General features: G+C 37.0%; 5 protein-coding genes and 1 pseudogene across 9 annotated transcripts in view; 4 read left to right on the forward strand and 2 right to left on the reverse strand.

Annotated features, from left to right (window-relative positions):
* Positions 1–3,437: 3,437 nt before the first annotated feature.
* On the reverse strand, positions 3,438–5,489 carry LOC109001619 (annotated as a pseudogene).
* Positions 5,490–15,692: 10,203 nt separating this feature from the next.
* Positions 15,693–18,338, forward strand: LOC118344550 (G-type lectin S-receptor-like serine/threonine-protein kinase LECRK4). Its single transcript, XM_035685540.1, has one exon. It carries the CDS (start codon positions 15,767–15,769, stop codon positions 18,221–18,223), a length of 2,457 nt encoding a protein of 818 aa, XP_035541433.1. The 5' UTR covers positions 15,693–15,766; the 3' UTR covers positions 18,224–18,338.
* A 274-nt stretch (positions 18,339–18,612) lies between these two features.
* Positions 18,613–19,119, reverse strand: LOC109001620. Its single transcript, XM_018978970.1, has one exon. The coding sequence runs from the start codon at positions 19,117–19,119 to the stop codon at positions 18,613–18,615; it is 507 nt and encodes a 168-aa protein (XP_018834515.1).
* An 11,006-nt stretch (positions 19,120–30,125) lies between these two features.
* LOC109001716 (G-type lectin S-receptor-like serine/threonine-protein kinase RLK1) lies at positions 30,126–32,932 on the forward strand. The gene has a single exon (XM_018979123.2). It carries the CDS (start codon positions 30,217–30,219, stop codon positions 32,671–32,673), a length of 2,457 nt encoding a protein of 818 aa, XP_018834668.2. The 5' UTR covers positions 30,126–30,216; the 3' UTR covers positions 32,674–32,932.
* A 20,963-nt stretch (positions 32,933–53,895) lies between these two features.
* LOC109001717 (pentatricopeptide repeat-containing protein At5g59600-like) lies at positions 53,896–57,156 on the forward strand. 5 transcript variants are annotated; one of them, XR_004798363.1, is made up of 3 exons: positions 53,896–55,811; positions 56,187–56,292; positions 56,517–57,154. XR_004798363.1 is itself a non-coding variant. In XM_018979126.2 (2 exons), the coding sequence occupies exon 1, from the start codon at positions 54,129–54,131 to the stop codon at positions 55,797–55,799; it is 1,671 nt and encodes a 556-aa protein (XP_018834671.1). In that variant the 5' UTR covers positions 53,896–54,128; the 3' UTR covers positions 55,800–55,811; positions 56,192–57,156. The 5 variants fall into 5 exon arrangements, 2 of the variants coding, with proteins under 2 accessions (XP_018834671.1, XP_018834669.1); XR_001997911.2 differs by having other exon boundaries at positions 56,187–56,263; XR_001997912.2 differs by having other exon boundaries at positions 56,187–56,263; positions 56,521–57,154.
* A 629-nt stretch (positions 57,157–57,785) lies between these two features.
* The window catches only part of LOC109001719, a 4,602-nt gene continuing 543 nt past the window's right edge, over positions 57,786–61,844 (forward strand). The window contains exons 1-2 of the mRNA XM_018979127.2: positions 57,786–58,257; positions 61,706–61,844. The exon at positions 61,706–61,844 is cut by the window's right edge and continues 543 nt beyond it. Of these exons, the coding sequence (XP_018834672.1) occupies positions 61,754–61,844 (91 nt within the window). The 5' untranslated portion in view covers positions 57,786–58,257; positions 61,706–61,753. The remainder of the gene's footprint in view (positions 58,258–61,705) is intronic.

Here is a 61,844-nt window from a genome sequence, read left to right on the forward strand (position 1 = left end):
ATTTAAGGGAGGTAGATTGTGATACCACATATGATATGGATAAGAGTAGATGGTGTATGAGATCCCACATTGCTTGAGAATGAGAAATTCTTGCTCTTTATAAGGTTCTAATGGGGCTCTAATTGTATCATTGACTAGTCCTTTTTGAGTATAGGCCATATGGTTTGGGCCTTCCATTGGAGCGTTACAAATGCAACCGTAACACCCCGGTACCGCACGAGTCGGAGAGTTACTTCCTAACACTTAAACTCACATTTCAATAATATAAAAAAATAGACTTCAAATTTCCAATATCATATAGAAAAATCGATTCAATCTAATTTCCTCAATATAACCAATTTTCCAAAATGCCAAGTCATCAAAACATAATAAAATTTCTTAATAAAAATCGACAATACTCATAAAAACTTCCTATGCTTAAACCACTATACTTAAATCATCTCACCCAATGCCTCATAATCTTGATCCTCAGCTGAACCATAATAATATCTGAAAAATATTGTGGAGATAAGGGGTGAGTTATCAACAACTCAGTAAGCAGAGAGCAAATACTAGCATGTAAACATGAGCATTTATAAAGTTCGGTATGCAGAACAAGACATTAACTTTCAGAATGCAGAAACAACATATTTTCTTTCAGAATATATAAACAAAATTTGTTACAAAACATCATAGCGAAATTTTCAGAAAAACAAACTTGTTCTCAAAAAGAAAATCCTTTGGTATTTCCAAACTGAAACATTATATTCATATCATCTCATAGCATCACATCGGGACAAATACCATGTTTAACCCCCGTGATAGGGTTATAAACCACCATTATACCCGTGGCTGGGCCGTATACTATGTTTCACCCTCGTGGTAGGGTTATAAACCACCATTATACCCGTGGCTGGGCCGCATACCATGTTTCACTCCCATGGTAGGGTTATAAACCACCATCATACCCGTGCTGGGCCATATACCATGTTTCACCCCCGTGGTAGGATTATAAATCACCATTATACCCGTGGCTGGGCCGTATTCCATGTTTCACCCCCGTTGTAGGGTTATAAACCACCATTATACCCGTGGCTAGGCCTTAATAGAAATAGAGCGAAACATCATCGGAACCAGATCACATTCAAATACAGAATCAGAACTTCATGCCAAGGTTTCCAGATGATACATCATATCAAAACAAAATATGGAATAGTTTCAGATCATTTCACATTTTCGAAATAAACAGAATCCAAAACATCTTCATTTATTCATCGTAAAAACTTTTAGATTTTCATATTCGCTCCTTTTGTATAGTTCAGAAACAGAATGCATAAAATTAGCTCATGTCTACACCAGTCATGACAGAAAATAATTTCTCTTATATAGAATTTATGCATATGCAGAACAAACATTTGAGGTCGTTTCATATTTCTTTTCAAACAAACATGCATATTTTCAAAGTCAACCTCATTTCATCTCTTTTATGCAAAACTAGTATATGAACCCCGCTTACCTGGACTTCTTAGCTTTACAGAAAATTCTCCGCAACAGTACTGATCAATTGTCAATCGTCACCTATAAAAATTCATGTGACTTAAAGAAATCTCCAATGAACAAATAATCTCATATTACACCTGAAGTACCTATTTTAATTCCTCAAAAACCTAAAATTTCTCTTAATTCTAAAATACCATCACTTCCTAAATTCCTCAATATCCACATACCTATTAAACTCAAAATATTTTTGAAATTGCATAATAATATTAATAATAAATACAACTATGCCATAAAATACATTTTTGGTTTAAAGACTCATTAAAACAAAATTGATTAAAGTAGGAGAGAAAATATTTCATTTAATAAAAAATAGACTAATTAGTATCTCTTTAAAGAATTCAAAATAGAAGTCTTGCACTACTATGTTCTTCTAAAAAAATATATATTTAGCACTAATACTGTATTTCAAATATTTATTTAATCTGTATTTAAAATAAAACTCATACAAAGTGAGTTTAATATATAAAAACTAAAACATGATCAACTTATAATTACTATGTTAAAAGCATAAGTAAACTGACTTAGTAGTAAAAGGCCATACGTCTACGTCCAAATAAAAATATAACATGCACCTATGATTTCAAACCCAATATACATAATCAACTCATTGGAATATAAATCTACTAACCTAAACATCCGAAATAATATATCTGAAAACATCTTAGGGGCAAAAATGGTAATAGCTCAATCTATTAGGTTAATCTAGACATCAAAAATATTTCATCCTTAAGTAAAGTAACAACCACAGAGGACCAAGACGTGAGGCTGCCGCACTTACCCAAGGAAACTAAGAGGCAGCGGCACCGAGGGGGAAAGAGGTCGCGACGGAGTTGGGTTACAGAGGAAGGTGGCTGTCCCGACAACCGTGCACTGAGAGAAAGAGAGTGAGAGAGAGAGAGAGAACTGTGAGAGAGAGAGAACGGTGAGAGTGAGAGTGAGAGAGAGAGACACACTAGAGAGATGAAAAACGGTGAGAGGGATACCGTGCGAGATGCTCACCGAGGCAGCAAGAGACAACAACAAGATGGTTGGGGCGGCAGCAGATCACGGAGTCGTCGGGCGTCAACGCCGCTGGACATCCCCTGCCGTGTTTGAGATGCGCTCTGTTTTGAGATGCAAAAACAGGGGCTTTTTGGTGATGCGTGCGATAGAGCTTCTATGTTGGGCGGTTAAGTGTGGGGTACAGTGGTGCAGGGCAGAGCAGTGGAGGTTTAAAGTGTGGCTCGGTGGCTTTCAACGTGCGTGGGAGAGTACCCTGGCATGCTGGTCAGTGTCGCTAGATGTTGTGCATGGAGCTGGGCAGTTTCACACGATGGTTAAATAGGGGTGTTGCATTGGTCATGCGTGGAGGAGTCGGGGCTTACGAGGTGGTTGGATGGTGGCGTCCGTTGGAGGTTGCTGGGTAACTCGGGTTCACATAGGTAGTAATTGGTTTGTGGTGGATTTCCAAGTGCCTTCTGACTTGGTGCGGAGAAGATAGAAAAAATAAAGGTAAAGAGCATCGATCTACAAGGTGAAGTTCATTGAGAAACCGAAATGCCTGGCATTGAAGGAGCGCACGAGAAAATGGTGGTTACGTGCAAGGGGGCAGCGGTTACCTACAGTTGCCGTGCTTGATGCAGGGAACATCTTGTACGTGGGCATGAGGAACGGATGAGTGAAAAGAGAACGGTTGGGAGAAAAAGAAAATAATAATAAATAAAATAAAATTGAATGCGAGCTCCTAGCTAGACCCGGATGTTACAATATATGTTAGGGGGTGGAGTCCCCAACAAATACCCCAATACATCAAATTACTTACCAGAAGACGGATTACAAAACAGATGAGCAGCAAATACTAGTTGGTACGTACGAAGTGACTGTAATCTTCGCGTGTAGAGAGAAAAATAATGCGGGTTTCAAGTCCTCGTAGTAGTTGTAAAGGAAGATGGACATGGTGGAATAGGTACATCAACAACTCCTTCGAGCATCTGTGTAACCTTCCTCATAGTGGGTCTAAGAGACTGATCCTCTTGAATGCACCAAATGGCCACCTTCGCAAACCTCTCTACGTTCCCCATATCATCTATGGCCTTCACATCAAATTCCACCAGAGCATCTATTTCTCCATCTCTAAAGCAGTCATAAGCCCAATCAATTAAAATTGCATCATGTTCTCCGCCAGATTCCATTGCTAATAAGCTTTTCCGACAACAAATTATCTCTAGCAACACGACACCAAAGCTGTACACATCAACTTTAGAGGTGATTGGCGTGTTCTTGAACCATTCAGGTGCAACGTACCCTTTTGTTCCTCTAATGGCGGTATTAGTGTGGCTTTGATCCATCCTCAACAGCTTTGCTAATCCAAAGTCAGAAATTCGAGAATTGTAATATTCATCAAAAGTATGTTCTGTGGCTTTATATCGCAATGGATAATCTGACAGCAGCACGGAGCAATAAGTGAAGAAACAACCACATAACATAGAGACAATAAGTGAAAAGTTAACAAACACGGAGCAATAACCAAGAAGCACAGATCCTACGAGTATCAAAATCTTCTCCTTTTTCTTATTTTGGATCGGTTCCTTGCCTGATATCGGGTTACAAGGACCGCATAGAGTTGAATTATCTTTCCTTACCTTGATAAAAGCTTTCCCAGTAAAATTACTGTCGAATCTCCCGTTGGAGACTGGCAACTTCTTCTTCCAACAGCTATCACCAAATGCAAATACAGCAACAGTACACATACAATCTTGCAAGCAAGAATTCTTGCAATTCTCCTCGGTAAAAGGCCTCAAGCCAATGTAATCTGTCCCTGGCCAATCAGTATTTGGTATTTCCTCTATAGCATAAAGCTCCTTTTCAGAACTATGCTCATCTTCTGTACATTCCTGTGTAAAGTCTGGCTTGCAGCTTCCATAAGGATCATTTGGATCGAGAAAAGAGTATCCTCTTAGGCATTCACACTTGGGCCTTTTATATGCTTTAAGGCTACAGATAGTGATGTAACACCCGGGCTCATTAAACCCAAGGCCGGTATTGGATTTTTTTTTTTTTTTTTCCCCTCTCCTTCCCCAACCCCGATAGACTTGCCCAATCTTTTTCTCTCTTGTTTTCACGCAGTTGAGTAACCTACTAACCTCCCCTACCCCACGATGTCGTTTGCGGTGAGACGTTTCATGTTGCCACTTGCTTTTTTTTTTTTTTTTTTTATCTTCTCGACGGTTCTTCAATTTCAGCTTCTGCACTTCTGAAGATTCCTCCACCCAATCTCCATTATCTTCACGTCTAGGTAGTTTGAAGTTTGAACTTCCTTTCCGTTTTTGAGTTCTCTCCTTTATTGTCGTTTCCGTCCATCACTCGAGTCTCTCCCTCCTATTTTTTTATTGTCTTCTACTTGTAGTGCATTTCCATTTTTTTTTCTTCCATCCTCTCAAACTCTCTCTATTTGTCTATCTTTTCCGCACCACGTCGCTAGACACCTGGAAAATCCACCATCCAACCACCACCACATGTCAGCCCCCACTGCCTAGCACCTCTGTGTCCTCAACGGAAACCTGTCCCACACACTCGTCAGCCTCCGCTGAACCAGTCAAGATCACGCCAAAAAGGAATCAGAGCTGCCGCGCGTCTATCCCTTTTTCGCGAACCAGACAACAACTTTCCTTCTCTACTCAACCACCTTGCAAGGCGTTGCCTCACATCAGAAATACCATGAAAATAGCCCATCAATTGCGTCCCAACTACCCAACAACTTCCTCTGTTTTGCTATGCCAAAAATAGAGCAACCCACCACCAGTTCCACCTAAAACCGCAACTCCTTGTGTCAAGTGAAACCATCGCAAGCTACCCAGCCACCACAAGCGTTGCACGGTGCAGCCCGTGCCACACTCGAGTAACCACCCAGTCACCGTGAGCCTTATCTCAAACCACCAGCCTTTGCTCCAAGAGTCCACACGCTTGGCCATTCGCAGTTGATAGATGAGGGCTTGAGATACAATTCGATCTTCTGACCACTACTGACGCCATGCTCAGATCCTCCGTCCATGGTTGCACCCCCGTGCACGACCTCCACCCTTCACGGTAAGCTTCTATCGCTTTCACCGTGTCTTCCTCTCATGAGTCTCACTCTCGGACTCTCTCTCTTTTGCTCTCTCTCTCTCTCTCTCTCTCTCTCTCGCTCGTCCAATGCCATGCCGCCATGCTCACCATCGTCGTTCCCAGCCAAGCACACTATCCCGTCGCGCCTCTTATCCTCCCTCGGTGAGTATGCCTCTATGTTGCTCAGTTTTGATCTAGGCGTTCCTTTTATTTTGCCCCACATTTTTTCTTGTTTCTAGCCGTACCCAATGAGCATGCATGTTGATGTTGTTAGTTTTTGAAAACGCTCCTTTAGTTTAGATGGTTTCATATTGGACCGATTTTATATTAAAATGTTGTTAGGCGGGCCTTGTTTGAAGTATAAGAATTTACTTTTATGAATTCAAGTTAAATTATTAAATATTTTTACAATTTGGTTTTGGTAGTAAACTATAAGTATTTCAATCTTTTATTTTTTTTAAGCACTTTAAGTCTATTATATGAAATAAACCTTATATGGTTGTAAATTAAATATGATTAGTAGTTTGCAATGATTTTTTTAATATAAATATTATTAAGTATATTTTTTGAACTACTATTGTTTAAAAAAATTTACGATTTCCTACTACGTTATATGTTAGTGGTATTAAATTATGATTTCAATAATAGTTTGTAAATATATGAGTTTTAAATATGATTAAATTAATTTTTCAACATGAATCTAAGTTGTTTTACCATATTTGATAAAATTCTATTATGATAAGTTAAGAATATATTTAATAATAATAGTATATATTAGATTTCTGATATCTTAATAATTATCAAAGCTATTTTTCGTAGTATGAATTTAAGTAGATGGAGAGTTTTAGTAATTGTTTTAGAAGTTTAGTAACGCTTAGTATTCTGTATAGGTGATGAGTGACATTCATTCAGTACGATTGTGGAAAGATTCAGAATATTTAAAAAGTCCAAGTAAGCGGGGTTCATATACTAGTTTTGCACAAAAGAAATGAAATGATGTTGACTTTGAAATAAGCATGTTTGTTTTAGAAAATAAATCTGAAAAACGACCTCAGATATTTATTCTGCATATGCATAAATTCTATATAAGAGAATGTATTTTCTATCATGACTAGTTTAGACATGAGCTAATTTTGTACATTTTGTTTCTAAACTATGCAAAAGAGCGAATATGAAATTCTAAAAGTTTTGTTATGAATAACTGAAAATATTTTGATTCTGTCTATTTCGAACATGTGAAATGATCTGAAACTATTCAGTATTTTGTATTGATATGATATGTCATCTGAAAACCTTGGCATGAAGTTCTGATTCTATATCTGAATGTGATCTAGTTCCGATGATGTTCCGTTTTGTTTCGGTTAAGGCCCAACCACGAGTATAATGGTGGTTTATAACCCTACCACAGGGATGAAACATAGTATACGGCCCAGCCACGAGTATAATGGTGGTTTATAACCCTACCATAGGGTGAAACATGGTATTTGTCCCGATGTGATACTATGAGATAATATGAATATAATGTTTAAGTTTGGATATGCCAAATGATTTTCTTTTTGGGAACAAGTTTGTTTTTCTGAAAATTTCGCTCTGATGTTTTGTACCAAGTTTGTTTTTGCATTCCAAAAGTAAATATGTTGTTTCTACATTCTGAAAGTAAAAGTTTTGTTCTGTATGCCGAACTTTATAAATGCTCATGTTTACATGCTAGTATATGCTCTCTGCTTGCTGAGTTGTTGATAACTCACCTCTTATCTCCACAATATTTTTCAGATGATTTTGGATATTTCAACTGGGGATCAACATTTTGAAGTTTTGGGTGAGATGATTTAAGAGTAGTGGATTAAGTATAAAAAGTTTTCGATGAGTATTGGCGATTTTTCTTAAGAAATTTTATTGTGTTATGATGACTTGGCATTTTGAAAAATTGGTTATATTGAGGAAATTAGTTTGAATCGAATTTTTTTTATGATATTGAGAATTTGTAGTCTATAATTATATTATTAAAATGTGAGAGTAAGTGATAGGAAGTAACTCTCTGACCTGTGCGGGAACGGGACGTTACAGTGTTGTACCCACAAGCACCAGTACCTGCACGAGCCTGAAAATCCTTGCATATGTTATCTGGCACAGACCAAACAGAAGTCCAGATTTCATTGCCCAAGGAAGTAGTCTTTGGGTGAGAATACAAAGTGAAAATCCCATCAAAATTGAGAGTTGGTCGAACATAAGAATTTTCTGTTGAGACCTCTCATTGTGAGAGATTGATACGCTCCTCATTCTCTGTTAGTATATAAATGTAGCCTGATTCATCGAATACCAATTGCTTACCAGGACTTGATGCATTAGAATCACTCACAGTGCTCTCCTTTTCATAATAAGCTTCATTTGGTTGATTAGTGGGCAAGTTTATGCTATTGAGCACAAGTTTACTCCCTCCTTCAATGAAACGTAGCTGGAATCTTCCTTTGGAGAAGTTGTTCTCTGTTTGTCGAAAAGATAGGACCCCTCCCCTTTGTTGGGGAAATCAACACAGCGGAAGGATAAAAAGGGAAATAAAAGAGTACACTCATGCACTCAGTGATACCAAGAATTTAATGTGATTCAGCAACTACCTACATCCACAGAAAAGAGCTTCACTAATAAATAGTGGAACATAAGAAAATATTACAGAGGAGGAGGATCATACTCCACTCAACTCAACTCTCTTCTTTTCTCTTAGAGCTCTTCGGACTCTCTCTCTTTTCTTTTCTTCTTGGGTGTATCTGAAGCTCTCGCATGAAGCTTCAATTTATAGGCGCCTCAACGTATGAATGCATTTATTCGCATTCAATGGACAGTTGAGCGCTGGGCGCTGGAGGTTGAGCAGCAAGCAGTCAACAATGACTGCTTGCTTGGGCAGGGACTTCAACAATTCTCCTCCTCCATGCCCATTTACCTAGATGCTATCCATCCCAACTATGTTTCTGCATAGCTCAAACTTCTCACTTGTAACCACCTTCGTCAGCATGTCCGCTGGATTCTCTTTCGTATGGATCTTCACAAGCTTCAACAGTTGTTGTTCCATCGCTTCGCGTATCCAATGATAGCGGATATTAATATGCTTGGTGTGGGAATGGTACATTGAATTCTTGCTCAAGTCTAGAGCACTTTGACTATCACAATGTACCTTGTAGTCTTCTTGACTAACCCCTAATTCTTGGAGAAAGCGCTTCATCCACAACATCTCTTTCCCAGCTTCTGCTGCGGCAATGTACTCTACCTCTGTTGTGGATAAAGCAACACACTTCTGCAACTTGGACTGCCAAGAGACAGCTCCTCCTGCAAATGTGAAGAGAAATCCCGAAGTAGATTTCCTGCTATCCTGATTTCCTGCCATATTTGAATCTGTGTAGCCTTCCAAAACTGGTTTAGCTCCCCCAAAACACAAGCACATCTTTGATGTACCTTTTAGGTACCTGATAATCCACTTGACTGCTTCCCAATTATCCTTTCCTCGATTTGAAATGAATCTGCTCACCATGCCTACAATATGAGCAATATCTGGTCTGGTACAAACCATTGCATACATCAGGCTTCCTACTGCTGAAGACTAGGGGACTGCTTCCATTTCTTCAATCTCTTTCTTTGAAGAAGGACACGAGCCCTTGTTTAACTTGAAGTGGTTCGCAAGTGGAGTATTGACTGGCTTTACATCTCCCATGTTGAAACATCTGATGACCCGTTCAACATATTTTTGTTGTGATAGCCACACCCTTTTGGCTTTCCTATCACGAACAATCTCCATGCCCAAAATTTGCTGTGCTGGGCCTAAGTCCTTCATGTCAAAGGACTTGGATAGTTCCTTCTTTAGTTTGTTAATCATGGATCTATCCTCACCAACGATTAACATATCATCAACGTAAAGAAGGAGTATGACAAACTTGTCATCCTGGAACCTTCGAACATAGACGCACTGATATGCAACAAGTCTCTTGTAACCATGACTCATCATGAATGAGTTGAACTTCTTGTACCATTGCCTCGGTGCTTGCTTGAGGCCATAGAGACTCTTCTTTAGCTTGCAGACTAAGTAATCTTTCCCTGGAGCTTCAAACCCTTCTAGTTGCTCCATATAGATTTCCTCCTCCAAATCTTCATGGAGAAAGGCTGTCTTCACATCCATCTGTTCTAGTTTTAAATTCAAGCTGGCTACCAATCCGAGTATGACTCGGATTGACATCATTTTCACCACCGGAGAAAATATCTAGTCAAAGTCGATTCCCTTCTTATGTTGGAATTCTTTGACAACCAATATGGCCTTGTGCTTCATCAGCTTTCCTTGGCCATCTTTTTTCAGCTTGAACACCCATTTGTTCTTTAGGGCTTTCTTTCCTTCAGGAAGTTTCACCAATTCATAGGTCTAATTTTCCTGCAAAGAACTCATCTCTTCTTATATTACCTGCACCCATAGGCTTCTATCAGCATGAGTTTGAACTTCCAGGAAGCTCTCAGGCTCCCCCTAATCAGTAAGCAGAATATAGTCTGATTCTGGATATCTCCTTGACGGAATCTGTAGGCGGCCTCTTGCCGATCTTCTTGGTTGAGCTTCATCAACCAAAAGAGGTTCATCACCATCTAATCCTTGTGGTGGTACACCAGCTGCTGGTGGAGAGGGTTCTTGCTCCCCCTGCTTGACACCCTGAGCTTCTTCTTCTGCTTCTAGATCTCGATCTTGCATATCCTCATTATCTGTGGTAAACTGTAATGGTACAGGATTTGAAATATAGGAACTAAGCTCTACCGACATCAAGGAAGCTTCAGTTCCTATGTTCTGGTTTTCATAGAACACAACATCCCTACTTCTGACAATTCTCTTTGTCACTGGATCCCATAACTTGTATCCGAATTCTTCATCTCCATATCCAACAAAGATACATGGAGTTGACTTGACATCGAGCTTCTGTCTCAGCTCCTTGGATATGTGTGAAAAGGCTTTGCACCCAAACACTCTCAAGTGAGAGTAAGAGACATCTTTTCCAGACCAAACCTTCTCAGAAACTTCAAATTCCAGTAGTGCAGAAGGTGATTTGTTGATTAGGTAACAGGCAGCAGAAACAGCTTCACCCCAGAATGGCTTTGGTAACTTGGCCATACTGAGCATGCATCTTGTTCTTTCAATGATGGTCCGGTTCATTCTTTCGGCTACACCATTGTGCTGAGGGATATATAGGACCGTCTTCTCATGTCGAATACCGCGATCAGTGCAGTATGCAGCGAACCTTTTGGAAATATATTCTCCTCCGTTGTCCGTTCGCAGACACTTCAACTTCTTTCCTGTCTCTCTTTCCACTAGGGTGTGGAAATTCTTGAAGTGCTCGAAGACTTGATCCTTTGATTTCAAAACATATACCCAGACCTTTTGTGAAGCATCATCAATGAATGTCACGAAATATCTGTTACCTCCCAATGACTCTTCTTCCATGGGACCACATACATCAGAGTGTACTAGACTCAACAACTCTGATCTTCTCTTCGTAGAGGATTTAAACGAGATTCTGCATTGTTTTCCAAACAAACAGTACTCACAAGGGTTTAACGCTGTTCCTTTGGCAACTTTGATGAGTGTCTTCTTCACAAGCATATCCAACTATTTCTCACCCATGTGTTCGAGTCTCTTGTGCCACGGATTCGGTGATACCTCGTCTTCTGCTGCATTGAGGCTATCAAAACCAATCTTCACATGGGTTTTGTATAACGTACTGCAAATATGTCCTCGGGCGACAACCATGGCACCTTGTGATAGCTTCAAAGTGCCATTGCTGAAGTAGCTGTCATAGCCCTGTTGATCAAGGGCTGTCCCAGAAATCAGGTTGAGCTGAAGGTCAGGAATGTGTCGAACATCCTTCAACACCATGGTGCAACTAACGTTGGTTTTTATCTGCACTTCCCCAACTCCCATGATCTTCGAGGAACTGGCATTCCCCATCCTTATCGTACCAAAGTCTCCTGCTTTGTACGTATTGAAAAATTCACTATAGGAAGTCGCGTGGTATGATGCTGCTGTGTCTACCACCCACTCAACTTCGTGGCTTGCAACGTGCAGACACATCTCGTCACTGGTGGAAAGTATTGCCACATCTCCCGAAAGAGTGACAAGGGTTTCACCATCTTCTTTCTTTAGCTTACTGCTTTGACCTTGCTCCCTTAAAAACTTGCGGCAGTATTTCCTCATGTGGCCTTCTTTGCCACAATAGTAACACTTCATGTTACTCGTCTGCTGGTTCCGACTACTTCTGCCTCCACTTCTCCCTCTATCATTACCTTGAGGCCTTTCTCTACTCTTGATGACAAGGACATGAGTTTGATTCATGCTCGTCTCTTTTTGTCTGGCCTCCTCATTGAACAGGGCATCCTTAACCATCGTCATGGTAAGTTTGCCATCTGGAGTAGAGTTACTTAGGGAGACCACTAGCGTCTCCCAACTGTCTGGTAACGAACTGAGAAGTAGTAGGGCTTGTTCTTCATCGCCAAGATTCAATTTGACGGACCCGAGCTAGTTAACTAAGTTTTGAAACTTGCTAGTGTGCTCAGCAACAGAGGTGTCGCTTTTCAACTTCAAGTTAACAAGTCGTCTTATCAACAAGGCCTTGTTTTGAGCAGTCTTAGCTTGATACATATCCTCCAACTTCTTCTAGAGGTTATATGCATTTGTCTCCTGGGCCACGTGGTGAAAGACACTATGATCAATCCATTGCCTGATCTGACCAATAGTCTTCTTGTGCATCTTTTTCCACACTTGATCCGTAACTTCATCTGGCTTATTCCCTTCATCTTCCAAACGGCCAGATAGATCTTTATAGTTCAAGAGATCCTCCATCCGAGGTCTCCAAAGACTGTAGTTTGAGGCAATCAGTTTTATCATGGTGCCTGATGCTGAATCTTTCATTGATTTAGACTGATTCTAAATACAAAATGGAAAGTACAGAATCTTTGAGGTGAAATATCACAAAACAGACAGCACCGTTGGGTCTTGAACATCTGATTTTGTTGGAAACGAGTATTGTTTCGTCAAAATCGGACTCAGATTGCACAAGGAATGAGCAAAAGAACCAGAACAGGAACTCTATCGCGCGTGCAACGCGTCACGCGACAAACAACGCGTAGGCACGTGTTCTTCTCGCGCAAAGCCTCACTGGTGCGCGTGGAATGCGTAGGCGCGTGTAACTCAAGCGCGTTCTGGAGTCAGGGGCACGTTAGGCGGGTGAAATTTGACGCACAAGGGCTTCTTTGTAGCGCGTGCAGCGTGTGGTGCGCGTGGGGGTCACGTGCTCGATCATCTCCTGGGCGTCACTCTCCGACCTTCAGATGGCGCATGGGGGCACGTGCGGTGTCAGTTCGGCCTCTGGTTTTCACCGCTTTTCTTGTCTCGATGAGACGAACACAGTGGTATGCTCAAATTTACAAACTGAGCAATACACTAAAAACGAGTTTTCTATAAAAAAAAAAAATCCTCCCAACAATCGCTTTGATGCCACTTGTTGGGGAAATCAATACAACGGAATGAATAACACAGGAAATAAAAGAGTACACTCATGCACTCAGTGACACCAAGAATTTAACGTGGTTCGGCAACTGCCTACATCCACAGAAAATAGCTTCACTAATAAATAGTGGAACACAAGAAAATATTATAGGGGAAGAGGATCATACTCCATTCCACTCAACTCAACTCTCTTCTTTTCTCTTAGAGCTCTCCGGGCTCTCTCTCTTTTCTCTTCTTCTTGGGTGTATCTGAAGCTCTCGCATGAAGCTTCAATTTATAGGCGCCTCAACGTATGAATGCATTTATTTGCATTCAATGGATAGTTGAGCGCTGGGCGTTGGAGGTTGAGCAGCAAGCAGTCAACAATGACTGCTTGCTTGGGTTGGGACTTCAACACCCTTTCCATTTTATGTGTTGGCAAGATCGTCTCGATAGGATTAAGAAAGCTTTCCCATACCTTATTTATAAAGTTGTTGTCTTCGAGCACAAAGTTGCATGTGTCGTACATTGAACCAAAGGAAGCAACACCAGTTAGGTTTGGGGATACCCACAACACTACACCTTGAGGGCTAGTAAGTAATAGCCCACGATTAGCAGTTATCTCCATTTTGGATTCCCTTGGGGCATGATTATCTCCATTTGCAGACCAGATTATGGTTTTGCCTGCAATCTTGTCATACCAAATAGAAAGAACAAAGAAATCTGTGTTGGTGAGATGGCGAAACCCAAAGGCAAAATCACCAGAAGGAGAGAGCCATGAAGAGTTCTCATTATTTGCATAGAGTGAACTCCCCACAGTCATGTTGCCACTAGTTTGAGCAATGGCCGAAATTGGTAGGGGTGCTACCCACCCCTTACGGGGTGGGGGCACCCCTTTCCCGCACCCCGCCCCGGTGGGTGGGGTGCGGCCCTGCCTCTTTTCACTTTAAAAAAAATACTATATTTATTTTATTTAAAACTTATTTATTAGTGTAAAAGTAATTAAAAATACATTTTTAGATCCAAATTATAAATTTAAATTTTATAAATATGATTATAATTTAAAAACTATGTAATTTTTAAATTTGCTAGTGCATATTTTGTATAAATTATAATGTATTAATTTTTAAACTATGTAGTTTTTAAATTTGACAATGCATATTTTATGAACAAGTCTAACAAATTATAATATATATATTTATATATATACAATTTGTAAAATATAAATATGTATTGATATTTATATATATGTATATAATATATATATATATATATAAATGGGGGGGGGTTGGGGTTGGGCCCTCCCCATCACCCGCCCTCGCTAGGAGTCCTAGATGTGGGGCGGGGAGGACCCCGCCCCAGCATGGGCGGAGTGGGGTTGCCCGCCCTGCCATGCGGGGGCAAAGTGGAAGCAGGGCGGGCAGCAAGGGCCCCGCTCCCGCTGCTCACCCCTAGAAATTGGTAGCAGAAGTAGCAAATAAAAGAAAATTTCATTAAGAGCGAAAGCCATTTGGACGCAGAAGGAAATTGGGTTCAGACGATTACAAGAAATGGGTTAAGGAAGGTGAGAACTAAAGCCACACGCCGAGAAAAAAAAAAAAACAGAGAACTAAAGCCAGACGTTGTATGAATAGCAATAGTAAGCCAAGCAACACGGTTTCTTGGTCAACGTACCTGGAACCATGTCTTACTTTTTTTTTCTTCTTATGTATCTTCGTGTAGTCAAGCTGTGTCCAATTTGAGATATTTTTAGGTAGTTTTAAAATATCTAACTATTATTTTTTATTAATTTTTACATTTATTATTATTATTATTTACTTCTATTTAATATTTTTTTATTATTTTTTTATTACTATTCATAAAATATCTGAAAATATCTCTTTGTCCAAACTCTACCAAATCTACAAACTGAGAGGACAAAATCCGAATAAAGTCTTACATCAGTTTGGATAATAAGATGAGATAAAATGATTTTGAATAAAAGTTGAGAATTAAATATAATATTTTTAAAACATTATTTTTTAAAATTATTATTATTTTGATATTTAAAAAAATTAAATTATTTATTATATTTTTTATGAAAATTTGAAAAAGTTGTAATGATGAGCTGAAAATTATTAACATATATTGTTTGATATATCATTTTTTAATATAATTTAACCTTAATTACTTATTATTTAATTTTCATTACTTATATATTGTAATAGATCAAATGTAACATTAAATATGAGAAACGTGATTAGAGGACTAGCTGCTTCATCGAAGATAATGACAGCTTGATGGAAACTACATGAAGCTTTAAAAAATGTAAGCCATATAGATCTTTCCACCTAAAGAGAACGATCAGGTCAATGAACCAGAACATAACAATGGCAATGGACCACAAGTGGAAGGCTACAAATTCTAAAATCTGAAAATTGGATTGAACTAACCAATGCAAAAATTAAAAACACAAGCCTCTGCCTGAAATTTCAAAAAGGCATAAGGCACCTGTCCATGGTTCACCGTAGTCAAACCAGTCCATGTTGACCATGAAATTTAAGAGTTTGATTTGCATTACTACATAATATTAAAAGCTACTCATCATCCACCTTAACCCACCTTTTTCCGATTGTCTGAAGCCAAATATTGCTTTTGGTAATGGCTTCTGCTCTTCCTCCAACTTTCTTTTCCCTGCTGCTGCTGCTCTTTCCAATTTCTGCTATTGCTCAAACTAGTCGTAACATCACCGTGGGTAGTTCTTTGTCAGCAACTGATGACAACTCGACATGGCTTTCTCCTTCGGCTGATTTTGCCTTTGGATTTCACAGACTCAACAACAGTGATTTCTTCCTGCTCTCTATTTGGTATGACAAGACACCGGACAGAACCTTAGTTTGGTATGCAAATGGAGATCGCCCTGCTCCAAGAGGATCAAAAGTGGGACTAAGTTCTGATCGTGGATTAGTTCTCACTAGCCCTCAACGCGAAGAGTTATGGACATCTCAGAACCTTACTGGTGTTGTTGCCTCTGGTGCGATGAACGATACTGGCAACTTTGTGCTCCGAGATAGCAGCTTCAATAAGGTATGGGAAAGCTTCCAGTATCCTGCCGATACTATCTTACCTACACAGAAGATGGAAAGGGGAGGGTTCCTTTCATCTCGACAATCAGAGACCAAGTTTTCCAAAGGAAGGTTCCAGCTTCGTTTCGTTCAAGACGGGAATAAGCAAAAGATAGAGGTTGGTACTCTTGTGCTCAATACCATAAACTTGCCCACCAATGAACCTAATACTCCTTATTATGAAAAAGAAAGTACTGTTGAAGGTAATGCATCAAATGCCGGTAAACAATTTGTTTTTGATGAGTCTGGCTATATGTATATCCTTAAAGAGAATGAGGAACGTAGCATTCTATCACCGGAAATTCTCTCTTCAGAAAATTCATATTTTAGAGCTACTCTCAATTTTGATGGTATTTTCATTCTGTATTCTTACCCGAAGACTGCCACCGGCAGTAAAAGCTGGACTGCAATTTGGTCTGAACCGGATAATATATGCATGGGTGACTTTATTGAATCAGGAATGGGTATTTGTGGCTACAATAGTGTCTGTTATCTCCAACCAGATAAGAGGCCAAGGTGTGAGTGCCCAAGAGGATACTCTTTACTTGATCCAAATGATCCTTATGGAAGTTGCAAGCCGGACTTCATACAGGGATGCAAAGAAGATGAACTTAGCTCCCAAAAGGATCAGTATTATTTAGAGAATCTGACAAATACTGATTGGCCAACATCAGATTACATTAAATTGGTGCCTTTTAATGAAGATAATTGCACAAATTCTTGCTTGCAAGATTGTATGTGCGCTGTCGCCGTAGTTACAGATGGCAATACCTGTTGGAAGAAGAAGCTACCACTCTCCAATGGGAGATTCGCCTTAACTTTTCCAGGTAAGGCATTCATCAAAGTTAGGAGAGAGAATTCCACCCTACTAGGTCCCTATTTCCCGGTTCCAGACAACGAGACAATCCGAAAAAAGAACCAAGACGGTTTGGTAATTGGAGGGTCAGTGCTTCTAGGCTTCTCTGTGTTCATTAACTTTATACTGATTGCCACTATGCTTTATAGCTTTTACTTCATTTACCAAAAGAAAATCAAACAAATTAACCAAAATGGTGTTGGCTTGGAAATGAATTTGCGTCGTTTTACCTACAAAGAGCTTGAAGAAGCCACAGATGGCTTCAAGGAAGAACTGGGAAGGGGAGCTTTTGGTGTTGTTTACAAAGGTGAAATAAAGATGGGCTCTAATGTCCAGCTTATGGCAGTCAAGAAGATAAACAGTGTTTTCCAGGAGAATGCGAAGGAATTCAATGCTGAAGTAAATATAATTGGTAAGACACATCACAAGAACCTGGTTAGACTACTTGGCTTCTGTGATGAGGAACGACAACGGTTGCTGGTATATGAGTTCCTGAGCAATGGCACTTTATCTGGTTTCCTTTTTGGAGATTCAAAACCAGATTGGGAAAGGAGAATCAAAATTGCTTTTGGGGTTGTGAAAGGACTCTTGTATTTACACGAAGAGTGCAGCACCCAAATAATCCACTGCGACATAAAGCCTCAGAACATACTCCTTGATGAATATTTCAACGCAAGAATTTCTGACTTCGGATTAGCAAAGCTGTTGATGATGAATCAGAGCAAAACCCATACCGCCATTAGAGGAACAAAAGGGTACGTTGCACCTGAATGGTTCAGGAACATGCCAATCACAGCTAAAGTCGATGTGTATAGCTTTGGGGTGATGCTTCTAGAGATCATTTGCTGTCGAAAAAGCGTGGACATGGAGTCTGAGGGAGAGGACAGAGCAATCTTAACTTATTGGGCTTATGACTGCTTTCAAGAAGGGACACTGGATGCTCTGGTAGATTATGACATGGACGACATGTTGAAGCTTGAGAGATTTGTGAAGGTTGCCATTTGGTGTATTCAAGAAGACCCGACTCTTAGACCCACTATACGGAAGGTTTCCCAGATGCTGGAAGGAGTTCTTGATGTACCGGTTCCACCCTGCCCATTTCCTTATGCCGCTAGTACTATAGTTACTGCAAATTGACGCCAGCATTTCTCAGTTATTGTATAGTTTTGGTATTTACTTCTATTCAAAGAATTATCTCTTTCTATTCAGACCGAGCATTAATACGAGGAAGACAGCTGTTTTGATGTATCCAGCTAGCTGTTGCAGATATGTTTGTGAAGTTTCTCAGAGAATCGTATTACTTCACATAAATGAAATGCCTCTTTCTTCACGATTAGCATCAACTTTTTTTTTATTTTTGAAAAAAAAACCTCTTCGTATTCATTGATAATCAAGTAACAGTTTGACTATACAACTTATCATTTTCCAGTAAAACATTTATAGACTCAGGACCCTCTTCCACCCAGTATTGATCATTGCTGCAATACAGTGCCATCTTTGCCAAGTGATGAGCCACTTCGTTACCTTCACGATGACTGAACCCCAGCTTCAATTATCTGACCATGCCGAGAATCGTTTTCCCCTTCTCTCTTTACTGACTCGATCACCTCTTTTGCATCCCCCTCAAAATATACATCCCATAACCCCAATTCCTTGCACATCTCCATTGCCTCCCATAGTGTCATACTCTCTGCAGCAAAGGAAGAGCTGGAATATCTTCTGTTAGCACATTTTGCAGCAACCAATTCACCGTTATGATGTCTAATAACAATCCCAACTCCTGTTAAGTAAAGTGTTTCATTTAAGGCCGCATCAAAATTAGCCTTCAGGCTTCTGCCCTCTGGCCGTCTCCGTCTCAAAACTCTTCTGTCATCACCCCCAGCCTTTGGCCCTCCTTCCCCCTTCCTTCTAGCTTCCTTATAATCTTCGTGGCCTGCAATAGAAAGCTGTACAACCTGTGCCGGAGATAAGAATTTCTTTTCAAAAACGAACTTATTCCTCCTGTGCCAAATATTCTTCATTATCAGTACCATTTTTTCTATATTATCGGTATTCAACTTTCTATACATCTCTAACCATAACTGTAAAAAATTACCCCCATCTGTAGCCCACTTCTTGAAACTGAAAGTCTTATATATCATGTTGTAATCTGATTAAGAAATATGCATATGCGATTCATCCTGCAAATTGGAACCTGAAGCCGCAAACATGGGATAAGTAAAGCCTCTGATCATACCTTGTTAGTTGGGTCTTTTGGTTTTTGATACCTGGTTTTTTACTCTTTATGTTTATTTGTAATCCTCATTTGTTTAGTTGTAACCATAGTTTTTCTCTACAAAAAAGAAGATCATCAATAAAATTGAAAATACCTCACTACCCAAACGCTACCAAATCTACCAACTGAGAGGACAAAATTCGAATAAAGTCTTACACCTGTTTGGATAGTGAGATGAGATGAGATGATTTTAAATGAAAGTTTAAAATTAAATAAAATATTTTTAAAATATTATTCTTTAACATTATTATTATTTTGAGATTTGAAAATTTTGAATTATTTATTATATTTTTTGTGAAAATTTAAGAAAGTTGTACTGATAAGATGAAATGAAATGAAAATTATTAACATATATTGTTTGATATATCATTTTTTAATATAATTTAACCTTAATTACTTATTTAATTTTCATTTCTTATATATTGTAATAGAAATGTACCATTAAATATGATAAATAGTTTGGGTTTGGATTTCTAGTACCCCAATTAATTAGTACCAAACTCATGACTAATCTGGCCAATAATAATATCTGTTGTAGTTTTTTATTTTTTTGTTTAATTTTCAAGTATTAGTTCATATAGGCTTGTGCAAGAAATTGGATGGTGTAGATAAAAATGATCTGAGAGATGAGGCAATGATCTCTCAACCTTCCCTCAGTATATAGCTGAACATGTTATGTTTCCATGCGACAGTGTCAAAAACCTTGCTGGGGAGGGGATTGGGGCAGCCCACATCAAGTCCCCTCCCCCTCTCTTGCATTTTATGATGAGTATAATTTTTCTATACATATAAGTTTAACTCTCAGATTATATTCTTGACGTGATGTCATATAATTTATTAAAAATATATGAAAAAAATACAAACCGAATCTAAAATTTTAGTCGGCTACGTTTGGGTAGCGAAGATATCTCAAAACTTTTCAAATATTTTCGTATTGATAAAAATACTCCACATGCCAAACACAGTGAACCATCTTCGTATCAAGGTCTCTCCAAAGTCTCTCCACTATAATATTTATCATTATTATATATAAATAAAATCATCATTAAAAAAAATCAATCATTGATGAGACCCACACATTTTTCAATTATCTATCTGAAAGTCAACAACTCAACATATTTCATACATCCAAACAACTCAAAATAACGAGACCCACAAACCCACTTCAATTTTTACTTATAACTATTCACAAACATTCTATAATATTTATCACTATTAAATATAAATAAAAAATAAAATCATTATAATATTTATCACAATTATATATAATAAATAAATAAAATCACTATAATATTTATCACTATTATATATAAATAAAATCATCATTAAAAAAAATTAATCGTTGATGGGATCCACACTTTTTTCAATTATCTATCCAAAAGTCATTAACTCAATTTTTAGTAATGGGACCCACACATTTAGTCATAGATGATTGCTATGATCGGGAAGATTGTGGACTACCTAGCTATATTTATAAACTCTTCAAATTCTTAATTTCAAATATTTTTAAATGAATTTTGTGTTATATATGTGGGTTAGGAATTATTCAATCGTGTAGGGGAAAAAGAGAAAAAATCTTCAAATAAATGTTTAAAAATTATTCAAATTTTAATTTCTCTAAACGCATATTTTTGTGTTTCTCAAATCATATAATGGAAATAGAATTATATTTTCTGCTGAGTAAGGATGATACCCACATAATACTAACATTTACCTTTCTTTTCTTTTAGTCATGCTAAGTAACTTAGTTACGTAATCAAAATACATCAGCTTATTTAGTTTTGAAAAATCTTCTATGGAAGTACTATCGAGCAATCGAATTCTGTACGCAAGTGCCATCATTCCTAGCCTCAATTCACTTGGATATTTTCTTCTTGGTAGTGCTACAGCTCCCGCTGGGGCTGCAGCATGTATTTATTATTTACATGTACTGTTTTTAAGTTATTTTTTATATAAATTTTTTTAATATTTTTAAAATATAAAATAAATTTAGAATATCATTAAAAATATTTTTTTAATTAAAAAGTAAAAAACAAAATTATTAAAAAATACTTTATTAATCACGAAGTAAAATAAAAATTATAAAAAATATTTTTTATTTTACTTCGTGATTAAGAAAAAATTGTTTAATAATATTATGAATTTTTTTATAAAGGATGATGCTAGAACCACCGCTGGAGCTCCCGCTGGCTCTAACATAGTGTTTTTTTATATATTTTTTTAAGTTATTTTTTATATAGATGTTTTTAATACTTTTAAATAGTTTTAAAAAAAAATTTAAAACATCATTAAAAAATACTTTCTTAACCGGAAAGTAAAAAAAAAACAATTATTAAAAAACACTTCCTTAATCACGAAGTAAAATAAAAAATATTAAAAAATATTTTAATATTTTACTTCGTGATTAATAAAGTATTTTTTAATAATTTAATAAATTTTTTATTTTTTTAAAATATTTAAAATTATTTAAAAAATCTATATAAAACAAAAAACAAATATATATATATATATAAAAATATAGGAGCCCCCAGCGGGGGCTCCCAGCGGGGGCTCTAGCATTATTCTTTTCTTCTACACTTTTTCGAGAAAATCTGGATTAGAATGGTCAACGTACGGCTGCAACTATGTTAGGGTCTTCCTAGAGTGCTCCAGGGCTAACGTAGGTCTCATGGGTAATATGGATGTAGAGTAGTGTGAGGATAGAGATAGAACATATGCATATTTGTATTGTGGATGAATGTATGAACGAGCTATCATGAACATGAAGAAAGAAATGAACGAATGCAAGGTGTATGTTGAAATTCCTCAAAGGGACGTACTGTATTGCCACATTGGGAGCATTCGAGGTCTCCCTTCCTCCAAGAATTCCACTACAAAAGATTCCGGACCCCCTCTCCACTTCCTCACTGCCTGACTATATTCCCACTCTAACAAACTCTTCCCTTTGATAAAATTACATCCCACAACAGAATTGTAAATGACAGTAATAAAATGCACCGTTTAGGACACTCCCCCAAACAATGCGTTACATATTCAAACTAAAAACGACAATGCTAAATATAACACTCAAAACGACATTAAATTCCTTCCCCATGAAACGGTGAGGTTTGGGCTTCATTTAATCCACTGCTTCCTCCAATGAAGCCGTCTAGAGTAGACCCATCTCAAACACTTGAACTCAACACTTATCACTTCCGAACCCATAACTTCGATTCCATTTCATCAGTTCTTTAGGGTTCTTGACAACTGCCCTCTTCTTCACAGCACCTTGCCCACAAGGTGCGAGTAAAGGTGCTGCAACTCCCACAGCTTCTCCCAAGTATTATTCTCCTCCGTTGTGCCCACTCACTTCACTAAAACTTCCGTAATCGCGCGATCCCCATGGCGCTTCATACGTCGTTCAACAACAGCTTCGGGCTCAGGTTGGACTTCGCCTTGTGTATCAACTGGAGGTAGAGTGGCTAAAGGCTGCGTTTGGGCTCCAATCTTCTTCTTGAGGCATGACACGTGAAAAGTGGGGTGGAGCTTGGACCCTTTCGGCAAGTCCAACCGATAAGCAACCTCTCCCATTTTCTGCAATACCTGGAATGGGCCATAAAATCGAGGAGAAAGTTTCATGTTTCTTTGATTAGCCACTGATTTCTGTTTGTAAGGCTGAAGCTTTAGGTAAACCCAATCTCAAATCTCAAAGTGTCTTTCCGATCTATGTTTATCTGCTTGTATTTTCATACGATTTCTTGCATCATGTAACTTCTCCTTAAGCACTTGTAACACCTTATCTCGGTTCTGTAGTGTTTGGTCGATCTAGTTGTTTGCTGTTGTTCCTGGTATATAAGCTAATAGAGACCAAGGTGCATAACCATACAGGGCCTCGAATGGGGTCATTTTTGTGGAGGTGTGGTATCAGGTATTGTACCACCACTCTCCAATTGCCAACCACTGCACCCACTTCTGGGGTTTCACCCTAGCGTAGCACCTTAAATAATTTTCTAAACATTTGTTTAACGCCTCAGTCTATCCATCAGACTGTGGATGATATGCTGAGCTGTGATTGAGGGTCGATCCTTGTAGTGCAAAGAAGGCTCTCCAAAATGAACTCACAAAGATCGGGTCCCTGTCTGAAACAATAGTTCTTGGTAAACCATGCAACTTAAAGACATGATTTAGGAATAAGTTGGCCACTGTCGCAGCAGTATATGGATGGAACAGTGGGATAAAGTGACCAAACTTGGTGAAACGATCAACCACCACCAAGATGACATCAAATCCCTGAGACTTAGGCAATCCCTCGATAAAATCCATTGAAATGTCCGTCCATGCCTATTTCGGAATAGGTAAGGGTTGCAAGAGACCGGCGGGGGAAAAAGTCTCGTACTTATTGGCTTGACAAACCCCACACTCTCTTGCCGTCCTCTTAATGTCCTTCTTCATACCACTCCAAAAGAAATCTCTCTTAGCCCTTTGGTATGTTTTCAGATACCCGGAGTGTCCTGCCATTGGATTGTCATGTATGTACTGCATTACCTTGTTTTTGAACAATGATTCAGCCACAATCACAATCCTGCCCTTTTTAAGTAAGAGCCATTGCTGCAATTGGTAGCCCTTTGGAGAATCGCTGTCTTACTGTAATTTTTGCATTAACTGTTGCATTTCAACAGAAGTTGTGTAGCTGGCCTTTAATTCTTCTACCCAATCAGCTGTAGGAAATGATAGCATAGCTAGAACAGCCCCACCATCCTCATTCTGATCCTCCACTCGTGATAGGGCATCTGCCACCACGTTCTCCTTTCCCTTCTTATACACGATAGAGAAATCATAACCAATCAATTTATTGATCCACTTTTGTTGGGCTGCAGTACCAACTCGTTATTCCAATAAAAACTTTAAAGCTTGTTGGTCGGTTTTAACTACAAATGATTGGCCCAGCAAATAGGGTCTCCATTTCCTCACTGCTGTGACTAAGGACAACAACTCCTTCTCATAAGTATAGAGCAGTAATGCATTTCCCTTTAAGGCCTTACTCATGTAAGCTAATGGTTGTCCAGCTTGCATTAACACTGCCCCCATTCCGCGCCCACTAGCGTCACGCTCAATAGTGAAAGTTTGTGAGAAATTCGGAAGTCTTAGAACCGGTGGCTGTGTAACTGCTAACTTCAAGTTATTAAAGGCTTTCATTGCCTCGGTTGACCACTAAAAACATTTTTCTTTAGTAAATCAGTAAGGGGAACTGCTATCACCCCATAATTCTTAATGAATTTACGATAATAGCCTGTCAACCCCAAAAATCCCCTCAATGACTTCACATTCTTTGGTTTGGGCCACTGTAGCATGGCTACTACTTTCTTGACATTGGCTGCCACCCCTTTTTCACTTATCACATGACCCAAATAATCAATTTTCGACACCACGAACTGACATTTTGATAACTTAGCGAACAACTCATGTTGCTGTAATGCCTCCAAAACCTTCTCTAAGTGACCCAAATGTTCAACCCAACCCCTGCTGTAAACTAGTATATCATCGAAAAATACTAGGACAAACCTTCTCAAATAAGCTCAAAATACATCGTTCATTAACCCTTCGAAGGTTGATGGTGCATTCGTTAATCCAAAAGGCATCACGAGAAATTCATAGTGCCCATCGTGAGTCCTAAATGTTGTTTTCTCCACATCTTCCGGTATTACCCGTATTTGATGATAACTAGATCTTAAATCCAACTTGAAAAATACAACCGACCCATGCAACTCATCCAGTAGTTCATCAATAACGAGAATCGGAAATTTATCTTTTATAGTTTCCTTATTAAGCGCCCTATAATCGACACACATCCTCAAACTTCCATCTGACTTCCATACTAACAACACCGGAGACTAAAAAGGGCTGGCACTAGGTCGTACCACCCCAGTTTCGAATAGTTCAGCTACTATTTTTTCAATTTCCTCCTTTTGATAATGAGGATATTGATAGGGTCGTGCTGTAATTGGCTTGGTTCTCTCCTTGAGGGTGATTTTGTGATGATGTACACGTGAGGGCGGTAGCCCTTTAGGTGTCTCAAATACCCCTTTGAACTTTTTGAGTAGATTCTGCATCTCTTTTCCCAAACAACCCACCTTTCCTTCTTCCTCCCTTACTAATAACTGTAACATCAGCCCTTTTCCGTTGTTAACAGAATTAAACAAGGAATTGTTACTCTCCACCAAGGTGGAGTCCTTCAAAGTCAACCCCACCAAGATAACTTCCCTTCCACCATACCTAAATTTCATTGTTAGATTATTGAAGTCCCACCGAATGAGCCCAAGCATTTCCAGCCACTCTACTCCCAACAGCACATCAAAACCACCATGAGGTAAAATGTAACAAGGAGAGTTGAAATAGGTATCTTGTATTTTTGTGTGAGCTGCACTACAATACCCTTCACTATATATAAGCTGTCCATTTGCAACCCTCACAGCAATTTTCTGTTTTTCTTCCACTGTCAACTTGGTCTTCCTCACAATAGATGGGTCGAGGAAATTCTGTGTGCTCCCCGAGTCCACGAGAATCACCACTAGCTCTCCCCCAATGGTTCCTCTCAACCTCATTGTCTTGGCACTAGGAGTTCCTGTGAGAGCATTTAATGAGATCTCGGGTTCTAGGTTCATTTCTTGGACCATAGCTGGAGCTTCTTTAGTCAACTCCTTAGCTACATCTTCCTCTTCCCCACCATCTTCCAGCCCATCATATCCTTGTAATAAGTAAATTCGGGGCTTTGTGCACATGTGATTTGGGTTCCATTTTTCTTCACAATGGAAACATAAGCCCTTCTTTCGTTTCTCATCCATCGATAATGATGACACTGCACTGTGAAAAGTTCTCAGCCCTCTACTACTACCTTCACCTCCAACAACCGTGTTGCTAGGTCCATGACCTGCTGGTATCATGCCTCTCTCATTGTTCAGCTTAATGGGTTTACGAATACTACTTACGTATTCCTCTTGCACCCGAGCTAAAACCAAATGCAGCATTTAAATTAAGAGGATTGAACATACGTAGGGGTAACCTGATTTCATCTTTCAGTCCGCTGACAAAACAACTCAGCTTATGATGGTCCGAGAGCCCTCGTAATCGATTTGATAGCGCCTCAAATTGTGCTTTCAAGTTAGCTACTGACGAAGTTTGCTTAAGACGAGTATGGGTCTCCATAGGATCGTCGTAAGTTGTGGGTCCAAAACGGACCAGTAAGGCTCGAACCATGGTGTCCCAGCTATTAAACTAAGCTGTGTCAAGGGCATCCTGGTACCACACCAAGGCTTCCCCCTCCATGTGATAGGAAGCAACTAGTAGGCGTTGAGTTTGGTTTGTTTGATGATATTTAAAGTATTTAGAAGCTTTGAATATCCATGCTGATGGATTTTCTCCACTGAAATGAGGAAAGTCTAATCTGATGCCTCTCTAAAATCCCCCTCTATTTTGATGTTGATCCCCCTCATGTGTTTCGTACAGGTCTCTGTTTGCATGGGCATTTTGTTGGGCATTCTGATTGGCTACCATTGTACTCATCATATCCATGAACTGGTCCATCCGAGTATCAGCTGTCTGCTGGTTTGCACGTATTTCACGTAGCTCCTCGCCCAAAATATCGATTTGGCATTGAAGACCCTCAAGATTGTTCTGTTTGGAACGTGATGCATCAGCCATGCTATGAGTTGTTTTATGAAACTGAAATGGATTTTTGTTGGGTTTTATGGATTTATGGGTTGTAAGGCTTGTTGAATGGAATGATTAAATGTATTAATGGTGTTTGTAACTGCGGAAGCTAGGTCTGGTTAGGATCAGTGCTCAAGATACCAATTGTTAGTGTCTTCCTAGAGTGCTCCAGGGCTAACGTAAGTCTCGTGGGTAATAGGGATGTAGAGTAATGTGAGGATAGAGATAGATCAGATGCAGATTTGTATTGTGGATGAATGTATGAACGAGCTGTCAAGAACATGAAGAAAGAAATGAACGAATGCAAGGGGTATGTTGAAATTCCTCAAAGGGACATACTGTATTGCCACACTGGGAACATTCGAGGTCTCCTTTCCTCCAAGAATTCCACTAAAAAAGATTCCGGACCCCCTCTCCACTTCCTCACTGCCTAACTATATTCCCACTCTAACAAACTCTTCCCTTTGATAAAATTACATCCCACAACAGAATTATAAATGACAGTAATAAAATGCCCCGTTTAGGACACCCCCCCAAATGATGCGTTACACATTCAAACTAAAAACGACAATGCTAAATATAACACTCAAAACAACATTAAATTCCTTCCCCATGAAACGGTGAGCTTTGGGCTTCATTTAATCCACTGCTTCCTCCAACGACGCCGTCCAGAGTAGACCCATCTCAAACACTTGAACTCAACACTTATCACTTCCGAACCCATAACTTCGATTCCATTTCATCAGTTCTCTAGGGTTCTCACAAACTATTCTTGTCGCTCTTGTTTTCCTTGTAGGTATTTCCCAGAACTTGCCAAGATTTTTTCCCCTCCTTTCCTTTGGCTGCATCCATGAGTTAGCTGAGTTTTTTTTTATTAACAGTAGTAACTTGAGTTGAGATGAGTTAATTCTTTATGAATAATAGTGAATTGAGATGATTTAGTAAATTTTATAAAGTTCACCTAAGATGAATTTAGATGTATTTAGATATTAAGATGAGTTTATATATATTTATAAGAAGTTGAAAAATATTGTGGGTCATACGTGTAAAGACGTGTTGAATTAAAAAGGTTGTGAGTCCCACGTATAAAGAAGTTTTGAGTTGAGATGAGTTTAGTGATTTGAAATTTTGATATTTTGATATTAGACTCAGTTTAAAATTAGATTAGACTGAACTGTCTAAGTTCCAAACCCAGCCTAACAAAGTGCCAAATTTAACCATAAAAATATGTACCTGTTTTGTTTACCTAAATTGCTAAATTATTTCATTTCACTTCATCTAATCACTATAATTTTTTAAAAATTTTAAATAAAATATAATAAATAATTTAATTTTTTTAATCTAAAAATAAAAAATAACATTTTATTTAATTTTTAATATTTATATCATCTAGTTTATATTTCCAAACGACTGGTTAATCCGCTCATTAGCAGGCTGAGACAATTTCCTGCAATATTTTAAAGATGACTTGCAAGAAATCATTTATAATTTAACTTGTTAACAAGCAAAATATATATATATATATATATATATATTTTTACGTTTCACATTATGTATTAGAGTAAATTCATCATTTTAACTTTTATCATTATTCAATTATCCTATGATGTGGTAATAGGTGATTGAATTATTTATTACATTTTATTTATAAATTTATCATTTAATATCATATCATAGAATGATAAGAGGATGATAAGAATTAAAATGATAAAAAGATTTTTTCTACGCATTATTGAAGCAACAGCCCGCGCAATTTAATCAGCAGGAAAATACAAGCAAGGACTAGGCCCACTAGACTTTAAATTTGACATATATATGGAGAGACTTCCAATGGTTTTGGTACAAATGTGAGTACGTAACATCTGAAATAGACTTCCAATGGAATGGTTCAAAAGTTATCTGAAACCAAGACCAGATACATTATTACGTGGTCCATCATCCATGGTTGAAGCTAAGGTCGACAGAAGAACTTTTGAAAACATGCAAGTAAACACATGCAACGTCTTTTAAGGTTTTACCCCAGCCAGTTAAATTCTTGATCCGTGGAGTACGCTCACATCATGACATGCGTGGATATATAAGGTAAAACATCGATTTTAACCAACTTTCAGTGGTTGATCATGAACTCATTCATGGTGCCAGTTACATTTTATATTCAATGCCAAAATTTTATTCCAACCTTAGTACATATAACAATCATCATGTACAGTATATAGCTATACATGTTATGTTTCCATGCGACAGTGTCAAAAACCTTGCTGGGGAGGGGATTGGGGCAGCCCACATCAAGTCCCCTCCCCCTCTCTTGCATTTTATGATAAGTATAATTTTTTTATACATATAAGTTTAACTCTAAGATGATATTCTTGACATGATGTCATATGGTTTATTAAAAAATATTAAAAAAAAAACACAAACCGGATCTTGGATTTTAGTCTTACGCTATTTTATTTTGTAATAAATCTGGTGACACCACATGGTACTACGTCAAGAGGACATCTCAAACTGTAACTTTCAAATACCCTGACACCATAACTCTTTTTTTCATTAAAAAAAAAAAAGGAGAGATACCATAACTCTTTTTGAATATTTTTTTGACATGAAACATGCCATGGGACACATCAACGAACATCAATAATGGTATGCTAAAGAAATGTTTTCAAAAGAATTAATTTAAATTGCGTTTAGACGCTAAACTGAAATGAGTTGAATTAAATTAAATTGAGATGATAAAATATTTTTAAAATATTATTATTATTTTAAGATTTGAAAAAATTGAATTGTTTATTATATTTTACATTAAAATTTAAAAAAACTATAATGATAAATTGAGTTATATTTTGCATTAAAATTTAAAAAACTATAATTATAAAGTTAATTCAAAATCGCATAAACAAATTATTTGACTTTTAAACAAATCATATTAGGACATGATTCTAATATCTAACCAATGCAAAAATTAAAAACACAAGCCTCTGCCTGAAATTTCAAAAAGGCATAAGGCACCTGTCCATGGTTCACCGGAGTCCAGCCTATCCATCTTGACCATGAAATTTAAGAGTTTGATTTGCATTACTATATAATATTAAAAGCTACTCATCATCCACCGGTCACACCTACCTTAACCCACTTTTTTCCGATTGTCTGAAGCCAAATATTGCTTTTGGTAATGGCTTCTGCTCTTCCTCCAACTTTCTTTTCCCTGCTGCTGCTGCTCTTTCCAATTTCTGCTATTGCTCAAACTAGTCGTAACATCACCGTGGGTAGTTCTTTGTCTGCAACTGATGATAACTCGACATGGCTTTCTCCTTCGGCTGATTTTGCCTTTGGATTTCACAGACTCAACAACAGTGATTTCTTCCTGCTCTCTATTTGGTATGACAAGATACCGGACAGAACCATAGTTTGGTATGCAAATGGAGATCGCCCTGCTCCAAGAGGATCAAAAGTGGGACTAAGTTCTGATCGTGGATTAGTTCTCACTAGCCCCCAAGGCGAAGAGTTATGGACATCTCAGAACCTTACTGGTGTTGTTGCCTCTGGTGTGATGAACGATACTGGCAACTTTGTGCTCCGAGATAGCAGCTTCAATAAGGTATGGGAAAGCTTCCAGGATCCTGCCGATACCATCTTACCTACACAGAATATGGAAAGGGGTGGGTTCCTTTCATCTCGACAATCAGAGACCAAGTTTTCCAAAGGAAGGTTCCAGCTTCGTTTCGTTCAAGACGGGAATAAACAAAAGATAGAGGTTGGTACTCTTGTGCTCAATACCATAAACTTGCCCACCAATGAACCTAATACTCCTTATTATGTAAAAGAAAGTACTGTTGGAGGTAATGCATCAAATCCCGGTAAACAATTTGTTTTTGATGAGTCTGGATATATGTATATACTTAAAGAGAATGAGGAACGTAGCATTCTATCACCGGAAATTCTCTCGACGGGAAATTCCTATTTTAGAGCTACTCTCAATTTTGATGGTATTTTCACTCTGTATTCTCACCCGAAGACTGCCACCGCCAATGAAAGCTGGACTGCAATTTGGTCTGTACCGGATAATATATGCATGCATGACTTTATTGAATCAGGAATGGGTATTTGTGGGTACAATAGTGTCTGTCATCTCCAACCAGATAAGAGGCCAAGGTGTGAGTGCCCAAGAGGATACTCTTTACTTGATCCAAATGATCCTTATGGAAGTTGCAAGCCGGACTTCATACAGGGATGCAAAGAAGATGAACTTAGCTCCCAAAAGGATCAGTATTATTTAGAGAATCTGACAAATACTGATTGGCCAACATCAGATTACATTAAATTGGTGCCTTTTAATGAAGATAATTGCACAAACTCTTGCTTGCAAGATTGTATGTGTGCTGTCGCCGTACTTACAGATGGCAATACCTGTTGGAAGAAGAAGCTACCACTCTCCAATGGGAGATTCACCGGAACTTTTACAGGTAAGGCATTCATCAAAGTTAGGAGAGAGAATTCCACCCTACTGGGTCCCTATTTCCCGGTTCCAGGCAACGAGACAATCCGAAAAAAGAACCAGGACGGTTTGGTAATTGGAGGGTCAGTGCTTTTAGGCTTCTCTGTGTTCATTAACTTTATACTGATTGCCACTATGCTTTATAGTTTTTACTTTATTTACCAAAAGAAAATCAAACAAATTAACCAAAAGGGTGTTGGCTTGGAAATGAATTTGCGTCGTTTTACCTACAAAGAGCTTGAAGAAGCCACAAATGGCTTCAAGGAAGAACTGGGAAGGGGAGCCTTTGGTGTTGTTTACAAAGGTGAAATAAAGATGGGCTCTAATGTCCAGCTTATGGCAGTCAAGAAGATAAACAGTGTTTTCCAGGAGAATGAGAAGGAATTCAATGCTGAAGTAAATATAATTGGTAAGACACATCACAAGAACCTGGTTAGACTACTTGGCTTCTGTGATGAAGAACGACAACGGTTGCTGGTATATGAGTTCCTGAGCAATGGCACTTTATCTGGTTTCCTTTTTGGAGATTCAAAACCAGATTGGGAAAGAAGAATCAAAATTGCTTTTGGGGTTGTGAAAGGACTCTTGTATTTACACGAAGAGTGCAGCACCCAAATAATCCACTGCGACATAAAGCCTCAGAACATACTCCTTGATGAATATTACAACGCAAGAATTTCTGACTTCGGATTAGCAAAGCTGTTGATGATGAATCAGAGCAAAACCCATACCGCCATTAGAGGAACAAAAGGGTACGTTGCACCTGAATGGTTCAGGAACATGCCAATCACAGCTAAAGTCGATGTGTATAGCTTTGGGGTGATGCTTCTAGAGATCATTTGCTGTCGAAAAAGCGTGGACATGGAGTCTGAGGGAGAGGACAGAGCAATCTTAACTTATTGGGCTTATGACTGCTTTCAAGAAGGGACACTGGATGCTCTGGTAGATTATGACATGGACGACATGGTGAAGCTTGAGAGATGTGTGAAGGTTGCCATTTGGTGTATTCAAGAAGACCCGACTCTTAGACCCACTATACGGAAGGTTTCCCAGATGCTGGAAGGAGTTCTTGATGTACCGGTTCCACCCTGCCCATTTCCTTATGCCGCTAGTACTATAGTTACTGCAAATTGACGCCAGCATTTCTCAGTTATTGTATAGTTTTGGTATTTACTTCTATTCAAAGAATTATCTCTTTCTATTCAGACCGAGCATTAATACGAGGAAGACAGCTCTTTTGATGTATCCAGCTAGCTGTTGCAGCTATGTTTGTGAAGTTTCTCAGAGAATCGTATTACTTCACATAAATGAAATGCCTCTTTCTTCACGATTAGCATCAACTTGGAACTGAAAGTCTTATATATCATGTTGTAATCTGATTAAGAAATATGCATATGCGATTCATCCTTGTTACTTGGGTCTTTTGGTTTTTGATACCTGGTTTTTTACTCTTTATTCTTATTTGTAATACTCTGTTTGGTTGTAATCATAATTTTCTTTTATAAAAAAAAAAAAAAAAAAAAAAAAAAAAAAAATCATCAATAAAATTAAAATACGGTCATCTTCAAAAAAAAAAAAAAACTCTGATCATATATTCATTATAAAATAATAATAATAATAATAATTAATTCTGTTTTTTAAATCATGCACGATGACGACTGACTTTGCCTTCATATTAATTAACTCCGTCAAATTGTACTCTCATGCAGTGTTTCGGAAAGCAATATTGCAAAATATTTATTAATTAAGGTCTCCATTTCTCATATTATAAAATGTGGTCCAAAACAAATAAAAATTTGTATTAAAGCTAACATAAAAATATCCCCATTTTGACTATATATATTGATAAAATAGCTACCTGAAAGCCCACTAAAGTAGCTACTAGCTAGCTAGCTCATTACTGGAAAATGACATTTTTCTGTAAGGAAAATCATTGACATGATCAACTCATTAAAAAGTTGAGGCATATTATACGAAAGGGTTTGACAAATATAATTAAAATTGGAATTGACCATTGAAAAGTTAATAGGCAGGCAGGAAAAAAAAAAAGCATGCACGTTCCATGGGATTAATTAATGTGACAGATGAATTATTCAAACTACGTACTCTTTGGTGCATTCTGGAAATTAACTAGCTAACTTGACTCAATAATCATTTCAGATTATTGACTATATGGATCATTCTAATTACATTAATATCCAAATAGTCAAACATTTGATCGTATTTTTTCAAAAAAATCCTCGATAATTAATTAATTAAAGACTTGTATTGTTAGTATAAATTAATCTTCTGAGCCAAACCATATGGAGGAAATAATCGCTTATAATTAATTCCCTCCGGTTTGGTTCAAGCACCGAGAAAGTAAGACTCTTGAATCTTGTGCATGCTTTAGAACATTAGCATTAGATTCATCAAATTTATTTTTAAATTTTAATAAAAAGTACAAATTTTTCATATATATATATAAAACTTACTTATTCGTAACTCCATATTGAATTAGTTATTGAATTCATCAAAATAATAATATAATATTATTTTTTTAATTATAATATTTTAATTTTTTTCATATTTTATAATTACTCTAATTATATATTAATTAATAATTTAATTTGATTCTTACATTATTATTACAAGATAATTAGAGATTAAACGTGAATAAAAAAAATCATTAGAGATTAAAAGTGAATAAAAAATAGATTTGATGAGTAAACAGTAGCTTTTCAAATTTAAAAAAACTTATATATTTACTATAGCTTAAAGTTTCACATTTATCTATTTAACTAATTTAATGTAGCTCTCTTTAGATAAAATTTATTATATTTTATATTTGACTAAATTTTTAATGAAGCTAATATTAATGCTCTTACGAGCACGTTCAGCAAGTAGACGGCCAAATTGAATCTTCAAAGTTGGCGACGGAACTTTTCGTATAGATGGAACGGTGTCTATATATTTAATTTATTGTTTGGGATTGGTTATTCATGGTATACATCTTGGGAATAAATTGATGTTTTTGTTTTTAGACGCTTGTGCCTTATTGATTTATATTCTTAGTATTTTTTTTTTTTGTAAGTCTTAAGTGTTAAGATTTAGTCTCGGTTTTCTTTTGCTACAAGTGAGAGCTACTTCAATAAATTTGGAAATGAATTACTCTTAAATATGTGACTCTGACTCTTTAAAAAAAAAAAAAAGTAGTCGGCCAAATTCAATTTTGTCTATTCAAAAACTAAACTATAGTACTAATTCCAATTAACCGAACCCATGCAAATTAAAGGAGAATAATCCAACATTTATAATTAAAGGTCCAAAAAAATTAAATTAATCCGACATCCTTTAATTTGGTGACTGAATAGTTAAGAAACCGGATTCAAGGACTGCTTCCAAATAGTCAGGCCCGTTTGATTGCAAGACTCAGTTAAAATTAATTTAATACAATCTAATTTTTAGTTAAGTCTAACATCTAAATACCTAATTCTCAAATTATTAAACGCATTTCAATTCAAAACCTCCTTACACGTGGAGCCTGTAATCTTTTTCAACACAACACATTTTTATAAGTAGGAGTCACAATCTTTTTCAATTTCTCATAAATAGTATTAAACTCATCTTAACATCCAAACTAATCTAAACTTATTTTAGATGCACTCAACATAACTCACTCCACTTATTCAATTCATTACTATTTATAAATAACTCAGTTCAGCTCAACTCAATATTTAAACGTAGCCTTAATCTATCAACTTCTTTATTTAAATAATTAGGTCATTACGTATCGGATCCATCTATCTATATTATATATAATAATTAAACTTTATTTTAAATTGTTTGAGTTAGTAAAGTCTTTGGAAATTTGGCTACTACTCATGAGATATTATTTAATCCTAATTATAAATGTAATACGTACATGCATGAAAGATTTTTTATGCAACAAGTAATTGACGAATAGGGTCATGCTATAGTTATCGCTTTTTTTTACTCTTTTTCCTTCTTGTTATACGTGACATGCCGTGTTTTATAATTTTTTATTAAAAAAAAAAAGAAGAAGAAGAAGACAAAGCTTGTCTCCCACCAACATCCCCCCTCCTCATTTCCTCTTCAGAAACCAGCAAACCCCAACTCCCGATGAAAGCTTCATTCATGCTAACTCCTCCATCAGAAGTCCATCGGCATCCAGTACTCGAGGCAAGAGATACATTTCCAGCACCATCTTCCAGCTCTCCTCTGTCCGACTTCCAATTCGAGACATACATTTCCCTCATTTTTTCCATCTTGTTTTAACATGTAAAAAGACACTGATCTCCTCTAATGCATTTGAACCAAGCCCAAGAAATATGTTCTTGGTTTTTACTTAAGGCTTCCCTGTGATTTCGTATTTAACATTAGTTATTAAAACATATGGAGTTTATTTTATTTTTTTGAATCTTGGCTTTTCCGGTGAATTTTAATGGATTGAGTGTAAAAATTGATATTGGGGGGTGGGGGGATCTATATAGGCCAAAAAGATAGGATATATCACAAAAATTGTATGTGGTTTAGGAAATGTAATATTTTCATATTCTTGTCCTATTGTTGTTGTTGTTTCAGTAATATTCTAGAAGGCGATGTGAGGTTTGGATGAATGGAGGCTTGAAGGGGTGGCGACAGAAGGGTGGGTTTCTTCTCGAACTGGGATGGAGGCTTGAAGGGGAGGCGACGGGAAGTGTGGGTTTCTTGAAATGGTCTCTTTGACCGTTGGATGGATGGAGGCTTGAAGGGGTGCTTTTCTCTTCTCGAATTGCTTTCTCTGGCTTAAGGGGAGGCGACAGAATGGGTTCTTGAGTTGGATGGAAGCTTGAAGACCAATTGGATTTCTCTGAAGGCTTGAAGACGAAATGGAGACTTGGATTGAAGATGAAATGCGAACTGGTTTCTCTTTGGTTGGATGGGTTTCTCTTGGTGGGATGAGTTTCTTTGGTTTGAAGATGAAGGTTTAAGAAGAAATAGAGCCTTTATTTTTTAATGAGTAATGCTAGAGAGAAGCCACTATAGCAGTGCATATTTTGTACTCACTGCGTTGTTACTTCTAATTGATTGTTCCCAACACTCATTTGGGAAGATGTATGGTCTAGATGATGTCACATCATGTGTGCAAAGTGGATACTCCCAATAGTAGCTTCTATCTATATTTATTCTTTTTTAATTTCTAAACGCTTACAACGTGGCATTTCAAGTCAAGCGGGAAGTGGGAGCGGGACGCCCGAGTGGTAGGCATAGCATTTTTCTTGACGAATATATTTTAAAATATATATATATATAGTTAATTTGTCGGAGGTATACATATGACTTGTGCCGGCCTGGCGGCCTTTTACGCAGAAGGGGATCGAAACCCACCATTTTTTAATGAGATTTTCTTTTGATACGTGCATTAATTAATTGATGAAATTCATGGGTCTAACTCATCTCATAAAACCGGTTGTATAAGAGAGGATTGCTCATTGCTTATAAACATGCCCAAGACCTTGTCCATAGCCAATGTAGGATTATTCCTCAACACCCTCCCTCACGTGCAGGCCAGTATTTTTTCTGGTCCTTGTCACGGGGTAAGTAGTGTGGGCCCACATTCGTCTTGTGGCAGGCTCTGATACCATGATGAAATTCATGGGCCTAACTCATCTCATAAAACCGGTTGTATAAGAGAGGATTGCTCATTACTTATAAACATGCCCAAGACCTTGTCCACAGCCAATGTGAGATTATTCCTCAACATTAATAACATTCGTATAAACCTCAATAATTTAATATACATGATATTGATGTCGGATGCCTGCCGGCCGGCTATTAACAATATCCAGAGGCCGGCTTAAACGATAAGGACTAATTAAGAATGAAAGAGAATTGAGCAAGGAAGATATACGAAGATGCTCAACTTTTACTCGAGTAACGGTTGAACAAACCTTCTTGTTTTATACGAAGATGCTTGCTCGAAGTTCGGTGAAGAGAATACGAAGATGCATTCTTTCTAAATGTGCGGTATACTCTCTGTCGAGCGAAAATTCCTGAAGTTGCGAGACATTGAAACTCTTCATGTGAAAGTAGTCGTGTGTAAATACAGTGTAATCCACGTTTTAAGATTATGTTTTTCACATCATATACGTACGTACTAGGTTTTCTTCAAGGAAGCCATTTTCTTGTTTTATACCTGATTATATATTGGTATATACTTTTAGGTGATTTGCAGCCACGTCGACCTACCAATTACAAGACACTCATCTGCCCTTTATTTTCACTTTTGAGCTTCAGAATATGCCCCCACTTCATTTCCCCAATAAGGGCTGTTTGGCAGATCGATTTCCTTAATTTTCATTTATCTTTTAACCAAAAGACCTACAATATACTTCGAATTAGTTAAACATGATATTGTTACAACTAATTTTTTACAGTGTTACACAATTTAACACTCTCTCATAAATATATAATAATCTACATGCATGTTGACTATATGACATTTACAGGTTGATCTTGTTTGTCAAAATAGACAGAAATAAAGAATTACGTCTTGTTTGGATGTTAAAATGAGATGAGAAATTTGTGAATAAAGTAAAATTGTTTAAGTTAAGATGTTTTATGGGATTTTGGAAAAGGAAAAAAAAAAGTTGAATTTAAAAATTATAAAATTAAAATATTGTTATAATATATATTTTTTAATATAATTTTGGTTTTGAGATTTAAAAAAGTTGAATTATTTTTTATGTTTGTTTGAAAGTTTGAGAAAAAATGCAATGATTAGGTAATGATCATTAGATGAAAAATTTAAAAATTTAAAATTGAAAAGTATTTGTATTTTATTAGTGTTTAAAAATAAAATAAGATGGGTTGAGAATATCTCAACATCCAAACGAGGCATTCTCAACACTTTTCACTACCCATAATTATTATATATTATTTTTATATAATAATTATATAAGTTAATGATGTAATTTTCATCGAATATTTTTATCATGGACCATATAAATATTAATAAGATATGCTATTAATTAATAATAAATCATAATCATGCGATAATTTATGTCATGAGTTTGCTCGATAGTGGGCTCGAGCGAAGCTTGACCCATGAGTTCGCTTGAGATATGCTCGACAGTGGACTTGAGTAAGACACAAACCCTAATGTTTGTTCGAGCCACGCTCAACATCCCACTCGAGCCAATATTCATTAACTATTCGCTCGAGACAATATAATCTATGCGGTACGTACGAACATGTAGGCGTTCCACAATTTTTGTTTTTATCTTGCATTAATGGAGTTATATATTTGGGGATCCAAAGTCAAAACCTGCAATCATACTCTTGAGAGCACGAAATTAACTTTGTCATTGTGAAAATGATAAAATTACAGAAAAATCACTTCTATGATTAGGAACTCAACCCCACCTCCCTCCTTTTTTGTGTAAGGGAGGATGGCACCTCCTTATTTTATTAATCAATCTCACTTATAGCGGAGAAATACCGTAATAAACAAAGGACAAGGCTTATCAAAACTAAAACCAATAAAATAAAACCTACACTACCAAACAAAAACATCTTGTCTACTAAACAAGCCTAATACAGGGAAACCCAAGCTTATCCATACGTAAAATCCCTCTGAGGTTGGTAGGAATATCCTGAGAAAACCATTGCTGAGTACAACCTCCCGCTCCCAATCGTGCTAAATTGTCTGCCGACGCATTTCCTTCCCAATATATATGCGTGTCTCGAACATATAAACCTTTCAAAAGTTCCATTATTTCATCCCAGTAATCTTCTAGATACCACACTCCACAAACTGTTTCCTTCAACCATCTGACCACCAACATGGAGTCTAACTCCAAATCAATATGCACCACTCCCATAATTTTAACAAAACGAAGGCCATGTAGCAAACCCATAAGTTTTGCAAAGTTATTCGTACCTGTACCGAGAGATACCGAATAGGCCATTAGATCACCATTTACATCCCTAAGCACTCCACTAGCCCCTGTAGTACTAGGATTACCTTGTGAACTTCCATCGACATTCAACTTTAGACGTCCAACTGCTGGCTTTGTGTCCATCGAACCAACTTTAGAACTAATCTCTTCGGAGGTTTAATAGGAACATTAAGCTCCATTAAAATTACCTCATCTCGTCTTGACAACAATTTCCCCACTTTGAGTTATTCTCTCACTTTCGCGGTCCATGTCTTAACATGACACCACACGGTAGCAGCTGAAACATTTACTCCTTCCATCCGCGCCTTACACCGTTGCAACCAAAGACACCAAGTAACAAAGTGAGGGAATAATAGCAAGAAGTTGCCCCATTTGAGAAGGCTTAGATGCTTTTAGAAACCAGACATCCACTAATTGTTTCCATGTTGTTCTTGTAAGACTACCCAATCCCACCTACGCATAGGCTCGGCTCCAAACTTCCCTTGCTATATCACCATTTGCAAGGACATGATTTATATCTTCATATCCACCATTCAAGCAACAATTGCATTTTGATGCTATAAGAATGCCAACATTTCTTATTTTATCATCCACACTTAAAGCATTATTAAATACTTTCCACATAGTAAGATAAATATTATTTGGAATGCAAGAATGTCATACCTAATCAGACCATCTAACCTTAGGAGCTCTTACTCGAACATGGTTTCATGCACTCTTAGTAGTGAATTTTCCATCATTATTAGCCGTCCATACAAGCAAATCTGACTCTGCTTTGCTTCTACTTAGAACTTCCAACACTTTTTCAGCCATTTCTACCCCCACAAGACGATGTAGTAGAGCAACATCCCATCCATCTCAATTTTGCTATCTTTTGACTTGTAAACTTGGAGAATCACCAATAGGAACCGTATTACCAAGAGGGCCATCATCCATCCACTTGTCAAACCAAAAAAATACATTTCCATCTTTAAGCTTCAATTTAGAAAGATTAAGGACTTCCGGAATACAAGAAGTCACCATCCTCCAAAATCTAGTGCCTTTGCCATGATCCACAAGGTAAATATGATTATTTTTAACATATTTGGCTCTAATAAATTTTGTCCACAAAGAGTCTTCCACGATAATTTTCCACACAAATTTCATGAAAAGAGATTTTTGGACATCTTTCAAACTTCTAAACCCCATTCTACCTTTTGTCGTCGGTAAACATAATTTCTCCCATGACTTCCAATGTTTTTTTGGCTTTCCTTCATGCACACCCCAGAAAAAATTACTCAAACATCTGTTTCTACTTTTCAACACCGAAACAGTTACATACACCGTAGATAATAAGTATATGGGAAGGCTCATTAGAACATGCTTTAAGAGCAAAACAAGAGCTCCATTTAATAAAAGTTTGTTTTTCCACCCTTCCATCTATGCCTTGATTTTTCCAATAAGCTCCTCTAAATACACTGCTTTCATCCTTCCAAAAATTATTGGCACTCCCAAGTATTTGAAAGACATAACACCTTCCGTAAACCCAATAATTCTTAGAAGAGACCTCCGTCGAGCATTAGTAACATGTTTAGAAAAATTTATAGAGGATTTATCTTCACTAACCTTTTGACCCGACCAATTCTCATAGGTAGACAAAGTATCCACTATGGCTCTCACCGAAGGTTTGTTCCCATTAGCAAAAACAACTATATCATCGGCATATAACATATGAGATATCAAAGGAGTGCCTTTAGGTTGAGAAAATGTGCCAATTTTTTGTTCTTCAAACTTCGCCTTAAGCAATCTTGAAAGAATTTCTTCAACAATAATAAACAGATAAGGTGAAATTGGATCACCTTGTCTCAATCCTCAACCACTTTTAAGGAAACCCTTAGGAACCCCATTCATGACCATAGAAAGCCAAGGGTTGGAAATACACTGCCTGATAAATCCACACACCTGAGTAGAAAACCCAAACTGAGCCATAACATGCAGGAGAAAGTCCTAATCAACACTATCATAGGCTTTCGCCATATCGAGCTTAAGGATAATATTACCACCCCATACAGGTTTGTTGATGCTATGTATTATCTCCTGTGTGAGGCTTATATTATAAAAACTACTCCGGCCTAGAATAAAAGCTCCTTGTTCCGGAGATATGATATGTGAAAGCATAGGAGCTAGTCTACTCACCAAGATTTTAGAGCAAATTTTACAAACATTTGAGCAAAGACTACTCGGTCTAAACTTATCAAAGCTTGTTGGCGCCTCCACCTTAGAAATAAGAGCCAGAAAAGATGCTGAAAAATTTATGGGAAGATCTGACCGCAAGAAAAATTCATGAACTACCCCCACCACATCATGACAAATAATATGCCAACAAACTTGGAAGAACCCAAATCCAAAATCATCTGGCCCTAGACTATTGTCAATTGGTGTGGAGAAAACTGCATCTTTAACGTTTTGGATTGAAGGGAGCTGACGTAACCTCTCATTATCTTCCTCCGTAATAACTGCTTGCACCAGCCTTGATAAATCAAGAAGCGCCCCACTTGCTTATGAGCCAAAAATTGACTGAAATGTTGCACTGCACCAGCATGAATTTCTTCCGACTTCTTCAGCCATCTACCATCCTGTAACTTCATCTCCCGAACTTACAACTTGGCCCTAGCATTGAAAGCTAGAAAAAAACTTGCATTAGCTTCACCTTTATCAAGCCAAGTTTGTTTGGCTTGTTGACGTAGTCGAGTTTCTTCACATCCCAACCATGTATCCAATTCAATTTTTGCTACAAGATAGTCCTGCACATATTCCTCACTAAAACCATCTTGCAATTTTTCCTCCAGCATAACCACTCTATCCTCCAACTGCCTAATATGCAGTTCTGTATACCCAAAAACCTCCATGTTCCAACTTCGCAAAATATTTTTTAGTCTATTCAACTTTTTAGCCAAGTGAGCCATCCCACACTCCTTTATCCCCTCCTCCTAAGCATTTGTGACATAGGCCATGAAAGACCAGCGGGTGACCCACATTTGATGAAATTTAAATGGTGGAAAACCATACGGCGTGGAGACATTTTCCAATCGTATCACCAACGGTGCATGATCAGAAGTGTTCCTGGACAAATACTCCAAGTGAGCCTTTGGAAAAGCCGTAAGCACATCAGCACTGATTAAAGCCCAGTCTAAACAAGCCCAACTTCAAGACGTTCCTTCATGACCATTACACCACGAAAATCAATTACCAAAATATCTTATTTCAGATAAACCAGCAGTGTCAAGAAAACTATTAAAATCCTCCATTGCAGAGAACTATCTTGGTTTACCACCCCTCTGTTCCAAATCATTCCTGATGATATTAAAATCTCCCACTACAATCCACGAAATAGACCCTGACACTCCATTGGATAAAGAATGCCATAAATTTCTACGTTCCACCTAAGTGCATTTAGCATAAATGAAAGAAATACATACTCTCTTATTATGTATCACCGTAACCATAGTGATTAATTGATTCGTCGCCTCCACCAATTCAACTTGTACCCCTTGAGCACATAGAATCCACAGTTTCCCCCTTGCACTTCATTTGACAAACAACCCTCAAACTGCATTTTTTGTTTAAAACCCTCCATGTGCCTTTATGATAAAAATGACTCTGCCACTACAACAATCCCAGGCTTATATTTTCTCACCAATTTATTCAACCTTCTCTTAGAGGTACCCATCCCCCGGATGTTCCAAAATAGGATGGACTGCATCATAAATTTAATCTCGAGGGCTTGCGTTTAACCCTTTTGGAACTTCTCAAACTATTTCCTCCTTTGTAAAAGACAGGATTCTCATAATTAGACATTATTTCTTTTCCTTTGTCAATATTCTCCACTCCTTCAGCAACATCCGAATCAGAGAAAAACATCAATCCATCCACACACACACCCTCCTCAGAAGAATCAGCTTCCTCCACAATCTTTGATCCTTCACTTTCTCAATGCCTATACCTTCATCTGAATTAACATCCTCTACATTAGCATCATTTCCTTCCTCAAGCACCTGGGTCTCCTTGATTAAAATTCCTTCCCATGTTTCCTCCACAAAAAAATTCATCTTTATTAGAAAGGCCCTCCTCTTGATAACAACCTCAGCTTGTTTACTTGTCTCAGCCATGTCCTTCTCCCCATTACTGGCTGATATTAGCTACAATCACAGAGAAAACATAAATACTTGACAAAATTTTGGGAGAAGATCATCATATACGGCCTAGTGGTGATTATGATCATTTGGAGAAACAGAGGGAGTAATGGCTTCGTTATGTTCATCTTCATGAAAACCCATCAGGAATCAGAAATATATTATATATAAGGTTGTTATAGTACTTGCAAGAAGTCTTTTTCTTTTTTTAAATAAAAAGAAAATTTCTTTGTAATTCATTTTCATGATCATCATATTATAATTAATTACCCTCAAGTACTATAAGGATCTTTGAGACCATTGGAGAATATGATCTAGAGAACCAATTTTATATCCTGCAATAATTTGCCATTCAAAAAACACAGAATATTTTTGTCTAATTAATACTCCAAATGAAACCAACATATATATATATATATATACACACATACATACAAGCATGCATGGCCGAGGAAGTACACCATAAAATTAGCTTCTTCACTCCTTAATGAAGCTGAAGATCATCAACAATATAATCTGAAGAAGCAAAGCCAATATCTAATATGAGAATTATTACCTTATAGTTTCTCTTGTGAACATTAAAGCCAAGAGTCTTTGCAGCTTCCTCAATTTTAGACAAGATTTCATATGCAGGGTGCTAGGAAGTAGTAAAACAAGTTTCTCGCTTCAAAAGATCCAGTAGAGTTCAAATTTATAAAAACATAGTCACAGCCACATCCTGAAGATTTTATGGAAATTTAGCTGGTTCTATTAATGTCAATACCTGGCGGCCAATGATATATGAGCCGAACCACAAATACTACCACTTAAACTATCTTCCAACTGTTTTAAACATAAAAAATAAAAAAGAGAAATATGATAGAAATCAAATCAACAAAACAAATATATATATATATATATATATTTATATATATCTCCAAACAATGCAATAGGCAATCATCTTAATTTTACACACAAAAAGGAGACTCATAAATCTATATAAGACATTGCTATCACATGTCTAGCAAAATAAAAACTCATTTTTTGACTGTTTTTGTAAGAAGAAGAAGGAAAAAACAACAGCATACTTAATGATCATGCATTATATATATCACTTTTTTATGATCTTAAAAAACTAAAGAGATCAGAACTCTTCAATCTCTAAGGTGTTTATTAACAAGTCAACAACATATATATATATTATATGTATATATATATTAGTACAGTCATACACACGTATAATTGGATACTGGATAGAATGCATCCACAATTTTGATACACAAACTACGTACTGATCTTTTAAAGACATCTAGGTTCGGTTACTTTATTATTTAAATGGCCAAATACTGGGCTGTGACTTCAGCATTCGTCTGAAATAGGATAATGGAATGAATCCACTGACAATTAGAAGAGATCCCAATCCATATTTTATAGCTACGGGTTCATATTTTTATAAGCTCCCTGCCCATTTTCTATTATAAGTGTCTTTTTTTAGAAAAAAACAAAAACAAAATGCCCATAGGCTTTATTGCTAAACCCTCACTTTTAGCGAATGAATACCTTGGTTACAAGATAATCCAATAAATAAATAACCTTATTGCCAAACACGACAAAAATTAAACATGAAACTACCATCTCCCAAGCTACTTACATTAACAAATACACAAATAAGGCAAGGCCAATTTATTTGTACGAACCAAACCTTTAAAATAAGTGGGAACCTATAGTAAAGATCTCCAAACTCACGTAACTCCATTCGCCCCCAATTTTGCCAAGTAATCCGCCAGAGCATGACCTTCTCTATATATATGCTACACAAGAACATCACCACTATGAATAATGTCCATTAGCTCATCCCAAAAATTTTCTAAGTACCACACACCATGTTGGGTTTGCTCCTTTAGAGTCCCACATCGGTGGGAGAGAATTAAGGAGCAGGCCTCAAAGCCTATAAATAGGATCTTTGGCCTCTTAGTTAATTACACCAAATTATAAGCTTATTTAGTAACTTGTGACTCTAGTAACATTCCTCTATTACTCTTTTCTTGTAAAAGAGAAAGAGGTGAGAGTTAAAGTTTTGCTAGTGGAGAAGATTTGTGGGTGTCATATGGGGTGAGGAGAAAAATTATGTGATTGTAATAATTTTTCACATAGTGTATTTTCTTCTCTGGGTCTGGTGGTTTTTCTCCTGTTTTTTGGAGTTTCTACTTAAATTCTTGTGTTGTTATTATTTCTCTGTTTTTATTCATATTTCACCAAAGGGTGGATTCTAGGGGTGAATTTGGGAGGTCCAAATTCTTAACACACCACACCTATGCCGATGAACCCAATTAACACAAACTAGAGAATCTGATTCCACATCTACATGTTGAATACCCAACTCACGACAGTACCGCAACCCAATGAGCATTGCTTGCAACTCAGCACTTTTATTTGTCCCTACTCCAAGGTGCTTCGAAAAGGCTATACAAACATCTCCAATTAAGTCCCGTATAACACCGCCTGCACCCAAAGCTCCATGATTTCCCACACTACTTCCATCTATGTTTAATTTGAATCTTCCAGTTGATGGTTTCAACCAAGTAACGAGCCGTAGTTGTTACCTTTTTATTGTAACCATAGGGAAATTTAGTTCTTGGAGTCGAGCTTCATCCGCATACGAAATCCTCTTAAACTTAGACTTCATGGTCTGCAACTTACCCAACATTACGTGGACCAACCTGCACACTGGTTCAACAAAAATCAAATTCCCTTACATTCGCACCTTGTTCCAAGGATGCTTCCCGTTTACGACGCTCTTGAAGCTCTCCTAAACCACAACACAACAGTTTCAAACCATGATCTATTCGGGTCATAAGAAACACCCAAAATGATAGAAAACAATCTCCAAACCACCAATGCAATGTCCCCTGCCATTAATACATGGTTCAAGTCTTCCAAACTCCCTCTAGCACAACAATGACATTTAGAAGGAATTGTAATACCCACCTTTCTCAGCCTCTCATCAACACTTGAACAATTGTTCATTGCTTTCCACAAGAAAGTAGAGATCTTTTTTGGGCAAGGAAGCATGCCAAACCCAAGATGCCTAGCACACTTCCAGAGCATGAACACGAACACATTCCCATACGCTCTTCGTTGAGAACCGCCCATCACTATTATGAGTCCATACTAGAATATCCTGGCCAGCTTTTTTTTTTTTTTTTTGAAAGAAAACATTCATCACATTAATCAACAATGGAAACAATTCGATCATGTATAACAGAATACAGAATTTCAAGAGGCCCTTCTTCAATCCACACAATTTCCTCATTCCTCGGTAAGCCCAACTTGGCTAGAATGTGAGCCACCTGATTTGCTTGCTATGAAACATACTGGAGCTTCCTTTGAGCAGACTATCCAAAAAACCCTTCAGATCTTCCACCTTTTGGCCATACCATGAGCAATTCTCTGCTGGATTCTGAATAACAATAACCAAGGTCAAGGAATCCCCTTCAAACACTACCTTGTTAAACCCTAGCTCAACACACATATCAGTAGCCATTTCCAGAGCCATAGCTTCTGCATGTAAAGGAGAGAAAATAAAGTCTCTAGACCAAGCTGCTGCTGCTAATAACTCCCCATTGTGATCTCTAAAAACACATCCCCCTCCCATCCTCTTACTGATGTCATGAAAGGCTGCATCCTAATTAGCTTTTACCCAATCTCGCTCAAGTCTGCACCATTTAACCACTCTTCTACTAACAGTTTTGCCTTCACTTTGCTTTTGAGTTGAAGCTCGAGCCGCATGGAAATCCTCCAATTCTAATCTTTCACCCTGCCACAATTTCTTAGGATTAACAAATACATCTTCAAACACCCACCTATTTCTTCTCAGCCATAACTTCCTAAAAACACAAGCTGTAAGTTCAAGTTCATAAATAGATAAACAATCGGACAGCTGCTTCTAATTAAAAACAAAATCAGTCTCAATAGATTTAGATTTCTGCAGAAAGCTCTCTAAATCAGCCCAGACATCCATCGCAGCCCCACAAGACCACAAGACATGGTTGCTTGTCTCAACTTGCTGGTTACAAATAGGGCAAGCTTCATTCTCAATAACATTCCTTCTATAAAGATTGCTTCTAGTAGGAAGAGCCTCATTAACTGCCCTCGACATAAAAACTTTAACTGCATTTAGAACCTTCAAAGCCCATACCTTCTTCCAAAACTCAGAAAAAAGTTGATGATTAGAACACCCCCCCCCCTTAAATTTTGTTTTTTCTGGCACTGCAAATGATAGGCTGATTTAACAGAAAACAACCCATTGTTGGTAGGACCCCAATAAAGCTTATCCTCAGAACCCCATCTGCTCACAATTAAACTTTTAATCACTTCAGCTTCTTCCACCTAAAAAACCTCATCAATTAGAGAGACATTCCAAGAACCTCCAGGTAGAAGCAATTTGTCAACTGTATCCTCCATATGTAAACAATAATTAGGTGACTAAACCATATATGTGTTAGGGATTGGCAGCCACTTATCCATCCAAATCCTTATTTTTTTACCATTACCCACCCTCCAACGCATACCATCCTTTAATAACCCAGCAACACCATTAATACTTCCCCAAATCAAAGAAGAAGCAGTACCAATTTTTGCACTTAGAAGATCCCCACATCTATAATATTTATCTTTCATTATTCTAGCCACCAAAGAAGAAGGCTTTGTCAGAAGTCTCCAAAATTGCTTTGCTAACAAAGCCTGATTAAAGCTAGCCATATCTCTAAACCCCATACCCTCATAATCTTTAGATAAACTTACCTTGTTCCACTATTTCCATTTAATCTTGTTCTGGTTTGTCATGTGACCGCACCAAAATCTGGCTATCAATTGAGAAATCTGTGAACACAGCTTCAAAGGTAACTTGAATACACTCATATCATATGTAGGTAATGCTTGCAAAATAGATTTTATAAGAAATTCCCTACCAGCCTGAGAAATAAACTGATTTTTTCAATTATTGATTCACTTCTTCACTCTATCCAAGATGCTACTAAAAGCTTTACATCTAGATCTACCCACCATCTAGGGCAACCCAAGATATTTTTCAGCATCTCCACAAATTCGAGCCCCAACAGTCTGAGCTAAAAACTCTTGCACCTCCCTACTTGTGTTAGAGCTAAAAAACAATGAAGTTTTTTCCAAGTTTAATTTCTGACTATAAGCCAATTCATAGGTATGCAAAAGACCTTCCATAGTATGAATAGCCCCATAAGCAATCATAACGTTATCAGAAATTAAACGGCCCGGAATGAAGGCACTCTGATTGTAGGAAATAATTTCAGGTAAAATATTTTTTAACCTATTTGCTAGTGTCTTAGCCATTAGTTTATAAATCACATTACATAAATAATCGGTCTAAAATCACTAACAGTTTTAGGTCTATCCACCTTAAGAATCAAAACCAAATTGGTCATATTCATTTCATCATAAAAAATACCAGAATTCAAAAAATCCAGAACCTCATTGACAACTTTATCACCCACTATACTCCAATAATCTTGGTAAAAATAAGAGCCAAAACTATCAGGGACTGGGGATTTAAAAGGAGCCATTTGAGATAAAGCCAACTCAACCTCCAATCTGTCAAAAGGTGCATCCAGTGTATGGGACATTTCACTAGTTATTTTACAACTCAAATCAGCTAACCCTTCCTCAATTAACACATTAGATGCACTTGTTGAACAGAAAATACTAGCAAAATGATTCTCAAAAGCCTTTGAAATACTAACTTGGCCTGTCTTTAAGACAGCATTAGAATCTCTTACCTCCATAATTCGATTCCTTCTCCTTCTCTGAGTAGCACACAAGTGGAAAAATCTAGTTTTCGTCACCAGTCTTATACCAGTTTACTTTGGCCCTTTGTTTCCATCTCAAATCTTCCTTCTCTAAAAGCAAACCAACCTCTTTATGTAAATCTCTAATAGCATCCACATTATCTGCCCCTTCTCTATCATGTAATCTCTTTAAATGAGCAATTTTCACATCTATTAACCTTTCAACTTATGACCTCTTGGATCTGTTCCAGTTACCTAGCTTTTCACTGCACTGCCTCAAAGAAGCTTGTAATTTATCTTGATTAGAACCCCTCTCAGAACTACCCCTCCAAACTTCTGCTTTAACTCGACCACAATCCTCTTATTTTGACCAACAAGCCTCAAATATGAAAGGTTTGAATTTCCTTCCCATACCCCCCACCTTGTGAAACCAAAGAAACCAAAAGGGGTGTATGGTCAAAACATTTGGCCACCATTGTATCCACCAGTATTCTAACACCTTTTTCCTGCCATATCTTATTGATAAAAACCCTATCTAACCTATCCAAAAGGGGTGTACGGTCAAAACATTTGGCCACCATTGTATCCACCAGTATTCTAACACCTTTTTCCTGCCATATCTTATTGATAAAAACCCTATCTAACCTTTCCTTAGTGAAAGTCAAATCTGAATGCCTATTACTCCAAGCAAAAGGATTTCCACGACACCCCACATCTATCAAACTATTTTGATCCACAGTCACTGAAAACCTTCTCCTTTGCAATTCAGATCTATCTCTACCTCCCACCTTCTCAAAAGAGAATAAAATCTCATTAAAGTCCCCAAATAAACATTAGGGATAAGGACCTGGATTCAATCTATGTAACAAATCCCAATATCTTTTATTCTCAAGGAAAGTCTCCCTAACTGAAAATGATTTCTTGTGTAAAATCCCTTCTGATAAGGAAATCACTTTGATAGTCAAAAAAATTCCTTCTTCAAAGGCCTCTGGTCTTGATGGTTTTATTGGCCTTTTTTATAAAACCTTCTGGGAAATCATAAAACAGGACCTCATTGCAGTTGTTAAAAGCTTCTTTATCCATGGAAAACTTCTCAAAGAGCTTAACCATACAAATCTTGTCCTGATCCCCAAGGGTGACAATCCAAATGATGTGAATCAATTTAGACCTATTAGCCTATCCAATGTGTGGTATAAGATTATAGCAAAAATCCTTGCTAATAGGTTTAAATCTATCCTCCCTAATTTAATCTCTCCTTGTCAATCAGCCTTTATTCAGGGTCGGACCATCCAAGAAAACACCATCCTTGCATAAGAAATCTTTCACTTCATGAAAAAGAAGAAGAGTAGGATGGGTTCTATGGCCATTAAAATTGATATGGCTAAGGCTTTTAATTCCATGGAATGGTCCTTTCTAATAGTTGTTCTCCATCATGCTGGCTTCAAAAATCAATGGATCAATTGGATTAATGAATGTATCTCAACTATTTCCTACTCTATCATTGTCAATGGATCCCCTCATGCTTTTTTCAAACCATCTAGAGGCTTAAGACAAAGAGATCCCCTATCTCATTTTCTCTTTATCTTAGGGACTAAGTATTGTCTAGGCTTATAGTGGTGGAAGAAAATTTCAATCTTCTAAAAGGTATCAAACTGTCCAGGAATGGTCCTTCCATCTCTCATCTTTTGTTTGCAGATGATTTATTCTTCTTTGGCTCAGCTATACCTCAAACTGTCCAAGCATTTGAAGAATGCATTGATTTATACAATTCATGGTTTGGCCAAACCATAAATAAGAAAAAAAATCTTCTCTCCACTTTAGTAATGATATCTCATTGGACTCGATTAACATTGTCAAAAACTCTTTTTATTTTAGAGTTTCTCCTCCAAACTCCAGGTACCTGGGTCTTCCTCTGGGTGGAGCAGATAGGACAATATTTTTTAATGATCTCATTGGGAGAATTCAATCAAAAATACAAGGATGGAAAACCAAAATCCTATCTCAAGCTTCCAAAACTGTTTTGATTAGAGCTGTAGCTAGTTCAATTTCATCCCATGTAATGTCTTCAATGATGCTTCCAAAATTTATGGCAAAGAAGATTGATAGTCTTTTTAGAAGATTTTGGTGGGGTTATGAGGAATTTCAAAAGAAAAAAATTCACTCCTAAATCATGGCAATTTACATGTCTACCAAAATCCATGGGGGGCCTTGGTCTCAAACAGACTTACCTCTTTAATACTGCACTTGTATCCAAACTTGCCTGGTCATTTCTCAATGGTCCCACTAGCCTATGGAAAGAAGCCATCTCAAAGAAGTACCTTAACCATAACTGTTTCCTTGAGTTCATCCAAAGCCAACTAATTCTTTTTTCTGGAAAAATCTCTTAAATCAAAGAGATTTTATTAGGCAAAGTATATATTTCCATATCAACAATGGGGTTTCCACAAGAGTTTGGATTGACCCTTAGATTCCAACTCTACCATCACATATTCCCACCCCAAATCCAAATCTGTTAGTTGTTGATCATACCATGTTTGTTTCTGAACTGATCTTTGAAGAGCCAAGACATTGGAATATCCTACTTCTTAATACTTTTTTCAATGAAAATACCTCAAAGGAAATTCAAAAAATTCCTCTGGCAAATCACAATTTTCAATTTATTCCTGATAAAATTAAATGGACCCAGCACTCCTCAGGAGCTTTCTCTGTTAAATTGGCATATGCAGCGCTTGCCAATGAAAATGATCAACCTGTGTCCATAAATCAAGCCATTAATTGGAAGAATTTGTGGAAACTAAAAGTACAAGACAAACTCAAATTGCTCCTTTGGAAGTTTAGCCACAACCTCCTCCCAACAAAAGGTCTCATCAGTTCTGTTCTCCATCTGGAAGTAGACCATACTAAATGCCCCTTATGCAACACTGAATAAGAAAATCTCCATCATTTATTCTTCAACTGTATTTTTTCTAGAGTGACATGGAGACAATCAAGATGGCCTATCGATATATCTTCCTTTGCTATCCAACCAATGGATGTTTGGATTAATATTATTTTGAATCATTTGAAAAACTTTAACATTCCAGAAGAAGAACTCCAGCAATTCCAAAATTTTGTATCATAGCCATGGATAACCTTTGGCTCCATAGAAACAAGGTGGATCACAAGCAAGCTGAACCATCTATCCAGAGTTATGTGGACTCAGTTTCCAGAACATACACACAGCATTCCAAAGCTTGGGCAACAAAAAATATCCACATGGGAATTAATGAGGTAAGACAACCTGTTGGTAGTTATATTCTTACTTTTGATGTTGCTAATCGAAATTAAGGTTCCATAATAGCATCCATTTGCTGGAAAGACAATGGTGAAGTACTTTTTCCAATAGTGATCTGATTAGTAAGGTTAACTCAAACCTAGGCAAAGCAAGTGCAGCTCTCATGGCCGTTAAAGAAGCTGAAGACTAAAGTTGGAAAGAATTGTTGTGGAAGGAGACTCAAATGTAACAAATCAAGCAATATCAAACTCCTCTTATGTCCAAGAATGGATTTTTCCCATCATAAATGACATCAGACATCTTCTTAATTCATTCAAAGAATGGACAGTGAGAAAAATCCATCGATCCAAAAATTGATGTGCTCACAACCTAGCGCACTAGGCAGTGGCAACACAAGCCTTCGGAAATATTCCTCTAATCAAAATTCCAACATCCTTATTACAATTCCATAGTGACAAAGATCCACTTTTGTAATTAACTATGATGTACTGAACATTTTTTTTTTTTTTTTTATGTTTCTAATATATCTCTAGTAACTTGCAAGAAAAAAAAATGAAGTAAGTTCCTCTTAAAACAGACCCCTTCGGCTGGGTTAAGGGTGCAAATGGTCCAGTCTGGTCCGACGATGGACCGAAGTTTTTCTGAACCGGACCGAACCATCGGTTCGGTCAATTCGGCCTAATTTTTTTTCTTTTTTCTTTTTATATTTTTAAATAATTAATAAAAAAATTATTTAGAATACTGAATTAAATTAAGTGACTTATTAATATGGATTATGTAATAAATTTAATAAAAAAATATTTTATATGGCCAATGATAATAAATTAGATGAAAATTATATTATTAATTTATATAATTACTATATAATTTATATATTAGTTAATTCATAGAATATTAACAAATATTAATAACATATTTAAAATTTTATATTATTAATAGTGATAGGTTAGATGAAGATATATATATAAAATATTATTAATTTATAGAATATTAATAAGTATTAATAATATATTTAAAATTTTATATTATTAATTATATAATTATTATATAAAATATATAGTAAAAATATTTTTTTATTTTTATTTTTCATTCAGTTTGATTCGATTTAAAAAAATTTTAAATTGTAAATCCAGCCAAAATTTTTCGATCTACTAAAACGTGGATGAAGACCGACCGGTCTCAGCTCGAATTTATACGCTCACCAATTGAACCAAAAATCCAAACTTCAAAGCATATCTGCAGCTTTCTCGTTTCTTCCATTAGTTTAAATCACAGAGCTGGATACACATCCCTTGATGTTACTCACTCGTCGTTCTTGTGTTCTAGTCCTTGATTCGCTTAGATATCAATCGCACGCTTCGTATGCAGAAGAAGGCTTTTGCCCTTTAATGGGTATGGATCTATGGGCATTGATAGGGTGCTTTATCAAATAATGATAACACTGGCCATTAAATCATTCAAATTGTCCCCCGACTGGTTCGCTTTTTGTTTGCAAAAATTCCTGAAAGAAAAGGCTTTGCGACCGGGCAAGCGAGTTCATGCACTGTTGTTGACTACTGGGATTGACACGAACCTGTTGTCTTTGAATTCAAAGCTTGTTGGGATGTATGCAAGTTGTGGGGACTTGAGGTCGGCGAGGCTCGTGTTCGATAAAATTCAGAACCCAAATGTTTTCGCGTTTAACTGGATGGTATTGACTTCTGCATTTAGTGGGTACTATGAGGAGGCAGTTGGGTATTTTTGGTTGATGCAAGAGCTGGGAAATGCTGGCAATAAGTTCACGTTTTCAATTGTGTTGAAAGCGTGTGTTGGTTTGATGGATGTTGAGAAGGGCAAAGAAGTTCATGCTGTGGCAAAGAAAATGGGTTTTGAAAACGATGTATCAGTGGCAAATGCTTTGATTGATATGTATTGTAAATGTGAGAAAGTATGTTATGCTCGTCGACTATTTGATAGAATGGTCAATAGAGATGTTGCTTCTTGGACATCGATGATATGTGGGTACGGTGGCATAGGGAAGATTGACCAAGCGCTCCTGTTGTTTGAGCGGATGAAGTTGGAGGGATTGGAACCGAATGATTTCACTTGGAATGCAATGATAGCTGGTTATGCTCGGTCCGGAGATACCAAAGGAGCGTTCCTGCTTTTTTCTAGAATGATTAGAGAAGGTTTAGTTCCTGATTTGGTTACTTGGAATGCGTTGATTTCTGGTTTTGTGCAGAGCCAGCAAGGTGGTGAAGCATTCAAATTGTTCAGGTACATGTTTGTTTTGGGGATTAAACCCAATCATGTGACTGTGACGGGACTTCTCCCTGCATGTGGATTTACAGGTTCAACTCAAAGGGGGAGAGAAATTCATGGGTTGATCTACAGGATGGGGCTTGATGTTAATATCTTTGTTGCTACTGCTCTTGTTGACATGTACTCGAAATGTGGTCTTGTGAAGAATGCTCAAACTGTCTTTCACAGGATTCCTGATCGTGACAAGAATATCTTGTCGTGGAATGCCATGATTGGATGCTATGGGAAGCATGGAATGGTTGATTTGTCAATACATTTAATTGAGAGGATGCAAGAAGAAGGAATGCGGCCAAATGAAGTGACTTTTGTTTGCATTCTTTCTGCGTGCAGCCACAATGGGTTAGTCGAAGAAGGCTTGAAGATATTTAGGTCTATGAAAGAGAGTTTTGGGGTCAAGATTGGAAAAGAACATTATGCTTGTGTTGTTGATCTTCTGTGCCGTTCAGGAAGGATGGAAGAAGCATATGAGTTGGTGAAGGAGATGCCTATACTAGTCCCTGAGTCGATTATTGGAGCTTTCTTCAATGGTTGTAAAATCCACGGAAGAAGAGATCTAGCTAAAATGATGGCTGAGGATACTCTAGGGATGGACTTGAAGAAACCTGGAGGTTATGTGACGTTGTCAAATATTTACGCTGCTGATGGAGATTGGGAAGAGGTGGAGAATGTAAGGAAGGTGATGAAGAAAAAGAACATTCTTAAGAAGCCTGGATTTAGTTGGGTAGAAAAGATGAATGATTTTGTTGAGAGTAAAAACAAAGTGACGAAGTGAAAATGGAAGCAGGTGTGTGTTCTAAGCAAGTCTGTTCTTAGTGATTTCAGTTTAGATTTTGATGCTTCAGAATTATTTAATTTATAAAAGTGTATGAAATTTGGAATGGCTGAAATATTGAAGCGTCAAAGTCATCTAATGTGGGTAATTAATTTAAAATATTGAATGTTGAGAACTGCTTTCACACCATTCTCTTCTATGCCTTTAGCAGAGAAGGGGCAGTCATTTCACTCTATGCCATTAGCAATGGGAAAATAGGGATTGGCCTTAACTTTTTTTTCCCAATAATCAATAATCTTTGACAAAGATGGATGAGTTAATTTAATACCGTACCTTCTCTTTGCAGCTTTGATGATCTTCTGGATTTTATTTTTCTCTTACGTGCAGAAAAGGTCAAACAGAAGATAAAGATGATGGAGATTCTAAAGAGTCGGATGCTATTGGTTTTGGGGTTGAATAATGAGGTCAGTAGTTCCTAGCCTTTATTCTAAAGGTAATTTGTCTTTATCTTTCTCTTAAACAACTTTTCCACCCATCTACACATCGAATATGATTTTTTTGGGATAAACATAATAAGGAGTTCAGCTAGAAATAATCAACTAGGCTTCTCATTCTCACAGCATAACTCTTTTCCAAATTCAGAAATTGTTTTTTTCAAATATACTTACGCTTCATTCTAAACCTTATAAGAGCATCATGTTCTTTGCATAAATGGAGATAGAAGAAACTGCAGCATTCCAGAAGCGTCTATGCATTACAATGCTCCTTGTAAATTTTAAGGACTTTAGGCGCAAATTGTTCTGGGTCACCTGATTTGGCCCTATGTCATCGACAGAAGAAAGTGTTTTCATCTTGTAATGAGTTCCCCCCAAAAAAGAAACTGATGGAGAAGAAGAAAGAAACTTTACAATGTGTAATTCCAATTTAAATTACATCCCTTAGGTCAAATTGGAACCGAATTGCTGAGTTAAATAATGCGTTTGTTAACAACATCTGTCCTTTTTCTTTTCCGGCAAGAGTGGGTAACATTCGTCAATACCACAAAACAGGATATATTCATCTCTTTTTAGATCAAACCTCTGTACAGAAGACTTTAGTTCGCTGATTCAACTAAATAAAGTTGAGAAGCTATTTCTAGCAACCAATTTTCCCAGAAAGTATAACTTGTGACGTTTTGTATAATTCAATCTGTTTTCTCGAAGAAAATCATGGCCACTTCTTCAAATATCTCCTTTCTCTAGAAGAAAAGATCATTCATTAAAAAGAAAAAGCATTTTAGCATAGTGAGGTTGCAAAGATTTAGGCAAAAGATTAGAGATGGATTTGTTAGTGTAACGTAAATTTATTTGAATTTTGAAAAATCTTTAAATGGAAGAGCAAATATGACTTGGGCATAGAGCCTAGCCAGTATGAATGCACCTCACTTTTTTTGTGACTTAAAAGAAGATGCACGAAATTAAAGGCTTAAAGCTCCAATCTTGTAAAGAGATATTGACGATTTAAAAAAAAGTTGAGTCACATATACGACTTTCATCAAGTTAAGAAGAAAAAAAAGGTTTATTTTCCACTTGCATGCATTCCATTTTGGATCCAATGCTAACAACCATATATTCAACCCCATTTTGGAAAGGAAAGGAGGAAGACCCAAACCTGCCAAGGTGAAGAGGGGTTACTACTAACAATGATATTTCTTTTTGTAACTAATGAATTGACTGCAAACCAAACATATGAAAACAATGCAATCATGCTAGCTTAAGAAACATTTATTCTCAATTATCATCTCCAAACTCTCGAAAAAGAAGTTAGCTAGGCATCACCCCTTCTCGTATTTCAAAAAGAAACCCAATCCTCGTGACTCAAGTTATTGCTCTACGCTTGCCTTAGAGTATTGGGTTTCAGTTCCGGAGACAAATGGCATCCACTTTTCAACTTTAAAGGTTTTCCTTCGACTTGGAGTTGGAGTTTAACTACAACTCTGGGAGGTCATAGACATAGGGCCATAGCTCACTACGGAACCTCTTTGATTTACCAAAAGGCCCTTGTTCTTTCAATTTTCTTGGACCCATATCTCAGTTTACACTACACTTCGAGTCACAGAGTACAGAGCCAATCAACAAATATCTCTTTCGCTCGCTCGCGCTCTCTCTCTCTCTCTTCCGTTCTCCGTTTCATTTTTCAATTTTTTTGGGGGGGCCAACGTGTTGTTCCTCGTATCCTAATCCTTAATCTATTTGAATCTCACTATTTCTTGATCTGGGTATCCAATATTTCAACCTCAGAACATAGTTTTTGCCATCGAAAATCCTTTATTTTTCTCAGCTTTCACTCTGCAAATCCGCTGGCAGAGAAAAACCCATCTGGGTCTTGCTCTCTTTTAAGTTATACGGTTGCTTTAACAGATTCAAAGTAAGTAATGGGTTTCGCGTTGAAGATGCAAATAAGCTATTTTTCATATCTGGTTAGTATCTTTTCCTCTCTCGTCTCTATTTCTTGATTCTTTATTGTTCCATATATTGCTTTTATTCTTGGTGTTCTGAGCTTTGAGAGTTGCGACTCGTTGCATTCTATTTAATTTTTTTTTTAGTTCTCTCCAGTTTATACTTTGTTTCAGATCTTAGTTTTCTGTTTTTGGAGATTTCGCTTTGTTATAAAACCTTAATTCTGGTTCTTTGATCTTGAAGATGTCATAATTTCATGTAATCATTCTAACCTTGGCGTTAATCGAGGCTTTGTGCGGATGTTCCTTTTGTAAAGAGTTTAGTTTCAAAATTTCTATGTTGGTGCACTTTGATGTGTTAAAGTCAACAGATATAAAATCTTTCAATCTGTGGATATAGCAGAAGTTTTATTATTTTGTTCACTTTCTAATTGGCATCTGTAGAAGGCAAATCTTCTGTATTCTGTGGCTGGAATTTTTAAAATAAAAATACAGACGAGTTGAAAGTGATTAACAATATTGAATTTTTATCATTTCTGACCATAGAGAGAAAAAGCCTCTCCTGTAAGTACGAAGCACGCTGTTAAGGTTAGTCAAGCTCATCTTTTTGCGGATCACAGAAACAACTGCAAACGATGGTTTAAAAACTGGTTTCCAATTTTTTCTCTTGGAAACCAAATGGAGAGCAAAGGCTTTTTTTAATCAGATGCTATCTTTAGATGGTTAATTCGTATGCACTTCTAAGATGTTGAGAGGTGATGCCTCTGCCTCTTCTTCGTCTGTAGGATTCCTTTCATTTCCTTTGCAATCTCTGGCAAAGTAGCCATGGGCAAAGAAGCGAAGAATTTCTATCCTCTACAGCCATCCATCATTAGAATCTCAACCGCTTCCCTAGTACAATGTGTGCTGCAACTAGCTGTTACTAGTAAGGGCACATTATCCAGCCGTTTCATGTTATAACTAGTTGCCTCATGTTACCTTGCTTCCCATCTACACAAGGATATGGTGTTCCATGAATTCGTAACCTAAGGCTTCGTTTGGTTATACAAATGAGATGAGATGAAAGTTGAATAAAATATTGTCATAATATTATTTTTTAATATTATTTTTGTTTTGAGATTTGAAAAGGTTGAATTGTTTATTGTATTTTGTTTGGAAGTTTGGGAAAGTTGTAATGATTAGATGAGATTCCACAAACCAGCCCTAAGCCTCTACCCTAGTCTTATGAGGGGAGGAGGTGTTGGTGCTCAAAGAATCAGCACCATAGTTTTGTAATGTCACCCTTTAACCCTTGGATTGCTAAAGATAGTACTCCTTTATTCTTGTGAAAACTGATCTATTGCAAATGCCATGAAAGACAATATGTATTTATTTTGATGATGTCTAACTATATTAGTTATCAAAAAAAAAAAAGATGTCCGACTGTATTGCTTTTTTCTAGATATGAGGTGTCTGAATGTACCACAAGTCTGTTTTTATTGGGAAATAGTGTGTGATGAAAATATAAGAATTTTTTATTTCATTTGAGGGAAATCAAACTTCCTACTTGCCTTCATCCAATGGAGATCTTACTGCCAAGTCTATTAAATTAACCTTGCATTACTTATCAAGAAACAAGTAGTTTCACTTTTCATCCGTGAGTTCTTATTTCCCTCCATGCTTTATATAGGTTTCATACAACTTTATTCATCCTCATAGCAGCAATTGGCTATTAAAAAAACTTTTAACTTAAGATGAATAATAATTGTATTCACTGCTATTCATCCTAAGTTAACAATTGACTATTATAAATGAATACATTTGATAAGGATAGAAGACTTCCTGTAACAGACTCTTGGGTATCTAGAAGACAACTCTATTCATCCTAATAGCAACCTGGTAAGACATAACTACTAATGAGTGATGCTAGTGTGCTTTCTTTTTTGCATCTTTTAAACATCTTTAAATATTTTTTTTTTTTAAAAATACACCAATACACTAAAAGTCACTTCCTTAACCATTAAGCAAAAAAATAAATAAATAAATAAATAAATAAATAATCCTCAACCATTAAGCAAAAAAAAAAAAATTAAAACAAGAGCAGTCAAAATGAGGGGGCAAACTCATGGGGCATAATGGCATTTTCCAACTACTAATATCAACTAAACTCATAGTTTTTAAATAGGAATCTGTAGTTAGTAATGTTGTATTCGGAGTCTTGTTAGCAATGTCTGGAATGTTTTTACTTATTAAATCTACATAGCTAACAAAAAATCCTAATCCAGGATTACTAACAGAGACTCCTAACACAACAACTAATAATACCATAAGATAATGTAAACAATTGAACTGTAACATTTCCTCTCCCTCATGGAGCACCTTGTCCCCAAGATTGAAATCTACAGATTTATATTTATGTATTTCTAATTCCCCTCTTTAACAAAGACAAAAAATATACGAAATTGCAGAACTTCAATTTGAATTTCTTGACTGCTACCTTTTCAATTGAGACAACAGTCCTTCCAACTGATTTCGTCTCACATACAGGGCAATTGATGGCAGGAGTCTTTGGCTCTGGCTCCTCCTCTTTAACTTCCTTCGTCTTCTCTTTTACTTTCTCTTCTGTCTTTTCTTTCTCACTCTCTAACCCTTTGGCAACCTTACTTTCAATCTTCCCTTCATCCTTATCCTTCTCCCTCTTTGATGGGGGTCACATCAGGTGTTTCCTCTGCGAACGTGCCTTGATGCTCGAAGAATTGTTTGGCACAACAATCCCAATTTGTTGGATCCACTCTGCATTGAAGCATTGAAAACCCAGCTTAATGTTTGCCTGAGTGAACAAGCAATGCCGCCCTTGATTGCCTCTACCGGCATGGGTGATTAGTAGCTTCCTCGGATTTTCTATTGATTTCCTGAATTGTATAGATCAATTTCAATTTCGTAAACCATCATCTGTTGTTTGCCAGCTCGATTCCTCATGCCTAGGCCTTAATACCAAATGACAGGAGCGTGAGAAAAATATAAGGATTGTTGATTTCATTTGAGGGAAATCAAACCTCCAATAAGTTAACAATTTACTGTTAACAAGAAATTTCCCTTTTCATCCGTGAGAAATTTCCAGACGACTTATATAGGCTTCGAGTACCAGAGATTAAAGAAAAATGTTGTGATTAATAGACTACTTCTAAAAGCTCCTGAAGATAACTTTTTCATCTTACTAGCAACATGGTAAGAAATAATTACTAAAATTTACTCACCAGATCCTTAATGAAGTCCTAATCCAACATCAATAACAGAAGCTCCTGACCAAGTACAACTATTAATAACTTAATAGACTGTGAACCCAGTAGAACTGTAATGTAGTGTGTCTATGCTAGTTGCTATTTAGTCCGTTGTGGTATCACTGGAAGCTTCTATTATATTGATTGATTTAGACTATGTAATAACTTAGATTATATTGACTCGTCTATATTTGTTTTCTGTCTAGCAGAAATCTTCTTTATTTGTATGAGTTATTCTTTTGTGGAGCTTTGAGACTATGGGTAGGGGTAGAGGAAAGGGGAAGAAGTTAACTGCTACCAATCATGACGATCCTGGAAGTGGCGAGGAAGAGAAAATTCCCACACAGA

Source organism: Juglans regia, chromosome 14 (assembly GCF_001411555.2).
Source record: "Juglans regia cultivar Chandler chromosome 14, Walnut 2.0, whole genome shotgun sequence".
Lineage (NCBI taxonomy): Eukaryota > Viridiplantae > Streptophyta > Magnoliopsida > Fagales > Juglandaceae > Juglans > Juglans regia.

Bases quoted from the DNA above. Each gene is read 5' to 3' on its own strand.
- LOC118344550 (XM_035685540.1), top strand. From the start codon at position 15,767: ATGGCTTCTGCTCTTCCTCCAACTTTCTTTTCCCTGCTGCTGCTGCTC.
- LOC109001717 (XM_018979126.2), top strand. From the start codon at position 54,129: ATGGGCATTGATAGGGTGCTTTATCAAATAATGATAACACTGGCCATT.
- LOC109001716 (XM_018979123.2), top strand. From the start codon at position 30,217: ATGGCTTCTGCTCTTCCTCCAACTTTCTTTTCCCTGCTGCTGCTGCTC.
- LOC109001620 (XM_018978970.1), bottom strand. From the start codon at position 19,119: ATGGTACTGATAATGAAGAATATTTGGCACAGGAGGAATAAGTTCGTT.